Source organism: Solanum lycopersicum, chromosome 1 (genome assembly GCF_036512215.1).
Source record: "Solanum lycopersicum chromosome 1, SLM_r2.1".
Classification (NCBI taxonomy): domain Eukaryota; kingdom Viridiplantae; phylum Streptophyta; class Magnoliopsida; order Solanales; family Solanaceae; genus Solanum; species Solanum lycopersicum.
This window is the reverse complement of record NC_090800.1, coordinates 31,116,191-31,188,279: the sequence shown is the minus strand read 5'-3', so window position 1 is coordinate 31,188,279 and position 72,089 is coordinate 31,116,191. Positions and strand designations below refer to the sequence as shown.

Below are 72,089 nucleotides of genomic sequence, written 5' to 3'. Positions count from 1 at the left end.
AGATTCTGCATCTTCATTTTAAAATAAAGGATTTGGGAGAATTGAGGTATTTCTTGGGAATAGAATTCTTTCAATCCGAACAAGGCATAGTAATGAATCAAAGGAAATATGCATTGGAGTAAATTTCAAAAACAGGATTATCAGGAGCTAGACCATCTTTAACACATTTGGAGACAAATATGAAGCTTACAAGTACTGATTATATGCAAGATGCCTCTGATGAACTATTTACTGATATAAACAGATATCAAAGATTGATTGGGAAACTACTATACCTCACTAACACTAGGCCTGATATTGCTTTCTCAGTTTAGTGTTTAAGTCAATTCATGCAGAAACCAACACTTTCCCATTGGAATGCAACATTGAAGGTGGTTAAATATGTTAAAACAGCACCAGGTCTGGGGATACCCATGAGTTCTGATAAACAAGCACAGCTCACTGGTTTTTGTGATGCAGACTGGGCTGCCTGTCTAAACACCAGAAGATCAGTGACTAGTTATCTTTTGAAGTATGGGAAATCTTTAATAGCATGGAAGTCTAAGAAATAAAATACAGTTTCTAGAAGTTCTACAGAAGCAGAATATAGAAGCATAGCAACATTAACAGTTGAAGTCGTTTGGGTGAATAACTTGTTCAAAGAGTTGGAGATGAATGTGCATGAACCAACTATCATACATTGTGACAGCAAAGTTGCTATGCAAATAGCAGCAAATTCAATTTTTCATGAACGTACAAAACATATTGAGATTGATTGTCATTTTATCCGTGAAAGGTTGCAACAAGGATTGATCAAGACAAGTTATATCATTACTAAGGAGCAGCAAGCTGATTTGTTAACAAAGGCTTTGGGAAGATCTCAACATGACTTCTTATTGACCAAGCTAGGTGTATTAAATGTTTTCAATACATCTAGCTTGAGGGGGACTATTGAAGATAACCGATAGTGATAGAAGTAGTTAGTTAACTAATTAAGTGTAATTAGTTCTTATTTTCTGTTATTAATATTGTTAGGTTCAATTAGAAAAGTTAGTTAGATATTTTGTTGCTATTTCCTCTTCTCATATATAAGTAGTATCTCACACTTATTGTATTGGATCTGATTCATTTTTACAATATCAAAATTTCCCAAACTCTCTCTTAATCTTTACAGCTTATGATTGAACGACTTCACAATCATTAATGTAATTTATGCCATTTGTTTTTTCATGTTTCCACATGGAAACAATTTTTCTCATTGTAAGGAATATATTTTCACAGAGACGATATTTTTAAAACGGAAATATACATATTTTTTTTAAAAAATATTCATCCATACAAAACATGCCATAAAACAAACACATTAACATATGTCAAATCTAGACTTTTGCTATTTTCAAATATCATTGGAATAAACTTGATGGGACCAAATCTCATAGTTTTCATTCCTTCGACATGGAGAAACGTTCATCGTTTACTGATAAAATGTAAAAGAAAAATAAAATAGCCTTTACGGTCATAACTGTTCATCCTCTATCAAATAAACTATAAAAGTAAATAAAATAACTTTTACGATCACAACAATTCATCTTCTACTGGATGAACTAGTAAAGTAAAAAATGCTTATACAACAATAACCATTCATCCTCCACTGAAAGAACTTCAAAAGTAATTATAATATTGATCAGTTGGGGGTTGTCATCAACATTATCTCATTTCCAGCTTGCTTGTACATGTCTTCTACGGTGAATCTTTCGGAACATTGAGCTACTCCACTTCCACCTTTAGCCTGAATATACATGAAACATGTTTTTAGAAGCAAGCAATAATAAAAACAACAATAATATAGTCACTATATATGTTCATATGTTTATCCATATGATCTTGTAAAAATAGAAAGACTATTCAGGTAAAACAATTTAAATAATTTCTAAACATAATCTATGACTAAACTATATGTAGGAGCAGATTGGGAATTTCAACCTCAGGATGAGACTAGGTGGGAGGAGGCCTTTCTAAAAAAAAGAAATATATATATATATATATATATATATATATATATATATATATATATATATATATATATATATATATATATATATATATATATATATATATATATATATATATATATATATATATTATTATTATTATTATTATTATTATTATTATTACTTCCATTTCTTGTGAAGATTAATGTTCAATTAGATGTGAAACTTATAAAAGACACGTTTCTCAAACACCCAATTCAAAATAATTTCTCAACGCGTGTCATTCTTCAATTTTCTGACCAATCAAACAAAGGCACGTAAAATAAATCGAAGATTGTGCTAAGTAAAAACCATAGTTCACAGTGTTCAAAATGGAAAATATATTATTTCGACGAAAATGAAAGGACTTACATGAGCTTGGATCATGAACATTCTTCTGAATTGATCAGATGAATTCGAGTAGACACAATGTCAATTTTATGTTTCTCCAAAACATAACAAATGAGGTAAATAGTCTTGGATTCTTAAGACAACACACACTAATATGTGCATCTTCACAAGCTACATTTAGTACAACATTTGGGGAACTCCATATAATAAAACCTGTTGGAAAAAGTGGACTAGAACCATGATTAGCTTGTGTAATAGCTGTAGAATTACAGGTTGATCCATGATCACCCGCATAATTCTCCCACATATTAACAACTTTTTGTGAACCCGTCAACATGATGTTATTTTCTTCTAGCCTTTCTAGCTTTTGGCTTTCAAGTTTATTAAAAGTATTCTGCAACTTTTGAATGTGGTTCACTGCTTCATAAACTATTTTAGACTTATCAACCTGTATATACTAAATAATATAAAATTAATTTAATTTCTACTTCATATTGCAAAATCAGGTTTTTCACTAATATATATTTTCTTGACTTACTTCCTTAATTAGTGAAAAAACTAATTTTGACAAATTAAGAATAGAATTAGTACAAGTTGAGAATTTCATATTCTTATACTAGAAGAAAAAAAACAAAGAAATATATATAGAGTTTTTTTTTGGGAACATATATATGAAAAAATTTGAAATTCTATATTGTTTTATTCTTTTACTTTTTTGGGTAAACAAAACACATCTTATTATTCAATTTTGAAATTAACAGGTCGATATGTGCAAATTAGTAATAGGGAAATGTGTATATTACCAAATAAATTTATTCCAATTGTGTCAAAAGTCATCTATCATACTCACACAAATAGAGACTGCATCTTACTATTTCAAAATCTCACTCGTAAAACTATAGTGTTTGTTGTTGTGTTACACACACACACAACACATACACACACACACCCACGCACACACACACACACGGACACACACACATGCACATACGCACACACGCATGTACGCACGCACAATCACATATGAAATTTAAAGGATTATCATATGTAATTGCCAAAAAGAATAAAAAAATATATAATTTTAAAATTATTTTACAAGTTTATATTTGAAAAAGAAAAAGAAAATAATCTTTACGGTCATAATCGTTCATCCTCTATCGAATGAACTATAAAAATTAATAAAACAAGATTTACGACCACAACAATTCATCTTCAACCAGATGAACTTAAAAAGTAGACATGCCTATACGGCGACAACCGTTCATCCTCCACTGAATGAACTTCAAAAGTAAATATGATATTGATCATCTTGGGGTTGTCATCAACATTATCTCATTTGCAGCTTGCTCGTACATTTCTACCACGGTGAATGCTTCGGAGAATTGATCAACCCAACTTTCATCTTTAGCCTAAATATACATCAAACATGTTTTTAGAAGCAATCAATAATAACAACAATAGTAATATTATCAATATATGTACATGAATCTTGTAATAGTAGAAAGACTATTTAGGTAAAACAATTTAAATAATGTCTAAATATAATCTATGACAAAACTATATGTGGTAGCAAATAGAGATTCAACCTCATGATGAGACAGGTGGGAGGTGGCATTTTTTTTAAAAAAGGATATATATATATATATATATATATATATATAATTTCATTTCGTGTGAAGATAAATGTTCAATTAGATTTGAAACTTATAAAATAAAAACAACTATATGTTTCTCAAACACCGAATTCAAAAGAATTTCTCAACGCGTGTCATTCTTCAATTTTCTGATCAATCAAAAAAAGACATGTAAAATAAATCGAAGAGTGTGCTAACTAAAAACCCAAGTTCAAAGTGTTCAAAATGACCAATATTTATTTTGATAAAAATGAAAGGTCTTACGTGAGCTTGGATCATGAACATGATTCTGAATTGATCAGATGAAATTTGAGCAGACACAATGTCAATCTTATGTTTCTCCAAAACATAACAAATGGTGGTAAATAGCTTTGGCTTCTTAGGACAACACATTAATATGTGCATCTTCACCATATACATTTAGTATCACATTTGGTGAACTCCATGTCATAAAACCAGTTGGAATAAGGGGACTGGCACCATGATTAGTCGGTGTAATAGCTGTAGAATTGCAGGTTGATCCTTGATCACCCACATAATTCTCCCAGCTATTACCAACTTTTTGTGAACCCGTCAACCTTATGTTATATTCTTCTAGCCTTTTTAGCTTTTGACTTTCAAGTTTTTTGAAAGTATTCTCCAGCTTTCGGATACGGTTCACAGTTCCATAAACTATTTTAGACTTATCAGCCTGCATATACAAAAAAATATCATATTGTGAAATCAGTTTTTTCACTAATTAAGGGGAAATAAGTCAAGGGAATATCATATGTAATATATATATATATATATATATATATATATATAATTATAATTATAATTTTGAATTATTAATTTTGAATTATGTTTATTACGCATCTGAGTCACAAAAATCTTATAATTATACGGATTAAGAAAATACTTTTTTTTGACAAATTTAGAATGGAATTCGTATAATTGTTGAAAACTTCATATTCTTATGCTACAAGAGAAAAACAATAAATTTATGGAGCTTTTTTTGTAACTATATATGCGAAAAAATTGGAGTTCTATATTGTTTTATTCTCTTCTTTTTTTTTTTGGGCAAGTAAAACATCTTTTATTATTTATTTTTGAAATCAACAAGTAGATATGTAGAAATCAGTAATAAGGAAAATGTTTATATCACTAAATAAATTTATTTCAGTTGTGTCAAGGGTCTATTAGGCCCCAAAATTTGAAGGGCCCAAGTTACATTTTCATCATGTCTCCTTTAGTAAGCTTTCTAAAAAGAGAATCGTGTCTGCTTTAGTAAGCTTCCTAAAATGATTCTCCAAAGATTTATCTACTCAATTTAGAAAGTTAAAAATACGAAACAATAACATATGAAAATTAAACGGTTATCTTATGTAATTGCCATAAAGAATCAAACAAACAAGTAACTTTTAAATTATTTTACAAGTTTCTATTTGATCTAAAAAAATGCTCTTCATTTTAAAATAATTTTTAATTAGTTGATTATGATTATTAATTTTGCAGAAGACAATAAAAGAAAAATGACAAAAAAATGTTTCAGATTATCACAAAATTTATTGAATTATATCCTTGTTGATAATTGATAAGATATCGAATAATAAAATATAAGATATGTCATGTAAAAAGAACTTTTTACCTTAGAAGGGAGGTTGGGAACCAAAGCATGAAGAGTCTTGAATAGAATCCACATCTTCTTTCTCCTTTCTCTCTCTGTCCATTTGTGTACCTCATGTTTTGATGCTCTTCTAACTTCGGCTTCATCAACACCAGAATTTGGTTCAACAATTTCCTTACCATTTTTTTTCGGTTGGCTGAACTTCTCTTTTTGGCGACATTAACACTCACTTCAACCACCTCATTAATAACTGTTAATGGCTGACAAGTATCAGACCCAGTCGGATCTAGAAACTTGTTACCCTCTGTAATGACACGGAAGGTCATTTTTGGAAATTTTGAATATTTACTTAACTTGAGTTAATTAATGGATGAATAATTGTACATAATTGATTAAATTAATAATTAATGGGCTAAAGTGATAAAAATTTTAAGACCTTATACCTTTTAGACTATTTAATAATAAAAAAAAATGGATAAAGTTTCACCACTTTTAGTACATAAATAATTCAAAAAAAATAAGGAAAAGAAAAAAAAAAGGAAGAAGGGTTTCTCTGCACTTGCGGCTTACGAACTTCTTAAGGTAAGTTTTCTTTTCCTTTAATCATAGATGTGTGCATATAGCCATATTATATAATAAATTATATATATGTGCGTATAATAATAAATGAAGATTGCATATGAGTAAAAAAAATGCAGAACAAAAAATCACGTGAATAGTTAAAAATTATGGAATCATTTGAATCATTTGGATCAATGATTGGTTCATGATGAGCCAATCATTAGTGGATCAATTATTGGTTCATAATGAGCCAATCATTAATGGGTTGAAAGGGGAAAAAATATAGTGCAGAATACGTTAATGGCATCATTAGGCGTAAATTTCAGAATATTAGCTATTATATTATGGTGCAAGTTTTGATATATTGGTATGTAATTTAAATATTAGATGAATACGATTTGTGAGTACCATTAAAATTATCACGTTCGAAAAATTTGGGATGCAATCCTAATTTTGAAACTTGAAAATTATGATAGTGGAAATTTTAATTGACATCAAGAATTATAAACTTGATTATAAATTTGGGGTGTATTTTTAGTTCAAGGTTAAACACATAAAAGTGTGAGTGTTGTTAGTTCTGAAACCTTATTGTGAATATATTCTTGAATAGATTCCATTGGTTGAGAAGCTCAACGGAAAGGGAAGACTCAAGACCTAGAGTAAATATTCAATTGGCAAAGGCAAGTGGATTTCTAAATTCTTGTTAAGCGTACAAAATTCGTGTATTTCCTTGTATGATGTTGAGAATGATTGGAGACTTGTTGCTTACTTGTTGGTGTTATATTACTTGTTGCAAATTGTGCTTTGTTATCAAAATAGTTATCTCCTCATTTTTATTTTAGTATGTAAGTCAAACTGCACTTGAAACATGGTTGTGATAAGAGTTATGTGATAAGAGGAGGTACCATTTCAAGGGTCGTATCGCGCACCGCGATGGATATTATCTTTCGAGGGACGTATCGCGCGCCACGACGGTTACTATTATCGAGGGTCGTGTCGTGTGTCGCGACATATGCATGGACAGATATGTCCCCATCGGTCCCGGACTGAGTGATAGCGGGTGTGTATCGTTAAGAAAGACATGCATCACTATATTTGATATTGCATCTCGTGGCATTGCACATTTTATTATTGATGAACTTGAACATGTGTTTTGATGATCTTGAGATTGTTTCTCTGTGAAGCTTGTGACTGTTGAATATTGAGTTCTTATGTAGAATGTGTAAACTGATAGAGTGTGGTTATTGAGTTGTGTGTTTGGTAAACTGTTAGGCTGTAGCGTGGAGGTTTAGATAGAGAGTAAGGAGTACCCGTATTTTATTTACTTAACTTGTGTTTAGAGGTTTTCTTGTTGGGTACCGCGTGGTTTGATACTCACCCCTTGCTTCTACAAATTTTTGTAGGTTACGAGCTCGAACCTTCATGATACTTGTCATTCTTTTTGTTTCTGAGGCATCTTGTGGAGGGTTGTGAGGTAGCTGCTTGTCATCTCAGCGAACTTTCCTACTCCAGTTTATGACTTTGTTTTTACTTGAAAGACAACTTCATCTTAGACTTTTATCTTATTTCAATTCTAATATTTACAATAGAGGCTTGTGCACGTGACAACCTGGTTTTGGGAATTGAATTAATATGACTTGGTTTCATAATAGAAATTGTTGTTGGATTGTCATTTACTTCCGCACTTTGTTAGATATTGGGTTTTAGGCTGACTTTTCTTGGTGGGATAAGACGAGTGCCATCACACCGATTTTTGGAGGGGGCTTCTTTCCAATCCATTGTGAGCGCCGCCAAAGAGGCGGAATTGATGGAGAGAGAGGAGTTTGGGGACCCTAAAAGAGCCCGTATATCAGGCCAGTTTCATGGTGCCTCATCTGAAGGTAGGGGATCACAGAGAGTGAGTGGTTCTTTTCAGCAGCGGGGACCTATTCATGCATCTATGCCGATATTTGAGGGTGGCCAGACATCTAGGGGTTCTTATTGCCAGGGTCAGGGGTCGTACGGTTCACAGCAGCGACCTGCAGGGCGAGGCAATTATAATGGGTTTTCAAAGTCCACACAGCAGTTCCCAGGTCAGAGATTTTGTTTTACTTGTTGGGATCCCGATCATCTAATGCGACAGTGTACTTCTCAAAGGGGTCGTGGTAGGCCTCGACCTAATTCTTCATTCCAGACTAGACCACCAGCTCCATAGGGTAGAGGTCGTGGCAGATTTCAGTCAGGTAGAGGTGATAGAGTTTCTAGTAGTGGTGTTGCAGCTCAGCAGGGTGGGGGTAGAGGTACCACCCAAGCTGGAGGTGGACGAGGAGCCCACTGCTATGCTTTCCCTGGGAGACCTGAGGCGGAGACCTCTGATGCTGTTATTACAGGTATCATCCCAGTATGCCATCAACCTGCCTCTGTGTTGTTTGATCCAGGTTCTACTTTTTTCTTATGTGTCTACGTATTTTGCTGCTAAATTTGATATGATATGTGATAGCATGACTGTACCTATTCGTTTTTATACACTCGTGGGTAAGCCCTTAGTGGTGGATCGAGTGTATTGATCCTGTTTTGTTTCTTTGGCTGGGTATGACACTTAGGTAGACTTAATCATTCTGGGGATGGTAGACTTTGATGTTATCTTGGGTATGGATTGGCTTTGTCTTTATCACGCTGTCCTTGATTGTAATGCTAAGACTGTGACTTTAGCAATGCCTGGTGTTTCGAGGGTTGAGTGGAAGAGTGTTAGTGGTTCTTATCCTAGCAAGGTTATATCTTTTATCCGTGCTCAGAGATTGGTGGAGAGGGGGTGTTTATCTTACTTAGCGTTTATTCGGGATACTAGTGTTGAACTACCTCCCATGGACTCTGTTCCCATGGTTCAGGAGTTTCCCGATGTATTTCCTTCTGACCTTCCAGGTGTTCCTCCCGATAGGGATATCGATTTTGCTATTGATTTGGAGCCGGGCACTAAACCTATTTCTATACCTCTATACCTATGGCTCCATTAGAGTTGAAAGAATTGAAGGATCAGTAGCAGGATTTATTGAGTAAGGGTTTTATTCGCCCTAGTGTGTCACCTTGGGGTGCCCCTGTATTGTTTGTGAAGAAGAAGGATGGGACTATGAGAATGTGTATTGATTACAGACAGTTGAACAAGGTAACAATGAAGAATAAGTATCCTCTTCCGCGTATTGATGACTTATTTGATCAGTTACAAGGAGCATCATTGTTCTCTAAAATTGATTTGAGGTCTGGGTATTATCAGTTGAAGATTAGGGCATCAGATATCCCTAAGATAGCTTTTCAAACTTGGTATGGGCATTATGAGTTTCTAGTGATGACATTCGGATTGACTAATGCCCCAGCAACATTCATGGAGTTGATGAATGGGGTGTTTCGACCATACCTTGATTCTTTTGTGATTGTTTTTATCGATGAATCCTTGTTTTACTCCAAGACTAAAGAGGACCATGTCCGACACCTGAGGATTGTACTTCAGAGGTTGAGAGAAGAGAAATTTTATGCCAAGTTCTCAAAGTTTGAGTTTTGGCTTACTTCTGTGACATTCTTGGGACACGTGGTGTCCAAGGAGGGTATTAGAGTAGATTTGGCCAAAATTGAGGCAGTTAGAGGCTGGACGCGACCTACTTCACCTACTGAGATTCGGAGTTTTATGGGATTGGCAGAGCTATATCGACGATTTGTTCAGAGTTTCTCTACTATTGCAGCTCCATTAACTAGATTGACTCGACATGATGTGTGTTTTCAGTGGTCTGATGAGTGTGAGTAGAGCTTTCAAAAACTCAAGACTTTGTAGACTTCAGCTCCTGTGTTGACTCTACCTGAGGAGGATGTAGACTTTACAGTGTATTGTCTACCTGAGGAGGATGTAGACTTCAGGAGTTGGATTTGGTGGTGTGTTGATGCAGAAGGGGAAAGTGATTGCTTATGCTTCTAGGCAATTGAAGTCCCATGAGAAGAACTACCCTACTCATGATCTGGAGTGGGCGGCTGTGGTGTTTGTACACGAGTTATGACATCATTATTTGTATGGAGTGCATTGTGAGATCTTCACTGATCATCAGAGTCTCCAGTATATCTTTAGTCAGAGAGATTTGAAGTTGAGGCAGCGTAGATGGCTTGAGTTGCTGAAGGACAATGATGTGACCATTCTGTATCATTCGGGGAAGGCCAATGTTGTGGCCGATGCTTTGATTAGGAGGACTCATAGCATGGGGAGTCTTGCATCTCTTAGTATTGAGGAGAGACCATTGGCTAGAGATGTTCAATTGTTAGCTAACAGTCTTGTCCGATTGCAGATCTCAGAGGAGAGTGATGGGATGATTGCTTTTATTGAGGCTCGATCTTCTTTAGTCAGACAGATCTGTGCACACCAATTTAATGATGAAAAGTTATGTCTCATTCAAGACAAAGTATTGAGAGGGGAATCTAAGGAGGCTGTCCTTGACTCTGATGGTGTCTTGAGGATTGGAGGCAGGATTTGTGTGCCCAAGACAGGTGATTTGATTAGATTGATCCTTGAGAAGGCCCATTGTTCTCAGTATTCCATCCATCCGGGAGCAGCGAAGATGTATCATGATCTGAGTCAGCATTACTGGTGGTATGGGATGAAGAGAGATATTATAGACTTTGTTTCGAGGTGTTTGACTTACCAGCAGGTCAAATGTGAGAACCAGCGCCCGGGGTGTATCTCAGAGGTTGCCTATTCCTACTTGGAAGTGGGAGCGGATTACGATGGACTTTGTTGTGGGTTTACCTACCACATCGAGTGGTTATGACTCCATTTGGGTTATTGTTGATAGGCTGACTAAGTTTGCCCACTTCATTCCGGTTCAGGTGAAGTATACAGCAGAAAAGTTAGCCGAGCTATATATCAGTCAGATTGTGCGACTACATGGAGTTTCGATTTCTATCATATCAGATCGGGGTTCACTATTTACTTCTCATTTTTGGAAGGCATTACAACATGGTCTGGGTACTCAGTTAGATATGAGTACGACATTTCACCCTCAGACAGATGGTCAATCTGAGCGAACCATTCAGGTATTGAAAGATATGCTTCGAGCGTGTGTGATCGATTTTGGTGCTAGAAGGGATCAACATTTATCCTTAGCGGAGTTTGCCTATAATAACAGTTATCACTCTAGTATCCAGATGGCCCCATTTGAGGTGTTGTATGGAAGACGGTGTAGGTCTCCGATTGGTTGGTTTGATTCGGCGAAGATGGACTCTTTGGATACATACTTGCTTAGAGATTCTATGGATCAAGTTCGTATCATTCAGTATAGATTATTGACAACTCAGAGTCGACAGAAGAGTTATGCAGACCGGAGAATTAGAGCCTTAGTGTTTATGGAAGGTTATCATGTTTGGCTCCGAGTATCACCCATGAAGGGTGTGATGAGGTTTGGAAAGAAGGGCAAGCTTAGCCCTAGGTTCATTGGACCTTTTGAGATTTTGAGCCGAGTAGGATAGGTGGCCTGTAAGTTGGCCTTGCCACCTAGTTTGTCGGCAGTTCATCCTATTTTTCATGTCTCTATGCTTCGGAAGTATATTCCAGATGAATCTCATGTGCTTTCACTTGACTCCGTGCAGTTGGGTCTAGACTTGACATTTGAGGAGGAGCCTATAGCTATTTTGGATAGACATGCTCGAAAGCATAGGACCAAGGAGATTGCTTCAGTGAAAGTGCAATGGAAGTACCGCTCTGCGGGGGAGGCATCTTGGGAGACAGAGTCTGACATGCGTGCTAGATATCCACAACTTTTTGAAGCATCAGGTACTTTCTTTTACTTTATGTTCGAGGACGAACATGTTTTTTTGTGGTGGATAATGTAATGACCCGGAAGGTCATTTTTGGAAATTTTGAATATTTGCTTAACTTGAGCTAATTAATGGATGAATAATTGTAGATAATTGATTAAATTAATAGTGAATGGGCTAAAGTAATAAAATTTTTAAGACCTTATACCTTTTAGACTATTTAATAAATAAAATGGGTAAAGTTTCACCACTTTTAGTACATAAATAATTCAAAAAAAAATAAGGAAAAAAAAGGGCGAAGGGTTTCTCTGCACTTGCGGCTTGCGAACTGCTTAAGGTAAGTTTTCTTTTCCTTTAATTTTCTTGATTTCTGCACATAGATGTGTGCATATAGCAATATTATATAATAAATTATATATATGTGTGTATAATAATAAATGAAAATTGCATATAAGTAAAAAAAATGCAGAACAGAAAATCACGTGAATAGTTAGAAATTATGGAATCATTTGAATCATTTGGATCAATGATTGGTTCATGATGATCCAATCATTAGTGGGTCAATGATTGGTTCATAATGAGCTAATCATTTAGTGGGTTGAAAGGGGAAAAAATATAGTGCAGAATACGTTAATGGTATCATTAGGCTTAAATTTCAGAATATTAGTTATTATATTATGGTTCAAGTTTTGATATATTGGTATGTAATTTAAATATTAGATGAATAAGATTTGTTGAGTACCATTTAAATTACGACGTTCGAAAAATTTGGGATGCAATCCTAATTTTGAAACTTGAAAACTATGATAGTGGAAATTTTAATTGACATCAAGAATTATAAACTTGATTATAAATTTGGGGTGTATTTTTAGTTCAAGGTTAAACACATAAAAGTGTGAGTGTTGTTAGTTCTGAAACCTTATTGTGAATATATACTTGAATAGATTCCATTGGTTCAGAAGCTCAACGGAAAGGGAAGACTCAAGTCTAAGAGTAATTATTTGATTGGCTAAGGCAAGTGGATTTCTAAACTCTTGTTAAGCGTACAAAATTCGTGTATTTCCTTGTATGATATTGAGAATGATTGGAGACTTGTTGCTTACTTGTTGGTGTTGTATTACTTGTTGCAAATTGTGCTTTGTTATCAAAATGGCTATCTCCTCATTTTTATTTTAGTATGTAAGCCAAACTGCACTTGAAACATGGTTGTGATAAGAGTTATGTGATAAGAGGAGGTACCATTTCGAGGGTCGTATCGCTCACCGCGATGGATATTATATTTCGAGGGACGTATCGCGCGCCACGACGGTTACTATTATCGAGGGTCGTGTCGTACGCCGCGACAGATGCATGGACAGATATGTCCCCATGGGTCCCGGACTGAGTGACAGCGGGTGTGTATCGTTAAGAAAGACATGCATCACTATATTTGACATTGCATCTCATGACATTGCACATTTTATTATTGATGAACTTGAACACGTGTTTTGATGATCTTGTGATTGTTTCTCTGTGAAGCTTGTGACTGTTGAATATTGAGTTGTTATTGAGAATGTGTAAACTGCTAGAGTGTGGTTATTGAGTTGTTTGTTTGGTAAACTGTTAGGCTGTAGCGTGGAGGTTTAGATAGAGAGTAAGGAGTACCCGTATTTTATTTACTTAACTTGTGTTTAGAGGTTTGCTTGTTGGGTACCGCGTGGTTTGGTACTCACCCTTGCTTCTACAAATTTTTGTAGGTTATGAGCCCGTACCTTCGTGATACCTGTCATTCTTTTCGTTTCTGAGGCATCTTGTGGAGGGTTGTGAGGTAGCTGCTTGTCATCTCAGTGAACTTTCCTACTCCAATTTATGACTTTGTTTTTACTTGAAAGACAACTTCATCTTAGACTTCTATCTTATTTCAATTCTAATATTTACATTAGAGGCTTGTACACGTGACAACCTGGTTTTGAGAATTGAATTAATATGACTTGGTTTCAAATAGAAATTGTTGTTGGATTGTCATTTACTTCTGCACTTTGTTAGATATTGGGTTTTAGGCTGACTTGTCTTGGTGTGATAAGACGAGTGTCATCACACCGATTTTTGGGTCGTGTGACACCCCCGGTCTCTCCACTCTCAACTTGATGGTCATTTCAGTCTAGGTATGACCAAATATTATCACACAAATGATTATGATTATTCTCGCCGCCTTCATTCTTTGTTTTTCTTTCAGGTTATGTAATACTGTAGTTCAGGTTACACCTATTTATAGAACTTTTTTCTTACAGGTTGTTTGTATATTTTAATAATTACCTACAATTACTTTTTTTGTATTTATATATTATCAAAAAATATACTGTCCCAACTTATTTGTATAATTTCAGAATTTATATACATTTATTCATATATATACATGATGTAACTGCATCTATTAATGATATTTATATACGATTGATTTGTATATTTATCAAGTAATTTTTTGACATCGTTCTTAGTTTAGCAGAAGTCATGTTTGGTACGAAATTCTAATCACATAAATAATCATGATTTGTGATATTTTTTCCTGTTGTAATAATCGAAATTGCTGCCTCATTGATTAAGTTAAGAGTACAATTTATATTAAAAAAATAATTTCAACAAAATATATAAATAAAGTAAGTCATAACAATTGAAACTATAGATATACTATATGATTAGAGAAACTATAGCTAAGAAAGATCATTATATTTCAATTATAATTTATGAAATTTCCTCCAATTAAATGATTTTACCATTGAATCGACACCGTGGGGGTGGGATGTGGGGTGTGGGGGTGGGGTGGGTGGGAAGACCATAGTTAGCTTAAAATTTAACTTATTGTCTATAACACTTATTTTCATGCTCTGCTGAGGAAATCATTTTCTAAATTTGTCTGAAAATTATTTATATATAGATAAAATTTTAAAATAAGATATAAAAAAATTGACCTAAATAAAAGTTGATATATGAAACTCTCTGCAAGTGCTAATTGTTGTAGAAGGTGAAATGAAAGTAGGGACGATAAATATTTGAGTACAAATTATTTTAGTAACATTATATTTTTAACCTATTGGTTTGGTAGGAGTTAAAATAAGTGAGAATCAGGCACGAGTGAAAAATGTTATAGGTCCAAAATTAAATTAAACTTTATAATAATAAGCTTTAAATTTTAAGAAAAATCATAATTATAAATATGATTCATGTTTATATCACAACATATTTAAACTTTAAAAAGTAAAACAAAAATACTCCTATGAGATAAAATTATTAAAAAATATTGTAAATTTTCATTTTTTTTTAAAAAGGATAGTTAAGAGTTAGGAAAATAGAACTTGTATTTTTGAAATTGATAGATTGATAACATAGTAAAATTTTATAATCTTAATTTAATTGTTGTAATGTATTAGAACTTCGGAAGAATGTCAAGAAATATAATTTAAATTTATTTAATTTCGTTTATTTCTTGAATTTAGAGAATGGATGAACAACTAATTAGTACAAGAGTAAATTTTAAGTTTAACAAGGATGTAAGAAATGAAGAATATAAACATAAGTTTTATTACAGAAAAAATAATAATATTAGAATGTAAATTAACCATACTACATTGGTTAAATAATTCTCTTTTTTTTTACATTAAATATTATGTACTTTCTCACCTAAATATTCATTGTAAAGGAATATTAATATAGGATTAATGTATTATTAATAACAAAAAAATAGAGTATTAAAATTATGGGGGGTGGGGGTGGGGGTGTAAAGCTATTGCTTATAATTAAATGACTTTACAATCATTAATGTAATTTACGCCATTTCTTTTTCATGTTTCCGACTGAGAAACATTTTTTCTCATTTGTAAGGAATATACTTTCATAGAGACAATATTCTTAAAACAGAAAATGAATTACTTTTTCAAAATATTCATCAATACCAAACACAATCATAAAACAAATACATAAAAACATATGCCAAATCAAGATTCTTCCTATTTACAAAAATTATCGGAATAAATTTAATGGGACCGAATTTCATAGTTTTCATTCCTCCGATATTGAGACAGACCACTGGATAAAATGAAAAAGAAAAAGAAAAAGAAAAAGAAAACAACCTTTACGGTCATAATCGTTCATCCTCTATCGAATGAACTATAAAAGTAAATAAAACAAGATTTACAATCACAACAATTCATCTTCTACCAGATGAACTTGAAAAGTAAACATGCCTATACGGCGACAGCCGTTCATCCTCCACTGAATGAACTTCAAAAGTAAATATGATATTGATCATTTGGGGGTTGTCATCAACATTATCTCATTTGCAGCTTGCTTGTACATGTCTTCCACGGTGAATGCTTCAGAGAATTGAGCAACCCCACTTCCATCTTTAGCCTAAATATACATCAAACATGTTTTTAAAACAATCAATAATAACAACAATAGTAATATTGTCAGTATATATGTACAAGAATTTTATAATAGTAGAAAGACTATTCAGGTAAAACAATTTAAATAATATCTAAATATAATCTATGACTAAACTATTATGTGGTAACAAATAGAGATCAACCTCAGGATGAGACAGGTGGGAGGAGGCATTTTTTTTTTTAAAAAAAGGATAGATATATACTTTATTTTTTACTTCCATTTCGTGTGAAGATAAATGGTCAATTAGATTTGAAACTTATAAAATAAAAACAACTATATGTTTCTCAAACACCCAATTCAAAAGAATTTCTCAACGTGTGTCATTCTTCAATTTACTGATCAATCAAACAAAAACACGTAAAATAAATCGAAGAGTGTGCTAACTAAAAACCCAAGTTCAAAGTGTTCAAAATGACCAATATATTATTTTGATAAAAATGAAAGGTCTTACGTGAGCTTGTATCATGAACATGCTTCTGAATTGATCAGATGAAATTTGAGAAGACACAATGTCAATCTTATGTTTCTCCAAAACATAACAAATGGTGGTAAATAGCCTTGGCTTCTTAGGACAACACACACTAATATGTGCATCTTCACCAGATACATTTAGTATCACATTTGGTGAACTCCATGTCATAAAACTTGTTGGAATAAGGGGACTAGCACCATGATTAGTCGGTATAATAGCTATAGAATTGCAGGTTGATCCTTGATCACCCACATACTTCTCCCAGCTATTATCAACTTTTTGTGAACCCGTCAACCTTATGTTATATTCTTCTAGACTTTTTAGCTTTTGACTTTCAAGTTTTTTAAAAGTATTCTTCAGCTTTCGTATACGGTTCACAGCTTCATAAACTATTTTAGACATATCAGCCTGCATATACAAAAAATATCATATTGCGAAATCAATTTTTTCACTAAATAAGGATAAATAAGTCAAAGGAATATCATACTAATATCTAATATATATATATATATATATATATATATGCCCCAAAATTTGAAGGGCCCAAGTTACATTTTCATCATGTCTCCTTTAGCAAGCTTTCTATAAAGAGAATCATCTCCTTTAGTAAGCTTCCTAAAATGATTCTCCAAAGATTTATTTACTCCATTTAGAAATTTAAAAATATGGAACAATAACATATGAAAATTAAAGTGTTATCATATGTAATTGCCAAAAAGAATCAAACAAACAAGTAACTTTTAATTATTTTAAAAGTTCCTATTTGATCTAAAAAAAATTGTTCATTTTCGAATAATTTTTAATTAGTTGATTATGATTATTAATTTTGCAGAAGACAATAAAATAAAAATGACAAAAAAAAATGTTTCAGATTATCACAAAATTTATTGAATTATATCCTTGTTGATAATTGATAAGATATCGGATAATAAAATATAAGATATGTCATGTAAAAAACATTTTACCTTAGCAGGGAGGTTGGGAACCAAAGCATGAAGATTCTCGAACTGGGTTCGCATCTTCTTTCTCCTTTCTCTCTCTGTCCATTTGCGTACCTCATGTTTTGATGTTTTTCTAACTTCGGCTCCATAAACACCAGAATTTGGTTCAGCAATTTCCTTACCATTTTTTTTCCGGTTGGCTGAACTTCTCTTTTTGGCAACATTAACACTCACTTCAACCACCTCATTAATAACCGTAAATGGCTCGCAAGTATCAGACCCAGTTGGATCTAGCAACTTGTTACCCTCGGTCTCTCCACTCTCAACTTGATGGTCATTCCAGTCTAGGTATGACCAGATATCATCACACAAATGATCATGATTATTCTCGCCGTCTTCATTCATTTTTTTTCTTTTCAGGTTATGTAATACTGTAGCTAGGTTACGCCTATTTATAGAACTTTTTTCTTATAGGGCGCAAAGTGTAAAAATGAGAAATAAGAGATTGAATATGATAAATTTTGAATATGGAAAGAATATAGAGAAGGGTGACAAAAAAAACATATAAAAAAACAAAAAATAGAGATAAAAAATGATTCAAGATAAAAAAAGGATGAATCATTTGTAATGACTAAAAAACAAAATACAATCATAATCCTAAATGTCGTTACTGGCTTCAAAACAAAAAATATTAGCTAAAATACTTTTGTTAAAAATTTTGTTCTCACTCAATCGGGTCTCCGTTCATATTTACCACTAATAAAAATTATAAATTAAAAATAATTACTTTACTAAATTACAAACTTAATCAAGTTATTATTCTTATCTATGCAAATACCTAAGTTTTTTTTCCTGATTAAAATAATAATTATTATAATGATTGTATTTATAATAACTTAAGATTTTATTTTTTTAGAAAAATACAAATCTTAATTTTTAAGTTATATGAATTAAGTGTGTCTGGATTGTAGTCTTATAATATGTAATAGATCGCATTACTAACGATAATGAGATTTTAATATATTCAGGTGATTATCAATGTCAATGAAATTTCATTAATAGCTGGCTCCGACTATATACATTTTTTTACGCATTTATTAATGTTAATGAAATTTCATTAATAGATTTTCTAATGAGTTTTTATGCATCTTTTACTCATTTAGTCAAGTTAACCATACAAGAATTAATATTTAAGTATTTTTTTTCTTGAATAATTTTTTTTTTATCATGCCATATCCATTTCATATAAAAGAAAAGATCATCATTTTATTTTATCTGTTGGCCAGGATGTCAAAATGACACTAAATACTAATCATAACTTTCCCTTTATTAGGAGAAAAAAAATTTAAATTAGTTAGGATATTAATTCCTTGCAATACTTCATTAGTTTGTAGCTAGCAATTTTTTTGATAATTCATTCATAAATGATATAATCGATAAATTTTTATTATTTATTGATAACTAAAATTATTTATTGCTATTTTCGTTAATTATGACAATTAGGAGTATCGAATGTAAGATGGTGTATTGATTGGTTTAGTTTAGTTTTGAAATCTATCGGTTCGACTTATTGTTGGTTTGTAGACATGCTAAATCGTTGTAGAACCATTAAAATATTGACTTATCAATTGCCGATTTATCAGTTTAACCATTAAGATTTAATACAAAATAAATCATTAAAATCGATTAGAAACAAGGTGACAAATCAAATGAACTATTTTGACCAAAAGCAAAGACCTCACAGTTTAGAATGGCATAGAGTTTGAACTAATCCAAAATAAAAGTACCAAACTAAACTCTAAGTCAACGACTTTAATGATATACGAAATGGTATAAATATCATTTTTAAATTTACCATGGGGTTATCAATTATTCGTTAACAAAAAAACTCAATATGTTCAGAAGTAACAATCCAATAACAAAAATATTAAAACCTTTATCAAAACTACTAAATCAATAACCCATTATCGATAAACTAATAATTTTTTCAGTTTAAATTATTGATTTTAATTCGATCTTAAACTACTCTAATCAAATAGATGGATTAATTGAATTTGAACACATTAAAATAAAATTGAGTTAATAAATAAAGAAGTTAAGTGACTTTGGATTGGAATAGACTTGAATCTGTGTCATAGCGAAATCCCCCAACCTCTTGCTATGTTTTTAGTTCTTTATTTGAGTATCTAATAAAATATTTTTTATGTTATAATCATTTATAATATATTAATATCAACAACAACAAATAAAAATTAGATAAGATTTGTCATGGACCAACTTAATTGGCATAATATTCAACTTTAAAATAAGTCAAATTAAAAATATTAAAAAATAAATTTAATTATTAAATAAAATAAACAGATCATAAATTTGTCAAAATTTAAACTAATTAATCATAATTTATATGCTAATCTTATCCTTTCCCTAAATTAATCTCTCTATACTTGTTTATATATTTTATTTTTTTACACATAGAACCATTATCTCGTGACTAGTGCTGACTGTTCTATTCACATAAACACGAACATTACACATTAAAACAATCATTTCAAATACTACATTTGTCAAAAAATATTGGCGAAGACCATTTTTTATTTGTGGGTGGGTCAATCTATTCGGATGTAAGATATGAATATATTGAATTTGGGGGAATTTAGTTATGTAACTTTATATAAGAAAATAATTCTAAATTGAATGCAAAATTAAATAATTTTACTACTTTGTTGCTTTCTTCTCTTTATTTTTCATATACCTTTTATACTGACTGAAAAAATATACTCATAATAATATAGAAACACATAAATGATATCGTTGTTTTTACATATATCAACAACTGATATTCTCAAATGTTTAATGTTGTCAAACAAATTAATAGCGTCAACTTCTCACAATTTAATATACTCAAATTCGTTTATCCATTGTATTAGTAATATTTTCTATTTAATATTTTTCTACTCAACTATAATAAATATATAAATCAAAATATCGAATTTATAAAATATTGAAATTTTTATGCGGAAGTATTATTTTGATAAAAATATCTCAAATTTAAAGAGTTCAAAGACTCATTTCTTTTATCTTTTTCACTTACTTCAAACTGATCTTATTTGAGTTCCAGCATTTTTCTTTAAATTATATCTTAATATTTTGTAATTTAACCACAAAAAGATCGAATTCCAGAATAATATAATTGAATTCTCACATATATTAAATAAATAAAAAATAATTCAAGCATACACGCAGAAGTAGTGCGGAAAAAATTTACACGCAGAAGTTCAAAAATACAACAAAATAAGATTGAGTACCTAAAAAGAAATAATTTTTTATATAGTTTCGAAATATCATAAAGATTAGTTCATACATGCACTTCTTATAAACAAAATTCTTAATAGTTACTGAAGGTCAATATAGGTCAAGCAAAATAAATCAAAGTGAGAATTATAATAAGAAAATTACATTTATCACCACTACATATAGAGACACCAGGGATGGATCCACGTTGGGTCCAGAGTGTTCGTTCGAACATTTTCGGTAAAAAAATACACGATATATATGAGATAAATTTTCTATATTTTTATAGATGTATCTATTTTGAATCCCCTCAATTATAAATAAAAATAGATGGCTTAATGGTAAGATCCTGAATGTTAAGCTCCATGCCAGGTTCAAATCAACATTTTTATATTTTTTTTATAGTTTCAGTTTATTTTTGTTTTAAAAAAAATAGTTATGTTTTTCAAGCATTTTTTATTTTACAAACGTGCCAAAAATGTGATTTTAAACCCAAAAAAATTCAAAGGGTCCACTTCGAAAGAATTATTTACACGTTTATATTTTTATTTTTCAAACCTCCTGATGGGAAATCCTGGGTCCGCCACCGAAAGACACAGGTACACATCGATTAAAGTTACAACCAAGATCTTCTACATATTTAGCTGATTTGTCAACTGGAATAAAAGTTCAAAGTTTACGATTTTTGCTAGTTTATTGGATTTAAAATTCCCTCGAAAATAAACTTTTATCATCTTCACAATTACTATAACTAATCGAAATTTGCGTTGAATTATACGATTGTATCCATGAATCTTGCTTGCAAGTAGCTTCCAATATTTAATTGTACTTACGATAGTATTTATATTATTTATGCTAATTTGTATAGACCTACAATTAGCATAAATGTGATCGAGTGTATAACATAGAATTGTTGTGTAAGCAGTTTAGTGATGCTAGTAATTATTCTGCATTTTCAACTTTTATGTTGCATGCGTAGTTAGAGATGCACGATTAGGCAAATTCACAATTTACTTTAAGGGTGTATTTGATATGAATTAAGAGTTTTTCATGATAAATGTTTATCTGAAAAATGAGTAGATTTTTGATTTATTTTCTAATGTTTGGTTGATGAGTAGAAAATATTTTTGAAAATAATTTTTTTGTGTTTAATTTATGAATGAAAAATGTTTTGAGAAAATATCTTTTATTTATACGGATGAAATGGCTAAAAAAAGATTTTGAAATTGAAAATATTTTTTATAAACAAACTTAGATTTTTTTGGAGGGGGATGGGGTGGGTTTGATTGGTGGGGTGGGTGAAAATGAAATTTTTTTTATTGGAAATATTTTTTTAAAACAAACTATAATTTATTTATATTTGGGGTGGGGTGGGGGGTCTGATAGGGGGGCTGGTGGAGTCGAGGGTAGGGGTGAGGTGAAAACTAAAAATTAGAAATTAGAAACATTTTTTAAAATAAACTTTAAAAAATAAAAAAACTGTAGTCAAAAATATTTTTTTAAAATAAAACTAAAAATTCTTTTGCTGGAGGGGGTTTCAAGGGTAAGGGGGTAGGGTGCAGTGAACAAATAGAAATTCGAAATTGCAAATATTTTTTAATAACATACTATAATTTATTTTTTATTTTTTTTGTGTGTGGGTGTGGGGTGGGGGTATAAGGCTGGAGGGTGGGGTAAAATAATAAAAAATTATAGTTGAAAATATTTTTTTTAAAATACACTTTAAATATATTTTTCAAACAAAAAATTATAATTTGAAGTTAAAGGAGAGTTTTGGAAAATAATTTTTTTAATTTTTTTTGGCTATTATCATGCTTTGAAATCGTAACCATAATAAAATAAGAAAAAAAATTTACTAACCTACAACCATGAATATCCACTTTGAAACTTAACGATGAAGAAAATTGTGAAACCCTAGCCGCGAAATGAAGGAGAAGGGGTGAAATCATTTCTGGAAAATAATGAAATGAGGGGAAAAAAGAGTAATTAAGATTTAGGGATTAAGTCTATGTTGCAGTGGAACCCTATTGGCTTTCAATGTTGTAATCATGTGACATTTAACAAAATACATTAATAAGAATTAAGGACACTTTTGATCAAAAGTTTAACGGAAAGGATAGTTTATAGCTGAAATATATAGTTTAAGAATAAAAATGAGCTATTTTTGTTAGTTTAAAAGTATCTTTTACCATTATCTTTTTAGTCTATATTGCAGTGGAACCCTATTGGCATGCAATATTGCATTCATGTGTGTCACGACCCAAATTTTGCAAGTCGTGATGGCACCTATGTTCCCAACCAATAGGTAAGCCAACCCAACATATTAACCCAACTAAACCAACAAATGAGTAAAAAAACTAACACTTAGCAAGAATCTCCAACATTGAGTCCCTTATAAGTACGAAATGCTGAAGCTAAAATATATCACCCCAAGAATTGGTGTCTTAAGTACAAGAGCTTCTAGAATACGATGCAAGTCTGAAACTAAAATGACAAATCTAACTTAAGGGATATCCTGTCTGAACACTGAATAACAGCATACATAAAAGATAGAGGGAGGTGTGGGCCACGGAACAGCCAAGCAGCTCACCACAACTCCAAGAACTTCAAGCCGGACTCAATTTGCTCCACGAGATGTGCTCCTACTCGAAATCGAATCTGCACCACAAAGAGTGCAACAAGCATAGTATGAGTACGAAACCACGTGTACCCAGTATGTCTCATTGACCGACAACAAAGAAGTAGTGACGGGAGTTTATACAACAAAATAAATTCTTAAATTATATAAGTATATATGTATATATATATATTACACTCACTATTTAAGTTTCATCAATAAAGGTAATCAACATCAAGTATTTTCCAAACGCCAAACAAAACACATAATCATCAAATAAATGATGTGATGAAATGCAATGCAATATAACACCATGTAATGAATTTTCTCAAAACACCTTGTACACACTCAACCGTATATACATGATACTCCTCGGAAATACATCGAGAGATCATGACCCATGGGGGACTCGCGAGGTCCATATACCGACACGGACGATCTCTACGTGTCTGTGCGGACAATCTCAACGCACTATCATAATATCAAACAATTTTCGCACGGACAGTCTCCTCGTGCCCAAATTACAATCTTAACATCTCACCATCCCCAGCACGGACGATCTCCACGTGCCCAACTTATACTCAATCTCATGTCTATGCACGTGCACAATATTATTTCAATATAGGGGATGATGATGCATCTCAATCAATCAATATGAACATAATACATAATCACCTTAATAATCACAACTATACGGGTGAAATAAATAAAACACAATCACACAAGGAATTTAAGTCAATAATATATCAGCTAATGCCCATATGCTTTGGCATTCTCAAATTTCAGTCCACATTCTATAATAGTACTTTTCCTTTTTATAACACCGGTACTCGTACCAATGCCCGTCACACCATTGATACGAGACCACCATCTTTCCCCCTTACCCCTTTGTCTATTTTCATTTTTTAATCTTTAATTAGGAAAACGTCCTTCAACAAGTCTAAAAAGTCTTAATATACCTTAGATGCCGAACTTGTGCCACGAATCTTTTAAGATTTTTCCTTTCCTTTTTGCAAGGTTTCAGAACATTCTCAATCTACCAATTTTGCAATATTCGTAAGTAAGCAATTTTTTGTAGACATTCAAATTATTATGTGTCTATCATAAACGCTAAAACTCACTCATTTTTCCAACCAAACTCCAAATCTTGATATATAGTGGTATGCCAAATTTTTCATACTTGCTAAATTTCAAGCCAAGAACTTAACTCTAACCTCTTCAAATGGACTAAAATTCAAAGTTAGATCATATAAAATAACACCTAATAATTAATTACCTATCTCAATATATCAAACTTAAATCTAAATTTGATAATTAGCTTAAGCAGGTCACGTAATAACGACTGCAGACAAACAAAAGCGCTGCAACATGACCATCTGCAGGTCATTTATTTTTTAACATGCCAATGTTAAAGAATTTTATACAAAGGTCAATCATTGACACATGATTTCCAATGATTGTCAATGATTGGCAGGGTTGCCAATGATTGGCTTCATGATTGACAGCCACTTTTGTCTCCTGCCTATATAATAACTCCAAACTCCCTACGTGCTGCCATCCAAAATTTCAATTCCAAACCCCTTTTTTTTTAAATTTTTTTTCCCATCAATTAGAATAATAATAACAAGAAATAAAATGATAAAATAAGATAAAAATCCACCCTTAAATCAGTGTACACCATCAGAAAGCTGGTCATTAATGAAATTAAATACATCATGGGTTGATACTAAACATCGAGAAAATTTTTTGAAAGAATCTGCCCTTTTTTTTTCTTTTATTTATAATTGATACCAATTGTTCTCCCCACTTTGATATTAACTATCCATGTAATAATATAACAATAACAACAAACCAAATTACTCTAACAACATACCTTGGTAGAATTGAAAAGGGATGAGAAGTTCCTTGTTTTCGTTAGCAGAGGTTATTGTTTCTCCTCTCGTTCGTCACTTATGGTAAGTTTCTGCCTCCACCCCCTTTTTATTTTCTAAACAAGAGTTTATTAACCGTGAAAACCCACTAACCTATTTTCTAATTATTTATTTAATAAAAGTTTCATCAATTGGGTACTCATAGTTATCTAATAGTTTTAAAATACCCCTTTAAATTTTTAAAAGGAGTCAAACTAGTCCTAGTTCTCAAAATGATCTAGCGGGTCGTTACATCACCTACCACTTAAACAAAAGTTTGTCCTCGAACGGGAAAAGAAAAGGGCTAACCTGAACGCTAAAAAAGATGAGGATATTTACTCCTCATGTCTGACTCTGTCTCCCATATAGCCTCCTCCACTGGACGATGCTTCCAGTGAACCTTTACTGAAGAAATCTCTTTGGACCTTAGTTTCCGAATTTGCCTATCATAAATGGTGATCGGCTCTTCCTCAAAAGTCAAATTCTGATCAAGTAACATTAAATCCCATTGAATCACATGATCACCACCCTGATGATACTTCTTAAGCATTGAAATATGAAATACAGGATGGACACCTGACAACCCAGGTGGCAAAGCCAACTGATATGCCACCTCACCAATACGCTCCACAACCTCGAAAGGACCAATTTACCTTGGACTCAACTTGCCCTTCTTTCCAAATCTCATCACACCCTTCATGGGTGAAACCTTAAGTAAAACCCTCTCTCCAACCATAAACTCCAAATCACGAACCTTCCTATCTGTGTAACTCTTTTGCCTGCTCTGAGCCATGAGAAGTCTATCTTGGATCAACTTGACCTTGTCTAAGGACTCCCTCAACAAATCTGTACCCCAAGGTCTAACCTCAAATGCGTCAAACCAACCAATTGGAGATCGACATCTCCTACCATACAAAGCCTCAAATGGTGCCATCTTAATGCTAGAATGATAACTATTATTGTAAGCAAACTCCGCTAATGGCAAGAATTGATCCCACTGACCACCAAAGTCAATCACACACGCCCGCAACATGTCCTCAAGAACCTGAATAGTCCGCTCAGACTGACCATCAGTCTGAGGGTGAAAGGTTGTACTAAGATCCACCCGAGTGCCCAACTCTTTCTGCATAGATCGCCAGAAATGAGATGTAAATTGGGTGCCACAATCTGAAATAATAGATATAGGAACCCCATGCAACCGAACTATCTCCCGAATATAAATCTTGGCTAACCTTTCTGAGTTATAGGTAGTCTGAACTGGTACAAAGTGTGCAGACTTAGTCAGTCGATCCACCATATAGCATTAAACTTACCCAAGGTAGGTGGGAACCCTACCATAAAGTCCATAGCAATGCGCTCCCACTTCCACTCAGGTATGGGCATCCTCTGAGTCATACCTCCAAGCTTTTGGTGTTCATACTTCACTTGCTGACAATTCAAACATCGAGATACAAAATCTACTATGTCCCTCTTCATACGACACAACCAATAGTGTTGCTTCAAGTCACGATAAATCTTAGTATCCCCCGGATGAATGGAGTACCTCGAACTATGAGCCTCCTCCATGATCAATCTAGTCAAATCACCTGTACGAGGAACACATATACGACCTTTAATCCTCAAAACTCCCTCACTATCAAGAATTGCAGCCTTGGCTTCTCCTTTTAACACCTTGTCCCTAATCTTACATAAATCACCATCATCAAACTGTTGAGCCCGAATCTGCTCCAACAAGGATGACCTAGCCTCCATATAAGCCAACACCTTACCAGATTCTGAAATATCAAGTCTCACAAAGCTATTGGCCAAGGATTGGACATCCCTAGCTAAAGGACGCTCGCCAACCTGTAACATGGCTAGACTACCCATACTTATCGCCTTCCGACTCAAGGCATCTGCTACAATATTTGCCTTGCCTGGATGATAAAGAATAGTCATATCGCAGTCTTTGAGCAATTCCAACCATCTCCTCTGCCTCAAATTGAGATCCCTCTGATTGAATATATACTGGAGACTACGATGATCCGTGATTACCTCACAATGCACACTATAAAGATAATGCCTCCAAATCTTTAATGCAAACACAACAGACGCCAACTCTAAATCATGAATTGGGTAGTTCTTCTCATGAACCTTTAACTGCCTCGAAGCATATGCTATCACCCTTCCCTTCTGCATCAACACACAACCAAAACCAATCCGAGAAGCATCACAATATACAACAAAACCCTCTCCCTCCACGGGTAGGGTCAAAATCGAAGCAGTAGTCAATAAAGTCTTGAGCTTTTGGAAACTAACCTCACATTCGTCAGACCACTGAAAAGTCACCTCTTTCTGTGTCAATCTAGTTAATGGAGATGCAATGGATGAGAAACCCTCAACAAACCGTCAATAATAACCTGCAAGGCCTAAGAAACTCCGAATCTCAGTAACTGAAGTAGGTCTGACCCAATCTCTAACCGCCTCAATCTTCTTAGGATCCACCATGATACCCTCCTTGGACACTATATGTCCCAAGATTGCTACCGAACTAAGCCAAAACTCACACTTTAAAAACTTTGCATACAGCTTCTTCTCCTTTAGAATCCCAAGAACAATCCTCAAATGATGCTCATGTTCCTCCTTAGTGCGTGAGTATATCAATATATCATCTATGAAGACAATAACAAAGGAATCTAAATACGGTCTGAACACGCCATTCATCTAGTCCATAAAAGCTGCTGGGGCATTAGTCAATCCGAAAGACATCACCAAAAACTCGTAATGACCATTACGTGTTTGAAAAGCCGTCTTAGGGATATCCTCCGCCCTAACCTTCAGCTGATGATAGCCAGATCTCAAGTCAATTTTGGAGAAAACTGAAGCACCCTGTAACTGATCAAATAAATCATCAATACGAGGTATCGGATACTTATTTCTGATGGTTACCTTGTTCAACTGCCGATAGTCAATACATATACGCGTAGATCCATCTTTCTTCTTCACAAATAACATTGGAGCACCCCAAGGAGATACACTTGGTCTAATAAAACCTTTGCTCAAAAAATCCTGCAACTGCTTTTTCAACTCTTTCAATTCAGCCAGTGCCATACGATAAGGAGGAATGGAGATAGGCCGAGTGCCTGGCTCCACATCAATACAAAAATCAATATCACGTTCAGGTGGAAGACCTGACAAATCGGTCGGAAATACTTCTGAAAATTCACTCACTACTGGAATAGACTCAATCATAGGAGTCTCAATACTAGTATCTCGAATGTGGGCCAAGTACGCCAAACATCCTCTCTGTACCAACTGACGAGCCTTAAGGAATGATATCACACCCTTAGAAGGATGACTAAGAGTACCTCTCCATTCTACTATAGGAATTCCAGGCATAGCTAAAGTGATGGTCTTGGCATGACAATTTAAAATTGCGTGGTAAGAAGATAACCAATCCATACCAAGAATCACATCAAAATCTATCATATCTAAGACCTTTAAATCTGCATGAGTGTCACACCCCATCAAAGTAACAGTACATAAACGATACACCCGATCTACAACTACAGAATCCCCGACAGGAGTAGAAACACGTATTGGCAAATCAAGAGACTCACACAATATATCCAGACTAGGAGCAAAATATGTGGACACATAAGAATAAGTAGAGCCTGGATCAAATAATACAGTAGCTGGTCGATGACAAACCGGAATAATACATGTGATAACAACATCTTAGGCTTCAGCCTTTGGCCTACCTGGAAAAGCATAACAGTGAGAACGACCTCCATCAGATTGTGAACCTCCACGACCACCACCTCGACCAGAAGGAGAACCACCTCTACCTGAATGAGAACCACCTCTACCATTCTGTGCACCACCCCTAGCTGGAGGTTGTGCAGCCCTGGAAGTCGAATCCTGAGAACCCTGATGTAAGCCACCACATCTGGTCCTAGGGCAGTCTCTCACAAAGTGTCCCATATCACCACACTCAAAGCAACCCCTACGAAAAGCAGGCTGATGAGAGGAACCTGAATGACCAGAATGCCCTCCACGAACTACAGGTCTAGAAGATGAACCCTGCGAAGTATGTACCAAGCTCGAAGAGTTATGCCCAGTGTAACCAGCCTCAGACGCTGGTATAGCAGCCTGAATGGGTCTGCTGGACTGAGGGTGATAACTTCTGCCCAAGTAACCCCGACTCCTTGGAGGAGCACCACCATAATCACCTGAATAACGAGTCCTCTTGCCCTCTCGCTGCTCAAATCCCTCACGTCGAATCATCTCCAACTCCTTAGCAACATCTACCACTTTCTAGAATGAAACACCAGAAGCAGCAACCTGAGAAACTCCTAGACGAATTAGAATAATCAGCCCCTTAACAAACCTCTTCACTCTCTCAGCCTCTGTGGAAAGTATCATCGAAGCATGCCTAGCCAAGGCATGAAATTTACCCTCATACTCTGCAACTGACATACCATTTTGCTGCAAACCCTCAAAATCGGCCCTCTTGCGCTCCCTCTCACTGCGTGGAATAAATTTGGATAGAAATACCTGAGTAAACTGAGTCCAGGATAGTGGATGGGATCCAGCTGGCCTACTACTAATATAATCCCTCCACCACTGCTTAGTAGAGCCAGTCATCTGAAACGCTGTGTAGTCAACTCCATGAGACTCCACTAATCCAGGATTATGCAACCTCTCATGACAACTAACTATAAACTCATATGCATCCTCAGCTAAGTCACCAGTATAAGTAGGAGGATTCATTAGTCTGAACCTACCAAACATCTTTTGCTCATCAATAGTCATAGAAGGCCTGTTCACCAAATGTGATGTCATATCTGGAAACTCCATACTATCCAAACGAGGAGCCACAACAGCAGCTGGCTGAGTCCTGGGAGTCTGAGAATCTGGAGCAACTATCGGATTTGGAGTTTGACCTCCAACACGGGTCTGTGAGCCATCAGAAGTGACAGGCAAAGCTCCTGCCTGGGCCATCCCCTCTAGGATTCCTAACATACGAGCCAAGGTATCTTGAAGCACTGGGGGGACAATAGTACTGGGTGCAGCCTGAGCTGGCCCATCCCCCTCGACACGATCTTGCACATCCCCATGAATAACCTCTGCATCAAGAGGTACGGTCCTATCACGACCCTGGGTAGCTACTGGTACTTGAACATCCACAGGTGCTGCAACACGGCCCCTACCCCGATCTCGAGCTCGTCTCCTACCTCTACCTCAGACAGTGTTCCCAGAAGCAGGCGCATGAATAGGATCCTGACCACCACTTACCGATGTACGATTCCTTGCCATCTGAGAGAGAATGAGATATCAAGATTAGAATTTCTACAAGGTCAAGTATGCACGATAATGAATAAAAGAACAGAATATTTCCTAAATGTCCTATAGCCTCTCGAAGATAGGTATAAACGTCTTCATACAGATCCGCAAGACTCTACTAGACATTGCTCTTGTACTCTTGAGACCGATGAACCTAGCGCTCTGATACCAAATTTGTCATGACCCAAATTTTTCAAGTCGTCATGGCACCTATGTTCCCAACCAATAGGTAAGCCAACACAACATATTAACCCAACTAAACCAACAAATGAGTAAAAAGTCTAACACTTAGCAAGAATCTCGAACATTGAGTCCCTTATAAGTACGAAATGCAAAAGCTAAAATATATCACCCCAAGAATTGGTGTCTTAAGTACAAGAGCTTCTAGAATACGATGCAAGTTTGAAACTAAAATGACAAATCTAACTTAAGGGATATCCTATCTGAACACTAAATAACAGAATACGTAAAAGATAGAGGGAGGTGTGGGCTACGGAACAGCCAAACAGCTCACCACAACTCCAAGAACTTCAAGCCAGACTCAATTTGCTCCACGAGATGTGCTCCTACTCGGAATCGAATCTGCACCACAAAGAGTGCAACAAGCGTAGTATGAGTACGAAACCACGTGTACCCAGTATGTCTCATTGACCGACAACGAAAAAGTAGTGACGGGAGTTTATAAAACAAAATAAATTCTTAAATTATATAAGTATATATATATATATATATATATATATATATATATATATATATATATTACACTCACTATTTAAGTTTCATCAATAAACGTAATCAACATCAAGTATTTTCCAAACGCCAAACAAAACACATAATCATCAAATAAATGATGTGATGAAATGCAATGCAATATAACACCATGTAATAAATTGTCTCAGAATACCCAGTACACACTCAACCGTATATATATGATACTTCTCGGAAATACATCGAGAGATCATGACCCATGGGGGACTCGCGAGGTCCATATACCGACACGGACGATCTCTACGTGTCTGTGCGGACGATCTCAACGCACTATCATAATATCAAACAATTTTCGCACGGACGGTCTCCACATGCCCAAATTACAATCTTAACATCTCACCATCCCCAGCACGGACGATCTCCACGTGCCCAACTTATACTCAATCTCATGTCTATGCACGTGCACAATATTATTTCAATATAGGGGATGATGATGCATCTCAATCAATCAATATGAACATAATACATAACCACCTCAATAATCACAACTATACGGGTGAAATAAATAAAACACAATCACACAAGGAATTTAAGTCAATAATATATCAGCTAATGCCCATATGCTTTGGCATTCTCAAATTTCAGTCCACATTCTATAATAGTACTTTTCCTTTTTATAACACCGGTACTTGTACCAATGCCCGTCACACCATTGATACGAGACCACCATCTTTCCCCCTTACCCCTTTGTCTATTTCTATTTTTTAATCTTTAATTAGGAAAACGTCCTTCAACAAGTCTAAAAAGTCTTAACATACCTTAGATGCCGAACTTGTGCCACGAAACTTTTAAGATTTTTCCTTTCCTTTTCGCAAGGTTTCAGCACATTCCCAATCTACCAATTTTGCAATATTCGTAAGTAAGCAATTTTTTGTAGACATTCAAATTATTATGTGTCTATCATAGACGCTAAAACTCACTCATTTTTCCAACCAAACTCCAAATCTTGATATATAGTGGTATGCCAAATTTTTCATACTTGCTAAATTTCAAGCCAAGAACTTAACTCTAACCTCTTCAAATGGACTAAAATTCAAAGTTAGATCATATAAAATAACACCTAATAATTAATTACCTATCTCAATATATCAAACTTAAATCTAAATTTGATAATTAGCTTAAGCAGGTCACGTAATAACGACTGCAGACAAACAAAAGCGCTGCAACATGACCATCTGCAGGTCATTTATTTTTTAACATGCCAATGTTAAAGAATTTTATACAAAGGCCAATCATTGACACATGATTTCCAATGATTGTCAATGATTGGCAGGGTTGCCAATGATTGGCTTCATGATTGACAGCCACTTTTGTCTCCTGCCTATATAATAACTCCAAACTCCCTACGTGCTGCCATCCAAAATTTCAATTCCAAACCCCTTTTTTTTTAAATTTTTTTTCCCATCAATTAGAATAATAATAACAAGAAATAAAATGATAAAATAAGATAAAAATCCACCCTTAAATCAGTGTACACCATCAGAAAGCTGGTCATTAATGAAATTAAATACATCATGGGTTGATACTAAACATCGAGGAAATTTTTTGAAAGAATCTGCCCTTTTTTTTTCTTTTATTTATAATTGATACCAATTGTTCTCCCCACTTTGATATTAACTATCCATGTAATAATATAATAATAACAACAAACCAAATTACTCTAACAACATACCTTGGTAGAATTGAAAAGGGATGAGAAGTTCCTTGTTTTCGTTAGCAAAGGTTATTGTTTCTCCTCTCGTTCGTCACTTACGGTAAGTTTCTGCCTCCACCCCCTTTTTATTTTCTAAACAAGAGTTTATTTAACCGTGAAACCCCACTAACCTATTTTCTAATTATTTATTTAGTAAAAGTTTCATCAGTTGGTACTCATAGTTATCTAATAGTTTAAAAATACCCCTTTAAATTTTCAAAAGGAGTCAAACTAGTCCTAGTTCTCAAAGCGACGTAGCGGGTCGTTACAATGTGGCATCTACATGACATTTAATAACTCTTACTAATAATTAATAAGGGCACTGTTGATCCAACAATTTGAAGGGAAGGGTAGTTTTGAGCCGAAATATAGTTTAAGGATATACGTGAACTATTTCGGATAATTTAAATTTTTTTTTTTACCATTTTCCGTTTATAATATGAATTTGGGTTAATGGACCAGGTAAGGGTGAAGAAATCTAAGGCATTTGTATATTTTTTGTGATTTGTATTCCTATCAATACATTTCACATTATTTATATGTGATTCTATCAAGTTTGCGTATTAGTATTTATTGTGGCTTTTATACTTTTTAGGCCTTGTCTGTATATTTTTAACAATTATATACAATTACTTTTTTAGTATTTGTATATTATCAACTAATATACGTCCCAATCATTATTTGTATACTTTCAGAATTTTTATAATACACTTATTGTATATTTATCATGTAATTTTTTGACATCATTCTTTGTTTAGCAGAGTCATATTTGATACAAAATTCTAGTCAGATAAAACAAGCATGATTTGTGGGATTTCTTTGTGTTATAATAATCAAAATTACTGCATTATTAATTAATTTAAGAGTCAAATTTATATTAAAAAATTAATTTTCAACGAGATATACAAACAAAGTAAGTCACGAGTACTGAAACTATAAGTACACCATATAATTAGACAAATCATAGCTAAAAATAACTCATTATATTTCAATTATTAGCTATTTATGAAATTTCCTCCAATTAAATGTATTTACCATTAAATCGGCACCGGCGGGGGTGGGAGGAGAGATCATTGTACGCTAAAAATGCAACTTATCGGCTATAACACTTTATTTTCATGCTCTACTAAGGAAATCATTTTCAAATTTGTAAGAAATTATTTATATATAGACAAAATTTTAAAATAAATATGAAAAAATTGACCTAAATAAAAGTGATATATGAACTCTCTGCAAGTGCTAATTGTTGTAGAAGGTGAAATGAAAGTAGTTTTTTTTTTTAAAAAAAAAAAATTTAACTAACATGATATTTTTAACCTCTTGGTTTGGTAAGAATTAAAATAAGTGGGAGTCAAGAATCAAACACTGGTGAAGAATGTTAGGGGTTCAAAGTCAAATTAAAATTTATAATAATAAATCTTAAATTTTAAGAAAATTCATAATTGTAAATATGATTTATGTTTTATATTTCGACATATTTAAATTTGAAGAAGTAAAATAAAAATACTCCTATGAGGTAAAAATATTATAAATTTTCATTTGCTTATAAAGGATAGTTGAGACTTAGGAAAATAGAACTTGTATTTTGAAATTGATAGCTTGATAACATAGTAATATTTTATTATCTCAATTTGAACTTTGGAAGAATGTAAAAGAAATATAATTTAAATTTATTTAATGTCGTTTATCTCTTGGATTGGATAACTAATTAGTATAAGAGTAAATTTTAAGTTTAACAATGAAAAAAATATATATAAATATAAGTTTTATTAGAGAAAAAATAATAATATTAGAATGTAAATTAACCATACCACATTGGTTAAATAATTTTTTTTACAGTAAATATTCTGTACTTTCTACCCTAAATATTTATTGTAAAGGAATATTAATATAGAATTAAGGTTTTATTTTTTATTTTTTTTTTGAATTAAGGTTTTATTAGTAACAAAAAACGAGGGTCTTAAAATATTTGGGGGCGGGGGGGGGGGGGGGGGGGCATTGCTTACAATTAAACGACTTCACAATCATTAATGTAATTTATGCCATTTGTTTTTTCATGTTTCCACATGAAAACAATTTTTCTCATTGTAAGGAATATATTTTCATCGAGACTATTTTTAAAATGGAAATATACATATTTAAAAAAATATTCATCCATACCAAACACTGCAACAAAACAAACACATAAACATATGTCAAATCAAGAGTTTTGCTATTTTCAAATATAATTGGAATAAACTTGATAGGACCAAATCTCATAGTTTTCATTCCTCCGACATGGAGAGACGTTCATCATCCATTGGATAAAATGTAAAAAAAAAATAGCTTTTACGACCACAGTTCATCCTCTATCAAATGAACTATAAAAGTAAATAAAATAACTTTTATGACCACAATAATTCATCTCCTATCGGATGAACTAGTAAAGTAAAAATGCTTATACAACTGTTCATCTTCCACTGAATGAACTTCAAAAGTAAATATGATATTTGATCAGTTGGGGTTGTCATCAACATTATCTCATTTCTAGATTGCTTGTACATGTATTCTACGGTGAATCTTTCGGAAAATTGAGCTACCCCACTTCCACCTTTAGCCTGAATATACATCAAACATGTTTTTAGTAGCAAGCGATAATAAAAACAATAATAATATAGTCACTATATATGTTCATATGTTTATCCATATGATCTTGTAAAAGTAGAAAGACTATTCAGGTAAACCAAATTATATAGTTTCTAAACATAATCTATGACTAAACTATATGTAGGAGCAAATTGAGAATTTCAACCTCAGGGTGAGACTAGGTGGGAGGAGGCATTTCTAAAAAAAGATATATATATATATATATATATATATATATATATATATATATATATATATGTATGTATGTATATATATGTATGTATGTATATGTATATATATATGTATGTATGTTTATTACTTCTACTCCATGTGAAGATTATATATATATATATATATATATATACACACACACACACATATATATATATGTATGTATGTATGTATGTATGTATGTATGTTTATTACTTCTATTCCATGTGAAGATTAATGTTCAATTATATGTGAAACTTATAAAAGACATGTTTCTCAAACACCCAATACAAAAGAATTTTTCAATGAGTGTCATTCTTCAATTTTCTGACCAATCAAACAAAGACTCGTAAAATAAATCAAAAATTGTGCTAACTAAAAACCATAGTTCACAATGTTCAAAATGACCAATATATTATTTCGACGAAAATGAAAGGATTTACATGAGCTTGGATCATGAACATGCTTCTGAATTGATCAGATGAAATTCGACCAGACACAATGTCAATTTTATGTTTCTCCAAAACATAACAAATGGTGGTAAATAGTCCTGGCTTCTTAAGACAACACACACTAATATGTGCATCTTCACCAGCTACATTTAGTACAACATTTGGTAAACTCCATATCATAAAACCTGTTGAAATATGCACACACAATCACATTGAAAATTAAAGGATTATCATATGTAATTGCCAAAAAGAATTTAAAAAAAGAAGAAGTAATTTTAAAATTATTTTACAAGTTTATATTTGAAAAAAAAAACAACATTTAAGGTCATAATCGTTCATTCTCTATCGAATGAACTATAAAGTAAATAAAACAAGATTTACGACCACAATAATTCATCTTCAAACAGATGAACTTTAAAAGTAAACATGCCTATACGGCGACAACCGTTCATCCTCCACTGAATGAACTTCAAAAGTAAATATGAAATTGATCATCTAGGGGTTGTTATCAACATCATCTCATTTGCAACTTGCTTGTACATGTCTTCCACGGTGAATGCTTCGGAGAATTGAGCAACCCCACTTTCATCTTTAGCCTAAATATACATCAAACATGTTTTTAGAAGCAATCAATAATAACAATAATAGTTATATTGTCAGTATATATGTACATGAATCTTGTAATAGTAGAAAGACTATTCAGGAATTTAAGTAGTCTCTAAATATAATCTATGACAAAACTATATGTGGTAGCAAATAGAGATTCAACCTCAGGAAGAGACAGGTGGGAGGAGACTTTTTTAAAAAAAAGGATAGATATATACTTTTTTTTAATTTCATTTCGTGTGAAGATAAATGTTCAATTAGATTTGAAACTTATAAAGTAAAACAACTATATGTTTCTCAAACACCTAATTCAAAAGAACTTCTCAATGCGTGCCATTCTTCAATTTTCTGATCAATCAAACAAAGACACATAAAATAAATCGAAGAGTGTGGTAACTAAAAATCCAAGTTCAAAGTGATCAAAATGACCAATATATTATTTTGATAAAAATGAAAGGTCTTACGTGAGCTTGGATCATGAATATGCTTCTGAATTAATTAGATGAAATTCGAGCATACACAATGTCAATCTTATGTTTCTCCAAAACATAACAAATGGTGGTAAATAGTCCTGGCTTCTTAAGACAACACACAGTAATATGTGCATCTTCACCAGCTACATTTAGTACAACATTTGGTGAAATCCATATCATAAAACTAGTTGGAATAAGGGGACTAGAACCATAATTAACTTGTATAATAGCTGTAGAATTACAGGTTGATCCATGATCACCCGCATACTTCTCCCACCTATTTTACCAACTTTTTGTAAACCCATCAACAAGATGTTATTTTCTTCTAGCCTTTCTAACTTTTGACTTTCAAGTTTATTGAAAGTGTTCTGCAACTTTTGAATGCGGTTCACTGCTTCATAAACTATTTTAGACTTATCAGCACGCATATACAAAATAAGATGAAATTAATTTAATTTCTACTTCAGATTGCAAAATCAGGTTTTTCACTAATTCAGGAAGTAAGTCAAGTAAATATATATATATATATATATATATATATATATATATATATATATATATATATATATATATATATATATATATATATATATATATATATATATATATATACGAGTTAATTAGTTTCAAGTAATTTATTAATTTCTAAATAATTTTCATTTAATAAGTACAAATTATAAAAAAAGCTTTAATTTTGAATTGTTAATTTTTATATTATGTCTATTACGCATTTGAGTCATAAAGTTATAATTATATGGACTAAGGAAATACTTTTTTTGACAAATTTAGAATAGAATTAGTACAAGTTGAGAATTTCATATTCTTATGCTAGAAGAAAAAAATGAAGAAATATATATATAGTTTTTTTTGGGAACATATATAAGAAAAAATCGGAATTCTATATTATTTTATTCTTTTTCTTTTTTTGGGTGAACAAAACACATCTTATTATTCAAATTTGAAATTAACAGGTCGATATGTGCAAATTAGTAATAGGGAAATGTGTATATTACCAAATAAATTTATTCCAAATGTGTCAAAAGTCTATTAGAAATAGTCTGTCTCACTCACACAAATAGAGATCTGCCTACTTCTTACTATTTCAAAATCTCACTCGTAAAACTATAGTGTTTGTTGTTGTGTTACGCGCACACACACACGCACGCACACACACGCACGCAAGCACACGCTCACAATCACATATCAAATTAAAGGATTATCATATGTAATTGCCAAAAAGAATAAAAAAAGAAGTAATTTAAAAATTATTTTACAAGTTTATATTTGAAAAAGAAAAAGAAAACAACCTGTACAGTCATAATCGTTCATCCTCTATCGAATGAACTATAAAGTAAATAAAACAAGATTTACAATCACAACAATTCATCTTCAAACATATGAACTTGAAAAGTAAACATGCCTATAGAGCGACAACCGTTCATCCTTCACTGAATGAACTTCAAAAGTAAATATGATATTGATCATCTGGGGGTTGTCATCAACATTATCTCATTTGCAGCTTGCTTGTACATGTCTTCCACGGTGAATGCTTCGGAGAATTGAGTAACCCCACTTCCATCTTTAGCCTAAATAAACATCAAACATGTTTTTAGAAGCAATCAATAATAACAACAATAGTAATATTCTCATAATATATGTACATGAATCTTGTAATAGTAGAAAGACTATTCATGTAAAACAATTTAAATAATGTCTAAATATAATCTATGACTAAACTATATGTGGTAGAAAATAGAGATTCAACCTCAGGATGAGACAAGTAGGAGGAGGCATTTTTTTTTAAAAAAAAGGATAAATATATATATATTTTTTAATTCCATTTCGTGTGAAGATAAATGTTCAATTAGATTTGAAACTTATAAAATAAAATAACTATATGTTTCTCCAACACCCAATTCAAAAGAATTTCTCAACGCGTGTCATTCTTCAATTTTCTGATCAATCAAATAAAGACACTAAAATAAATCGAAGAGTGTGCTAAATAAAACCCAAGTTCAAAGTGTTCAAAATGACCAATATATTATTTTGATAAAAATGAAAGGTCTTACGTGAGCTTGGATCATGAACATGCTTTTGAATTGATCAGATGAAATTCGAGCTGACACAATGTCAATTTTATGTTTCTCCAAAACATAACAAAGGGTGGTAAATAGTCTCGGCTTCTTAAGACAACACTAACTAATATTGCATCTTCACCCGCTACATTTAGTACAACATTTGGTGAACTCCATATCATAAAAACAGTTGGAATAAAGGGACTAGAACCATGATTAGCTTGTATAATAGCTGTAGAATTACAGGTTGATCCATGATTACCCGCATACTTCTCTCACCTATTACCAACTTTTTGTAAACCCATCAACATGATGTTATTTTCTTCTAGCCTTTCTAGCTTTTGACTTTCAAGTTTATTGAAAGTGTTCTGCAACTTTTGAATGCGGATCACTGCTTCATAAACTATTTTAGACTTATTAGCATGCATATACAAAATAAGATGAAATTAATTTAATTTCTACTTCAGATTGCAAAATCAGGGTTTTCACTAATTCAGGAAGTAAGTCAAGGAAATATATATATATATATACACGAGTTAATTAATTTCAAGTAATTTATTAATTTCTAAATAATATTCATAGAATAAGTACAAATTATAAAAAAGGCTTTAATTTTGAATTGTTAATTTTTATATTATGTCTATTACGCATTTGAGTCATAAAGTTATAATTATATGGATTAAGGAAATACTTTTTTTGACAAATTTAGAATAGAATTAGTACAAGTTGTGAATTTCATATTCTTATGCTAGAAGAAAAAAAAATGAAGAAATATATATAGAGTTTTTTTTTTGGGAACATATATATGGAAAAATCGGAATTCTATATTGTTTTATTCTTTTTTTTTTGGTGAACAAAACACATCTTATTATTCAATCTTGAAATTAACACGTCGATATGTGTAAATTAGTAACAGGAAAATGTGTATATTACCAAATAAATTTATTCCAATTGTGTCAAAAGTTTATTAGAAATAGTCTGTCTTACTCACACAAATAGAGATCTGCCTACATCTTACTATTTCAAAATCTCACTCGTAAAACTATAGTGTTTGTTGTTGTGTTACACACACACACACACACATTCACACTCACGCACGCACACACACACACAATCACATATGAAAATTAAAGGATTATCATATATAATTGCCAAAAAGAATAAAAAAGAAGAAGTAATTTTAAAATTATTTTACAAGTTTATATTTGAAAAAAGAAAAAGAAAACAACCTTTCCGATTATAATCGTTCATCATCTATCGAATGAACTATAAAGTAAATAAAACAAGATTTACGACCACAACAATTCATCTTCAAACAGATGAACTTGAAAAGTAAACATGCCTATACGGCGATAACCGTTCATCCTCCACTGAATGAACTTCAAAAGTAAATATGATATTTATCATTTGGGGGTTATCATCCACATTATCTCATTTGCACCTTGCTTGTACATGTCTTCCACGGTGAATGCTTCGGAGAATTGAGCAACCCCACTTTCATCTTTAGCCTAAATATAAATCAAACATGTTTTTAGAAGCAATCAATAATAACAACAATAGTAATATTGTCAGTATATATGTACATGAATCTTGTAATAGTAGAAAGACTATTCAGGAATTTAAATAATGTCTAAATATAATCTATGACTAAACTATATGTGATAGCAAATAGAGATTCAACCTCAGAATGAGACAGGTGGGAGGAGACATTTTTTTAAAAATAGGATAGGTATATACTTTTTTTTAATTCCATTTCGTGTGAAGATAAATGTTCAATTAGATTTGAAACTTATAAAATAAAACAACTATATGTTTCTCAAACACCCAATTCAAAAGAATTTCTCAACGCGTGTCATTCTTCAATTTTTTGATTAATCAAACAAAGATACGTAAAATAACTCGAAGAGTGTGCTAACTAAAACCCAAGTTCAAAGTGTTCAAAAAGACCAATATATTATTTTGATAAAAATGAAAGGTCTTACGTGAGCTTGGATCATTAACATGCTTCTGAATTGATTAGATGAAATTCGAGCAGACATAATGTCAATCTTATGTTTCTCCAAAACATAATAAAGGGTGATAAATAGTCGTGGTTTCTTAAGACAAGACACACTAATATGTGTATCTTCACCCGCTACATTTAGTACAACATTTAGTGAACTCCATATCATAAAACCAGTTGGAATAAGGGGACTAGAATCATGATTAGCTTGTATAATAGTTGTAGAATTACAGGTTGATCCATGATTACCCGCATACTTCTCCTACCTATTACCAACTTTTTGTAAACCCACCAACATTATGTTATTTTCTTCTAGCCTTTCTAGCTTTTGACTTTTAAGTTTATTGAAAGTGTTCTGCAACTTTTGAATGCGGTTCAATGCTTCATAGACTATTTGACTTATCAGTCTGCATACAAAATAAGATGAAATTAATTTAATTTCAACTTTAGATTGCAAAATCTGGTTTTTCACTAATTAAGGAAGTAAGTCAAGGAAATATATATATATATATATATATATATATATATATATATATATACACACACACACACACACACACACGAGTTAATTACTTTCAAGTAATTTATTAATTTCTAAATAATATTCATTTAATAAGTACAAATTATAAAAAAGACTTTAATTTTGAATTGTTAATTTTTATATTATGTCTATTACGCATTTGAGTCATAAAGTTCTTATAATTATATGATTAAGGAAATATTTTTCTGACAAATTTAGAATAGAATTAGTACAAGTTGAGAATTTCATATTCTTATGCTAGAAGAAAAAAAATGAAGAAATATATATAGAGGTTTTTTTTGGGAACATATATATGAAAAAATTGGAATTCTATATTGTTTTATTCTTTTTCTTTTTTTGGGTGAACAAAACACATCTTATTATTCAATTTTGAAATTAACAGGTCGATATGTGCAAATTAGTAATAGGGAAATGTGTATATTACCAAATAAATTTATTCTAATTGTGTCAAAAGTCTATTAGAAATAGTCTGTCTTACTCACATAAATAGAGATCTGCCTATATCTTACTATTTCAAAATCTCACTCGTAAAACTATAGTGTTTGTTGTTGTGTTACACACACACGCACGCACGCTCACACACACACGCGCACGCACGCGCGCGCGCACACACATACACAATCACATATGAAAATTAAAAGGATTATCATATGTAATTGCCAAAAAGAATAAAAAAAGAAGAAGTAATTTTAAAATTATTTTACAAGTTTATATTTGAAAAAGAAAAAGAAAACAACCTTTACGGTCATAACCGTTCATTCTTTATTGAATGAACTATAAAGTAAATAAAACAAGATTTACGACCACAACAATTCATCTTCAAACAGATGAACTTGAAAAGTAAACATGCCTATACGGCGACAACTGTTCATCCTCCACTGAATGAACTTCAAAAGTAAATATGATATTGATCATCTGGGGTATTTTTATTATTGTATTATATTTATGTAAGTTTTCCAGAAAAAGGATTAGCCCCAAAAAGCGGCCCAAACCCATCTTACACATAAACAAAAAAAAAAAGGGAAAATACTCAAGTACCCCCTCAACCTATGCCCGAAATCCCAGAGACACACTTATACTATACTAAGGTCCTATTACCCCATGAACTTATTTTATATGTAATTTTCTACCCCTTTTTAGCCTACGTGGCACTAGTTCGGAAAAAAAAGTCAACCATCGTTGGGCCCACAAGATAGTGCCACGTAAGCTAAAAAGGGGTAAAAAATTATTAATAAAATAAGTTCAGGGGGATAATAGGACCTTAGTGTAGTATAAGTGTGTCTCTGAGATTTCGGGCATAGGTTGAGGGGGTACTTGGGCATTATCGCAAAAAAAAAGATAGACAAATTACAAAAATACACATATTTTGTTTCACTTATTTCTATTATCCTCTATTACTTTTAAAAATTTCCAAAACCTTTTTTTTATGTATCCGAGCTTCATATTAATGTATCTGAGCTAGTTTTTAATATATTTGACTAGTTTTTAATATATCCGAACTAGATATTAATGTATTCGAGCTAGTATTTAATATATCGAAGCTAGTTTTTAATGTATCAGACCTACATATTAATGTATCAGAAACAATATTTAATGTATACGAGCTACATATTAATGTATCCGAGCTACATATTAATATATCGAAGCTTCAATTATTGTATCTTTTTTAAAAAATATTTAAGAAATTAATGTAATTAGAAACTTATTAGGAATATATTCTAATTTCAAATTAAAACTATGAAATTTATGTAAAAATATTTGCAAATATTATTCCAAAAAAGAGAAAGACATTGAAAAGGAAACTTACCGACACCGTTTTGTATTATAAAAATATAGTGATTTTAAAATGAAGCTAAATTTTTTTAATCAAAAATCAAAACTATCTTCTTCTTTTTGTCAATATTTTGGTCAAACAAGCCCTAGTAAAAGTTTTTTTTTTTTTATGATAAAAATATTATAACACATCATTAATTTTAGTATAAAATATCAAACTTATCTATCGTTATTTTTCATTTGACATCGATAAAAATGTTCCTAATAAAATAAGAAATTTCTTATTTGTCAATATTTTTGAATTGACAAAGGATACACATTTACTAGTATGATCATTGATTTTAAAGTTGAACAATTAATGTCAATAACATAAAAAGAATTACATGGCTTCAAATAAAGGAATATCATCCATGGAGTTATTGTTGATCATTTCTCATATCAACTTTAAAATCAAGGAATATAAAGAAAATATAGACCCTATTTCAATTCGAGAAAGACTAAAAAATAATAATATTTTCTATTATATTAAAAAAAGGGCCAAAGTCATATGCGGCCACTCAAACTTGTCCCGATTATTCATTTAGACACCTGAACTAGGACTTATACCTATTGAACACCTAAATTATCAAGAAATGTGCCTATTAAACACAAAACGCTGATGTGGCAAAGTAAGTGTATCTCACTGCTGCTGAGCGCGTGAATGCATTTTTTTTATTTTTTTTTAAATATTTATACCTACTTTGTTGACACTTGGCATGCATTGACTAAATATATATAAAAAAATTAATTTAATTAAGCATAAATCTTTTAAATCATAAAAAAAAAACAAAAAAAACCCACACTCATCTTCCTTCAACCCACCATTTTAAAAACTTCAAATTTCTCTACTTTTGTTATGATTTTTTTTCATTTTTTGTAAACAAAACGTCTGCTGCATTTTCAAGAAGAAGAAAAACTGAAACATTTGGAGTTAAAAATTGACCAATATCTGTACTTTTTTATTTTCAATAACTCCAATTGAGCAACTATCACCATTCATAAACTTATTAGAAATGCTATAAAATATTTGATATAATTTTAATTTCTCTTTGTTGTCGATTTTAAAATAATTTATCAAGGTCGATTATATTTATAAAATCGGAATAGTCGTCAAAGGAATAACATATAATGAAGAAAATGAAAGAGAAAAACATTTGGTGGATGAATTCGAAATGAGATGGGGTTAGGCATTTTTTTTTTGTTATGAAGAGGAATGGTGATTATGGAACAAGAGAGAAGAAGAAGAGAAGAAGAAGAGAATAAGATGAAGAAAAAAGGGAAGTAAGTTAGATGGGATGGGGTTAGGTGGGGGTGAGGGAGAGGGTGAGGGGAAAGATTTTTTTTTAATTAATTTAATTTTTTATATATTATTAAAGGAAGGAAAATATTCTTTATTTTTTAAAATTAAATTAATGGGCCCATGTGCCACGTGTCGTAGTTCTATTCGTACTTTTTGTCAAGATAAAGAGTGTGCATTACACGCACAATATTTGTAAAGATAGTTATTATTTTATGTTCAATAGATAAATATTTATTAATATTAAAGTGTCTAATAGGTAAGAGTCTTAGTTGAGGTGTCTAAATGAATTATGCGGACAACTTTAAGGGGCTATCGATGACTTAGGCCTAAAAAAAGTGTTATCTAAACAAAAAGTAGTGAGAGTTTGTTACTATGATCATATATATGTCATATATTAAGTAGTTTCAAAAGTATATGTGGTAATTCAATTTTAATTGATGAGAAGAACATTAAGAATAAACAAGATAATTTTTTTTATTGTAGACACGTAATTTTGATCGAATTTAAATTTTATATCTTTTTTAGAGCTTAAATATTTTTTATAAATATTTTGAGTTTTATCTTATTTTATTAAGTTTATTTTTAAAAGATATGAAAAAAAAAAAATAGAATAACACAATTACGATTTTGCTTAGTGATAAGGAAACAGAAAAGAATGATATAGACATATTAGTTAAAAACAACAAACAAGATTCAATGGTATGAACATTCAAAACACAATGCAACATGCGGCAGGATAGCACTATTAAACTAACCTGGCAGGGAATTTGCTGTCTGCTCGTGCTTCAACCCGTAGCCACCACAGCATAATTTTGCGCCCACAACTTCCGAGAGGCTCCACCATTGAAAGATCCTTCAGCAAAGATAGAGGGTTCTCAACATCTTCCCTGTCTCCCAATTACATCATCCAAATCCTTAACCCATTCAGGCTTATCTTCAGCATCTTTCCAGACTAATATGGAATTCAACACAAAGCCAGCCCACTCAAGCTTCCTTGGCAGCACACTACCCTGTCACCAATGTATCTGGCACTCTTCTCCACTTATTGAGACGAATCAAAGGGGTGCCAACCAACAAAATGATCTGATGAATTACAAGCTGGACCCTGAACAGGCAATTGCAAATGCTTATCTTCCTCTTTCTGAACTGTTGATATCTCCTCTTCCACACCACCTGAATGAGCAAGAATGCCCACCGATAGAGCACCAATCCATTTCACTTTCTGAATCTCATCAAAAAAACTCTAAACTATGCATATTACTATCATCAGCAAATATCACTATCCCATCCAACTTCTCTTCTCTCACATATCTGTTCCGTCAAACAAACACAAAGCACACTATCATGTTCAATTTCTAAAATTACCAAAATTATTCTTCACCACATATATAAAAACACAATACAAGTACAAATAGCGCGAAATCAGGTAACAAGCTATTAGAAACAAACTTCTATACCTCAAAGCGCGAAATCTCATTTTTGCCTCCAATTTATGGCGATCTTCCCACAAAATAGGCATCTTCTCTCGTAATCCAATGTGAACTGTCTTCAAACCCGATTTTGGCGATCAGCGAGGCGTCTCATTAGTTGTTCCTCCAGCTTCCACCACAATCCACACAACATTGTATGGCACATTCATCAAAGAATGCATCACACCTGTAAGATGCAAAGTCTGAAAAGTTCTCACATATGTTGGTGTTACAGCAATTACAGTCCTTGGACTCTTAACACCATACTGTAATCTCTGCTCCCTTTGAACTATCTCCATTATCTTATGTGCCTGCATCACCTCACTCGCATTCGGGTGAGGCCAAGGCCTTATTAATATCCCATCCCGTCCTACCACCACCCGGCTACTCGACACCGATGTCCTATTCAGCTGATCTTCCCCACCAGAAAATGACGTCATTTCCGACTTAACAGCTACATCAGCACCCGGATCATGAAACAAAGAGGTCGCTGAATAAATACTGTTTGGAGTAGTAGCTGAGTTAGTAAACAAAAGAAAGAACACCAAACACGAAAATCTGAAACCCAGAACCAAACTGATCAAACAGCAAACCCCATGAAGCACAAGCCAGAAAATAGTCGCTGGTGACTTTACAGACCCATCTGACGACGAATCTAACGCCGACGACCCTCTAAAGCTATTGCTCCGGCGACCTTGCTGTAAAGCTGCCAACTGCTTCATTTCTCAGTACAATCAAAAGGGTTTCAAGATCTCGAAGTTTTAGACTGAAGCAATGGAAAAAAAGAGTGGGTTTGAAGATTTTTGAAGGAAAAGCGTTAGTTGAGAAAGTGTTTGGTGAGAAGTTAAAGAGTTTTAATCAAGAAAGAGATGTTACTTTAAGCTTAAGATAGAAAATTAAGAATATGACTGAATTATAGGAACCTAGTGGATGAAAGGATCCACTAGTGAAATCCCACATACCTGGGGATGACTTTGAACGAGAAAACTTTTGATTTTGGGGTTGAAACTGAAGAAAAATTATTGTGTGTTCTTGAGAAAGCTATTGCCTCTTTACTATTATTTTCGTTCTAATCTTGGTGAATTTTTGGTGAAAGAATAGACTGGGGTAGGTTTTGATTAAATTACCAAGCTTAAACATAGTAAAACAACCTAGTTTAGGGGTCAAACGATGTAGTTTAGAGGACCAACACATAGGGGAAACATCAAAATGACCTCACTTAAAATATGACGGAGGCGGACCACAGTGCTAGTGACGGACCATCACTAGGACCACGGACCGTCGACTAGGTCATGGTCTGTTGGCCAGTGTATACTGGTTCTAGGGTCCTTTCCACTAGCCCTTCCACGGACTATGTGGAGGACCACGGACTATTAAGGCCACTGTGCTCCTTCATGTGCGTTGGTTGTCTACTTGCTCAAGTCCACGGACCCTCTCACGGCCCGTCATCAAGACCACAACCCGTGGAGGGATCCATGGTCTGATGACTGAGCTTGGGAGGTTTTGTCTTACTCCCACGAGCAACAACAAGGCTTATATGGTGGTCCACGACCCGTGAAGAGTCCTGTGGTCCACCATTTCTGTGAGGGTGTGACCCACGATGAGGGTGATGAACTATGGTTCTTTCAAAGTTCGTGAACCCCTCCGTTGTTCACAGATTTTCTGTTGTTTTGCCTGAGTTAAGTTCTGAGGTGTTACAATCAAGGTCTGGGAGAAGGTGGTAGAGATGAGAGTGAAGAAGGTCGTTACTATCTTCGAGAACCAGTTCAAAGTTATGCAAGCATGCTTGACTACATAAGCCATTTATCTTGTAAGAGGATTGGTGGAATAGTATTGGGAGAGGAAAAAGAACTTACATATGATGTTCATCGACTTCGAAAAGGCTTAAGATAGAGTTTCTAGGGGATACATATGGAGGAGCTTGGAGGCTAAATGTAACGACCTGTTTAGTCGTTTGGAGCAGCAGAGTTAATTTCTGAAAATCACTGTCTGGGTTGACAGATCCCACGACGGACCGTCATGGGCACGACGGACCGTCGAGGGTGTCTCGTTCCAAAACACTTAGAATTTAGAAATTTGGGTACTGAGATCGACTCTCTGAACTTCACAACGAAATGGCAGGACGGACCGTTGAGGGCTTGACGGACCGTCACAAATCCTTCCGCGGAATTAACTCTCTGAACTTTGTGACGGACGTGCAAGACGGACCGTCATAGTTGTGACGGACCGTCACAGGCTGCGTGACCCTGACTGGGTCGGATTTCTGTTAAATATTTTAAGGGGCGTTTTGGACTATTCGTGCTTATAGTTATAAAGTTATTGGTTTAATGTTAATAATTTAATTACTTGGGGGTTAAAAGAGAGAACCTTGAAACAAGTAGTGGGGTATTTTATCATCTTTTATATTTAAATATATGCTAATTAGGGTAAAAGAAAGAGGGTTTGAATAAGAAAAAGAAAAAGAACAAAGAGAGAGAGGGAGAAACGATCGACTGAGAGAGAAGAAGAACGCAGCTTTGGGAAAGTAGATTGCTTGATCGCAATTCTTCGGTGGAGGTAGGTTATGGTTTATGCTATAAACTCTTAATAGCGAATGATATGTATTGGGTAATAATGTAAAGTCTCCTATATTGCTTAATTGTGTGTATGTATGATATGATTACATAATTTTGATGAATTAGCAGGATGAGGCTGTCGAATCTTAAACCCTAAAATCTTTTTGTTAATAATGATGCCTTGGTATAAAAGAAGGCTTGATGAACTAAAAGATTGAGAATAGTAGATGGATCGGAGTGTCACGTTCCGACACTAGGATAGTGGATGGATCGGAGTGTCACGTTCCGACACCAGGATAGTATATGGATCGGGTGTCACGTTCCGGCACCAAGATAGTATATGGATCGGGTGTCACATTCCGGCACCAGGATAGTATATAGATCGGGTGTCACGTTCCGACACCAGGATAGTATATGGATCGGGTGTTACGTTCCGGCACCAGGATAGTATATGGATCGGGTGTCATGTTCCGGCACCAGGATAGTATATGGATCGGGTGTCACGTTCCGGCACCAGGATAGTATATGGATCGGGTGTCACGTTCCGGCACCAGGATAGTATATGGGCGGAGTGTCACGTTCCGACACTAGGATTAGTAAAGAGAATGAATCTTGAAATATGTTAATATACTCAATCTAAAGAACCTGTTTCCCAAAAAGAGTATGATGTAGAGGCTTGAGTCCTCATAGATGTGTTTGGTGATGTTGTAAATGATTCTTAAACGTGTTGCTATCACCTGTTAAGAATATTAGTTGATTTATGTTATTATCTAAAATATATTGCTTTCTATTTTGAGTTGGCCGATGATACCTACTCAGTACTCGTGTTTTGTACTGACCCCTACTTGTAATTGTTTTCTTGTTATTTGTGGAGTGCAGTAAACGTACCATCGTCTTCAACTCCACCGCAACTCTAGCCAGTCGTCATCACGTCGGATCTCAGGGTGAGCTAATGCTTCTAGCTTGGACTGGAACTTCTTCTTCATGTCTTGATGCCTTGAAGTTCCGGCATGGACTAGCTATTTAGTTATTTTAGTTTCTTAGATACTCTTAGATTTAGTAATTTGAGGATAGATGTTCTTGTGATGATGACTTCCAGATTTTGGGAATAATAAGTATTGAGTTTTTAGAAGTTATTTAATTGATTTTCATTAATGAGTTTAAGTCTTCCGCATTATATTATGTTATTTATGGTTGAAATGTTGGAGTTTAGATTGGTTGGTTCGCTCACATAGTAGGATAAGTGTGGGTGCCACTCGCAACCCGTTATGGGTCGTGACACTAAAGGTGTGCATATAGAATACATTAGGTTGATTAAGGGCATGTATGATGGAGTGAAGACCCAAGTACGGACAGAGGAAGGAGAAAGAGCATTTTCTTGTGTTGATAGGGTTGCACCAAGGTTCAAACCTTAGCCCATTTTTATTTACCTTGGTGAAGGATGTATTGACGCAACATATTTATGGTGAGAATTACTTACACCCATAAGATAATTGAGACAATGAATCACATAATCACATCCCCAAGAATGGAGGTTTTAGTCACACATTATAAAAAGCAGGAAAATATTACCAACTTTGCTATCCATTAGTTGGGTAACAAAATTTGAGTCTTCACAATGCTTTAAATTAATGTAAAATCAAAACTCAACTTAAAATTCCACCCAAAAACTCTTAAATAGTGTTTGAGATAAAAAGAAAACTCTTAGTAAGAATTCTCAAACACTCAGAATATTCGCTCAAAATTACGAAACTCCTTTTTTCATCATTCAAAAATTTGCATTTATACTCTTTCAAATTTTGAGCTTTTGGACCAATCGGCGAAATTAGTTGAGCATCTCCGACTAGGTCGATGATGTGCCAAGTGTCTCTCTTCATTGCCTTCCTAACTTGCCTCTTCACCATTAAACTTTTGTAACTTTAGGCGATCAAAATCCTTAACGTCGATCCATTTGGTGGTTCGCCGAAATGACATTTCCATCACCAAGTAGGCTTTTCTCTATGGCTGGTTTGCTATAACTTTTGGTGAGCGGAAGTACCACTCGGTGAGCTGATCGCCGAGTGGTCTAAGCAATTGTCAACTTTTCTTGTCATCAGTTTATTTTCAAATTTTCTTCTCATTTTGCCCGGTAATGTCCTTGCCTTTCTCTTTTGCCTTCTTAGCTGCAATTACCACTTAATCAACCATTTAGAGCATAATATAAGCAATTAAGACACTAAAACTATGAATATTAAGCCCTAAATGAGTCGAAATCATAGACTCATCAGTAGACCAATTCTTAATTGCCTCGACATTCTTAGGATCGACTTAGATTCCTTCCCAGAGACAATATGGTCAAGGAAAGCAACAAACCTCAACCAAAACTCACACATGTTAAGCTTAATGTACAATTTGATAATATATGTCTAACAAATTGAGGGGGGAAAGTCAAGAGAGTCAAGAGAGTAAGTACACATGATGGTGAATTTTCATATTTTAGGTCTATCGAGAATTGTACATTAAGCTTAACATGTGTGTGTTTTGGTTGAGGTTTGTTGCTTTCCTTGATCATATTGTCTCCAGGGAAGGAATCTAAGTCGATCCTAAGAATGTCGAGGCAATTAAGAATTGGTCTAATGACGAGTCTATGATTTCGACTCATTTAGGGCTTAATATTCATAGTTTTAATGTATTCATTGCTTATATTAGGCTCTAAATTGTTGCTTAAGTGGTAATTTGCAGCTAAGAAGGAAAAAGAGAAAGGCAAGGACTTAATATTTTAGTCCATATACCCTACTCATAGAACTTAATATTTTAGTCCATCATTTCACTAAGTTTGAAACCTTTGTACAGAGGCCATCTACAACTTGTCAACCATCATATTACCTATCATTTCATTTGTAGACCCCTTTTGTTCATTGTTAGGTCAAACATCAGAAACATGAAATTTTAAAATCTCATCTCCAGTTACCGACACCAATTTCCCTATCTCTGAGGTAGTCAACTCTCTCAATCTGGGCCCAATTCTCAAATTAGCAAATGGCAATTAACTATAATTATATAAAAGGGGAGCAGCATAATATTGAAGCGAACCTCTTAATAAGTGGAAGATTGTAAAATGCGACGTTGATGTCCTTGTTAGGATTATCATCAGTGATGAAAGTGGGCTTCAATTCCATCACAAATCTCTTGCAAACATTTTTCATATAGGATTCAAACCTACAATTGAAATTCAAAGTTTGAGTCTTTTTTACTTGTTCTTCAAGATACGCAGTAAAAAAGCAATATCAACAGAAAAATACCTGAGAAACTCATTGGAAATGGCCTTTTGAAGAATATCGTTGAAGCGCATAACGTGAGACAAATCAATGAACATTGTGTTGGACTCGTTAGGTCTTATGGCTTCAATCTCCGACTCGTAAAATGGCTCACATGAGTACGCATCCACTCGAAAACTGAAAGCACAATGTTAGATCTAGAAAGAAAAAAGGGAGAAATTGTTCAATACAAATTGAAAGAGAAATTTGAACCTCTTGAGGAACTCCAAGAAGATGTTTTCCACCCTAATGGCTTTCTCGTCGACGAAGTACCCGCCACCGCCATAGCTGTCCATTTCTTGATCTTCAAATTTCTCAAAGAGGGATCAAAACACAAGTGAAAGTTTTTGAGAAAGACAAAATAGATATGGAGACGATTAGGGGTTTTGGCGGGAAAAAAATATAGCCGCCGTTCTCGGGTTCCCGCCAAATAAATCGTGCACCACTCCGTCATGTGGGCTTTTGGGCCGTATTAGGTCTTCAAAGTCCAATCCAGTCGTAAACGCAAAGCCCAAAAGCACTTTTTAGGTTATGGCCATTTGAAAAAATATATTTAAATTCTAGCCATTTCCGTAACAAATTTGACATAGGTGGCCAAATTTCAAATATTTTTATCTGAAATTATAGAATTATTTGTAACGAAAAAAATGGAGGAGACAAATGAGTAATTTTTTTAGTAATACCAAACATAAAAATTATATTAGCATTTTATAGTTACAGTTTTGCTATTTGCGCTCCATAACAAACTACGATTGCTATGCAACATCTGATTCGTATAAATCATAGCGATTTGTATAAATGGGGGCGTCAGTGTCTATAAAAATTGTGTTAGCATATGTATATGTTATTTGTGTAAGGATAGAGTGGCTAGCGAGATTAGGAGAAAGAGGAAAGGTGAGCGAGAGAGGAAAGAGTGAGAAGAAGTGAATTATATATGTATGTCGGTTAAATAATTATATATTTGTAACTACTATGTATATGTGTCAAATTGATTGTGCTTGTATATCTACGTAATATTTAAATTTGTATATAATTGAATACGGTTAATATACAATTGAATAGACTTAAAACATTTGAATTTGCGTATGATATCTCATAAATCTCTCGTTTCATACATAATACAAATTGTATATTATATAACAAAAGAGCGAGAAAGGCAAAAAAAATAACTGAACATGATGAGATTTATATTAATATAATTATAAGTGTATAGGATGAAAAGATATTATATTTGTATATATAATCTCTCTCGCTTTATACAAACACAACACACATTTTACATATTTGTGTTTGTATAAAAGTAAGAGAGGTGAGTGGAGATGTAGAGTGGCGAGCAAGAGGCGAGAATGACAATATGTTTCCTACTAAATAAAATTAAATGACGCTATAATTACAAAACATTTTATTTTGAGATAATAATTTGATATAAAATAAATTCTACCCATTTTCTTAATTAATGGAGGCACTACAAATCTGCTTTTTCTTCTTCTTTTGCAGAGACAACTTACAAGAGACACGAAGAATCTCTGTGGATATGATCTGTGATAGAATTAATGCATACAAGGAAGACTATATATGCAGTGAGATATAGGTAGACCACAAAATTATGTTATCGAGGACTCTCGTTGGATTAATTTTATTACTTTATTTTTAATTAAATCATTCCATTCGAATTTTGAATATGAAAAACCTTTTAATCCCTCTTTTTATCTTTAACCAAGTTATTGGATTTAGAATTTGGATATAAATTTTTCTTTTACTCTCCTTCAATTACTTTGTTATTTCCATGGTTTGAAGGAATTTTTTTTTTAATTTTAACAAATATAAATTAATCGAGATTTTAATATAAGTATTATAAATAAGAAGAGAGACATGTTCAGATGGGTAAAACTGACAACTACTGAAAATAGGTAGGCTTTAAAAATGATCCTATAAAAAAAGCAGAGGTAAAATGGCAGAAGAGAGAAGAGTAACAAAGTAGTCAATGCAAATCCACAATATAATAAATAAAACTAGCAGATTCAAACGTTTCATTGGGGGTAAAATGTGTGCCTTTTTGTTTAATTAGTTGTGTCTGATCACCCCCATCTCATGCATGCATGTTTCTAGTACTACTAGGACTGTTCCACTACAACACTTAACCCCTACTCACATGCGACTTAAATATTTTAGTGGTATAAAATAATTAAAAATAAATTAAAAGGTTTAAAATTTTAATTATGCATATTTTGAATTAACGGATAGTTTAGTTGTCATGAGAATTAAGATGCTTTATTTTTGGTTTATACATTCATGCCCTCAAAAGTTCTGATGAATATTGAAGCACAGGCCAAGCTTTTATACTTCATTTGTAAATATTGGTTGAGAAATGCATCCTCTCTTTAATATTATAGTTTCCTTTTTGAGATTCAAACGATGTGAGATTTGACTAACATTTTAAGATATATTTTCTATCATATTAACATGAAAAGAATTACAATTACAATATTTTTCGTATAATTTTTGAATATTTAAAATTTATTTTATAACATCGAACGAATGTAATCTAATTTAAATCAAATTAACTCTCAGAAAATACAATATTACAACTTAAAATAACAAAGGGAGTATATAATTTATTCGAATGGTTCACAAACAATGGATCTATACCTTCTGTCTCTAATTATTTGTCTACATTTTTGTTAGTTATTCTTAATTACTTGTCCATTTTGACAAATTAAGAAATACACTCTCAATTTATTATTTTGATAAAAAAAGTGAAAACTTCTTGAAAATCTTGAGTTTTTAATTCATTCATTTCATAATTAATAGAGCTAAAATGATAATTTTACTATATCAATTATTATTTTCTAAATATGTGTCAATTCAAAAATACACAAATATTATTGATTGAGGGAGAATATACATACTCGAACATTATCCCAATGGTAAGCCAAACGGTCTTTGTTCCAGGTCGAGATTGTTTCGTTAAATGTGATTGATTAAATACGATATTCACGAGGGGTGTCAAATTAGCAGGTTGAATTGAAATTGGAGATATTAAAATGGGTTTAAAATATAAATCGGGTTGGGTCTTGACCCTCTCAAGTTTGCTTTGGGCTTAAAAACGGGTTGAGTCATGACCCGCTCAATTTGACCTGCCTAATTTGATCAGATTAATCTCTATAATTTATCATATTGATATTTAACTTTTATAGTCACAATTTGAATTTCCGTCAAGGTTTTTTGTTAAAAAAGTAAGAAATGGATAGATAAATCGTAAAAGATGTTAAACAGAATAATTCATATCTTCAATGTATGAAAATATATATATTAATAAAATGTTTTTAAACGGGTTGAAACTAGATATTGAATTAGGCTGAATTGATTCTCTTGAAATGGATTAGACTTGAACGAATTGAGATAGAACACAAATTAAATTATCTTGAGCCCAACCCATAAAATTTTGGACGGATTACCTATGTTTTTGGATTTATTTTGACACCTCTAATATCCACTATTCCACACAAGTTACAATCATCTGTTTCTATTTAGTTATCACCATTTTAGATTTCATGTTTCTTAAGAAATTAAATAAGTTTATCACTGCAACATTATTTAGTGTTTGTTGAGTTTTCAATCAATATTACTGTGACATTATTTATTGTTTGTCGAGTTTTCAATTAATGAGCATGAATTAATTTCTTTTTGATTAATTAATTTAACCAATAAACAATGTCAATTACTTATTTTTCTATGTTGATCAAATCTATAATTTCAAGGTTTATAACTCTTCATGGTAAAATAAGAAAAAAAAATATTATTTATGTATTGATTTTGTAAAATGACAAATATTAAGACACTTTCCATTTTTAATAAAGAGTAAAGAGGACATGTAAAAGAACCTTTTTCATAGTAAAATTTTTCCAAAGAGAGTGTTGTTGCTGAGTGAAATACTTTTAAAATGAAGAAAAGGCATTTTAATTAAAAATATTAGGTACAAATTGATAATAATGTATGATTGTGGTGGGATGGAACTAAATGATATAAAATTAAAAGAGAATATAGGAATATCATTTTTTGCTTAAAAAATTAGGGTTGTCAAATACACCATTGAATTAAATTTGAGAGAATTAAAATTTTAAATTAATAAATAAGCGTATCACTAATCTTAGTAATATAGCTAAAAGGGGATTACTTACATAAAATTAAAAAATATTTACCATTTATACTAATAACATTTTTTTTCATCTGGTTACTTTTAATATACGTATAATATGATTTTAATACATATCAAAAAGAACAATTTATTATTCACATATAATACAAGTTTTATTGATAATAATATATTTATCACACATTTTAATACATTTATAATATAATGTCTCAATTTTTCACTAACCAAACATAATATATTTTAAAAAATAATTATAATACATAATTCATATGAAATAAATATTATAAATTTAACATAATATCGTTATTTATCATTATAAATAACAACAAATAAAAAATATCATTAAAATCAGTGATTATTTATTAAAAATAGCATCCAAATAATTTTTCCAACTTAAAATGGGTTGATAACCCAACTCGTCCAATTTTGAACTAAGTTTTAAATTGAAAGTTTTTTTCTCTTATAATTTAGTTGAATACATAATATGAAAAAACTCAAAATATGACTATATAAAAACCATCATAAAAAACATATTTCCAAATATATTTAGACAAGACTTCTCATCGGTCAATTTAAACTTTATATCAGTCCAAATCCAATATAGATTAAACTAAGAAAATCAAAATAACCTTAATTAATAAAATATGCCAATCATTAATCTGTCCAAATCAAAACTTGTAATGACCCGAAATATAATTTTTAGAAATTTAAATTATTCGATAACTACAGGTATTTAGTTAGCGGATATTTATTAAATAATTAAATTTTATTAGTTATTGGTTAATGGATCAAGTCAATAACTTATTTAATATTAAAATAAGTAGGTAGGGTTTCTTTTAGAAAGGAAACATAAAATAAAATAAGAGAATAAACGTAACTCGAAAGAATTTACCTGCGGCGGACTTACAATTTGAAGAGTAATCACGGGAGCTTCAGGTAAAAAAATTGTTATAATCATTACCTTTCTAATACTTGGATAATTTTGTTTTAATTGGTAAATTGAGGCTAACATCAAAAGCAATTATGTAAAAGTTAATAAATATATAAATAATTAGAAGATATGTTAGATGACAATGTTGGATTTGTTTTAGAGCTAGACACTATAGGATCTTGTGGTAGGTACTTTAATATTTAATTGTATTATAATAATTTCTATATACTAAGGGATTTAGATATTTTTTAATTTTGAGAAAATGCATGGCAGATTCTTTCATCTTACTTGTGACTTTTTTTATATATAATAAATTATAATACATTCCTTATTAAATGGGTAAAGCTTATGATCTGGAAATCTCCATGCTTAACGTCTGTATGTTTTCAATGCTATGGTTAAACAATTTGCTCATATAAGTTTTGTACATGTTATGAATTTGGGATCTTTGATATGAGTAAAACAGTTTTAATAAAAAAATTATGTTATGTCCTTGTGGACATAGGTTCAATCTTGAAGTTAACCTAGGGATCATAATAATGGGTGTTGTTAATTTTGAAATCTTATTATGATCATTTATTTGAATAGGTTGCTTTGAGTTGGGAGTTCAACGAAAGGGGAAGGATCAAGTTTTGGAGTAATTCTTGATTGATTGAGGCAAGTGGATTTCTAAAGTCTTGTTAAGTGTATGGAATGCGTGTATTTCCTTGTGATATATGTTTGGGAGTAACGGGATTGGTGATGGGTTGACTTGTCCACATTGATTAATTCTAATGATGAAATAAAAGGGATAACAAAAGGCGATGTGATTAATTATTTATGTGTGATGTGTTGAGAAAAGTTTGATGGCTTGTTGAATCATTGTTGATGTGATTTCATGCTTGTGTGGTTGTGATATGTGCAATGTTATGAAAATGGTCATCTTCTCATTATTTGTGTGAACATGTCATTGCATTATTCTGAGACATGGTTGTGAAAGTGTTATGTGCATTGAGAAAGGATGATAACTTAAAGAGGATGTACCATTTCGAGGGACGTATCGCTCGCCGCGATGGATACTATATTTCGAGGGACGTATCGCGCGCCGCGATGGATACTATATTTCGAGGGACGTATCGCGCGCCGCGATGGTTACTGTTATCGAGGGTCGTGTCGTGCGCCGCGACAGATGCATGGACAGATATGTCCCCCATGGGTCCCGGACTGAGAGACAGCGGGTGTGTATCACTAGGTCAGACATGCATCATTATACTTGACATTGCATTCCATTACATTGCACATACTTATCATTAGTGAACTTGATATTGTGCTTTGCTGATCTAGTGATTGCCTTTTTGCGAAACTTGTGATTGTTGAATACTGAGCTTGTTATTGCGAATATGTAATTTGTTAAAGTGTTGTTGTGGAGGATATGAAATTTGTTAAAGTGTTGTTGTGGAGGATGTGTAATTTGTCTAGATGTTTTTGTTGAGTTACGTTCTATGTAAACTGTGAGTTGTTAGGTTGGGCTGATGTTTATGCAGGTTGTAGTTGTGGAGGTTCGGTTGGGGGTGGTAGGAGTACCCGTATTTCATTCCCTTAGCTTGTGTTTAGACGTTTACTTGTTGAGTACCGTGTGGTTTGGTACTCACCCCTTGCTTCTACAAATTTTTGTAGGTTATGAGCCTGGATTTTTGTTGCACTTGTCATTCTCTTCTTTTCCGAGGCTTCTTGGAGATTTGTCAGGTAGCTGTTTCCATCGCAGCAGACTTTCTTCTCCTTAATTATGATCTTGTCCTATTCTAGAAACAAGTTCATTTGAGACTTGAGTTTTCTTTTGAATCAATTGTAATACTTTAGAGGCTTGTACACGTGACTACCAGGTTTTGGGGGTTTTATTAAGTTACTTATATTTTACTTGCGCACTTTATTGTAATGGTTGAGTTTTAGGCTGACTTGTCTTGGTGGGATAAGACGAGTGCCATCACACCCATTTTTGGGTCGTGACAAAACTGTTAAACCAAATATAATTTTATGAATTGATTTTTCCACTTCTACTTTAAACATGAGAACGTAATTTAACTAAATTGTAGAAATTTATTCGCAAGATATTTTCATATGACAAGATTATTACATAAATTTTTAACAAAAAGTTTTCTTTCATCAGTAATCACCAACATTAATCAAAAGTTATCCAATAATTAGAAAATGGTAAAAAGATACATACTTTAGCCAATCTAAGGAGTTATTTGTATGCCCATCAGTGTTTATGATTATGACTGGAACTCCTACATCTTTCTAAATGGACCTCACTGGACCATATTCAAGTGAGAGCACCTGCAGAATTTTGGAAGATCATAAGTGCCCAAAGAAATGACCATCTCTTGTAAGAAGGGGCAACTTTTATTTTTTCTGTAGCTACTGATACAAATTTAGCCTAGTAGGGAATGGCAGATGTAGAAACTAAGCAACATTTACTCCTTTGTGCTGAATTTTTTTTTGAGGGAATCTAAACAGTAACTTTTTAGAACATACATAATTGAGATGAACTTACATACATGTCCTACTGTATTGCATGAAGTATCTTTTACAGTGCCGAACATAAGTTTAACATTTCCATGTTGCCCATTCTTAAACCACTAAGTGTCAAAAAGCTAAAAGTCAATTATCAGGCATCTTCATACAATAAGCTAAGTTGATGTCAGTGAATTTTGCCAGTCTTTTTATTTCTCTAGTGTTCTACTGAAGTCTTCTTCAATCCCTTTTTACCAGTTCCAGATACTTGATCATCTCTCCAAGTATATACAACTAATCTAATCACTCTTCTTTGATAATTGATTTTGAGTCACATTTCTGATTCCCTTACATTACAAGATTTAACCTTTTCCCATAAGATTGCATAACCATGTCCTCTCCATCTATACAATTAAAAGAGTATCAGATGTTTCTCTTTCCCCCTTGGTTTAAATACAGAGGGTGTAGCAGCCCACCTCTCCTTATTAGCATCATTTTTCTAATATATAATTGTAATTATGTTATGGTTATATTTGTCTACATTCCTACTGCATTATGACTTTTGAGCTGGCAGAGTTTGCTTAAGCTTTAGTCAATTGAGATGTGTTTAAAGATATAAGAAGATAGTGGAATAGTGGTTTTAAGGATAGTTTTATGGCGCCCTTCAATATTTTCCCAAAGCTTTACTATATGACTATACAATTTCCATGAACCAAAGCATAAATTGAGAGTAACAGATACAGGGGATTCATATAGCCGACTTCAAATATAGACAAAGAGATTCATACTGTCAACTTCAATTAGTTTGGAATTGATATCTAATTGTTTGATAGTACAAAAATCGCATCGCGTAATAGTCAGTTGTTTCCTTCTCAAATTATATGTTATTTCTGTCATGTCAAAAATCTAACTTCAGCTCTTCTCTTTTTTTCTATCTATATTTCATAATCCATGGGATATCCTACAAATACAAATTCTAGCAATCATTCTGTGATAGAGCCACAAATGTCTTTGTCAAAAATGATTGAGTGTATATGTCACGACCCAAAAATGGGCGTGATGGCACTCGTCTTATCCCACCAAGACAAGTCAGCCTAAAACTCAACCATTACAATAAAGTGCAGAAGTAAAATATAAGTAACTTAATAAAAACCCCAAAACCTGGAAGTCACGTGTACAAGCCTCTAAAGTATTAGAATTGATTCAAAAGAAAACTCAAGTCTCAAATGAACTTGTTTCTAGAATAGAACAAGATCATAATTAAGGAGAAGAAAGTCTGCTGCAATGGAAACAGCTACCTGACAAATCTCCAAGAAGACTCGGAAAAGAAGAGAATGACAAGTACAACAAAAATCCAGGCTCATAACCTACAAAAATTTGTAGAAGCAAGGGGTGAGTACCAAACCACACGGTACTCAGCAAGTAAACGTCTAAACACAAGCTAAGGGGATGAAATACGGGTACTCCTACAACCCCCAACCAAACCTCCACAACTACAACCTGCATTAAAATCAACCCAACCTAACATCTCACAGTTTACATAGCACGTAGCTCAACAACAACACTTAGACAAATTACATATCCTCAACAACAACACTTCAACAAATTACATATCCTCAACAAGAATAATTCAACAAATTACATATCCGCAATAACATGCTCAATATTAATAATTCACAAGTTCCGCAGAAAGGCAATCAGAAGATCAGCAAAATACGATATCAACTTCACTAATGATAAGTATGTGCAATGCAATGGAATGCAATGTCGAGTGTAATGATGCATGTCTGACCTAGTGATACACACCCGCTGTCTCTCAGTCCGGGACCCATGGGGGACATATCTGTCCATGCATCTGTCGCGGCGCACGACACGACCCTCGATAATAGTAACCATCGTGGCGCGCGATACGTCCTTCGAAATATAGTATCCATCGCGGCGCGCGATACATCCCTCGAAATGGTACATCCTCTTAAGTACCCATTATTTCTCAATGCACATAACACTTGCCACAACCAATGTCTCAGAATAATACAGATGACAAGTTCACACATATAATGAGGAGATGACCATTTTCATAACATCGCACAGTTCACAACCACACAAACATGAAGTTACATCAACAATGATTCAACAAGCCTTCAACCCTTTCTCAACACAACACACATAAACAATTAATCACATTGCCTTTTGTTATCCCCATTCTTTTCATCATTAGAATTAATCAATGTGGACAAGTCAACCCATCACCAATCCCGTTACTCCCAACATATACCACAAGGACATACACGCATTTCATACACTTAACAAGAATTTAGAAATCCACTTGCCTCAAATAGTCGAACAGTGACTCCAAAACTTGAGCCTTCCTCTTTTTGATGACTTCCAAACTAATAAAATCTATTCAAATAAATAACCACGATATGATTTCGAAACTAACAACATTAATATTGCTATATCTCTAGCTTAGACCCAAAACTCATCCAAATTTATAATAAAATTTCTAAATCTTTATTCCAACCAATTGATCAAATCTCATATTTTCTGAATTTCAAGTTTAGGGTTAAATCTTAATTCTCCGAATAACATAATTATAATGATTTTTATATATCATAATGCACCCACTATTTAACACATATCTCAATATATCAAAACTTGAATCCTAATATGATAATCAAATGAACATAATTAAAGCCAAAACTAACTGCCCAACACATCAATGGCGGACTACAAAACTATCTGCTGAAACCACTTATTTTCAATGTTCCAATTCATATTTATCGTTCCACTATTAATAATCCTAATCTTGGAGTAATCATTGTCCAATGATTAGGACTAATCATTGTCCAATGATTGAACCATAATACTTATACGTATTTATAACCCCAAGTTCACATATTAGTATAAATTATACACGTTTTAACCTAAAAATCTATTCCTAGTTACACAAAAATTTAATAGAAAGGATAAGAATAATTACCTTGATATCTCGAGATAAAAATATCGTTGTTTCTCCTCCTTTTTCCTTTTCTTTTCTCCCTTTTTTTCCTTTTCTTTATCTGCGTATTTTTTTTTGTTTCTATTCATTCTTTTTCTTCAACGTAGCCGCTTGAGGCTTTTACCCTTTTAGGGCACTTTGCCCTTTTATTATTGTTATTATTATTATTTTATTTATTTACTTAATTTTCTTTTCTATTTCTTTTTTTTCTTTTTTTTTCAATTATTATTAGCAACAAAATAATCCTTTGTTAAATCAGAGAATCATATCAGTCACTCTTATAAGTCATAAATTATTTCTCAAAACTATTAAAAAGATTAATATAAAAATAATAGTTGGAATTTCTAAAACGACTAAGAGGGCCGTTACATTATTCACCACTAAAAATCATGTTCGTCCTTGAACATAAAATAGGAGAAGGAAGAATTATTGTCGTTATAAAAAATCATGCATGATCTTCCAGAGTCGTTGTTCATGTCTCCATGAAAGCTTATCTTTAACACCATTCTATCAAGACCAACTACCAAGAGTTGAACTACAGAGAATTTGACAGATCTACATATCAGTAGTGATTGTCAAGCTACAATATAACCCATGAACCGAATCTAAACTGAAACCCCTTGGACCATAACACAATAATCATGACAAATCTGTTCTCACATAGCAAAGATAACGTTCTATTGATACTAGCCACAACCAAAAGTGAACATGAACCAATCATCACATACTCTTAGTGCACAAACCATCACACATCTTATAACGATTCCCTTTTCAGAACACAATCTTTTTACAAGTTTAAGTTATAAAAATCTGATCTTTAGACTTCGAGTATCCATCAAGGGAGAATCAAAACATACATAATCCAAATAAGAACAAGATAAAGTAAGCACCCTACAAATGGTACACGCTAGGATGCAGAACCTTTTACAACACTCTCGGATAACCATAACTATTCATGAAAGCTCTTTTGTAAGTTCCCATAAGGAAGGTTGTGCATATAAAAATAGTGATATATTTCTAATTTTTCAAACAACATCAAACATTTCATAACTGAAGTGAACAAGTCTAACCAAGGATCCTACCCTATCAAGAAGGCATAAGAGGATCGGTACATCCGATCCACCACTACGAATTCACCCATAGATGTAAAAAAATGTGGGCATATGCAATGAATCATACTCCAAATCATGTCTGAAACGAAGTAGGTGGTCAACTTAAGAATATACGGAATCAAGGTCGAATAACACTAGATACTTTCTCCATAATTCGCATATCAATATTTTCATTCATCTTACTACATCACTCAATTTATTTATTTTTTTTATTTAATTTTTTTTTCCACCCAAAATCAACCAGTCTGATCTCCATTACAATTTTACACATGTTGGATTTGCCAAACCCTGCATACTTCTCACAGTACTCCATCAAAGCCAACACTATTAATATTAACAAATATCATAACCACACCAACCATTTACCTTATTTTCACACAGTCATTAGTATCACATTCTCCTTAGCAAGCACATTGTAGTCTCCAAGACTTTGAACCATGGTTTCTTATCTTTCCATTTAAGCGTCCCATAATAGATATAAGTCACACTTAATGTCAACTTCACCTAAACTTTCACATACCATTTTCAACCACCATCATTTACCTCATGCAATAACTCCAAGAAACCCTTGATCACTCCAATATTTATGTATACTATAATCTCATAACCTCTACTCATCATCATATGCCTATGTAACATATTATAACAATCTATTTTGTCTCATCAACAAAGTACTTTTAATCCTCCCCGATCCTCATTAACCATGTAAAATTGTAGGTCCATACTATTTAACATCCATTTGTTACCTATCACATTCTGAACAATCTACCTCGACATAACCATATATAATCTTCCACACGTCATTTATTGTAACCCAACCAAAACTTAATATTTAGAAAAGTTAATAATAAACCCATAGTCACATCTCAGAGTCATATCTAAACTCAAAGGCGAAATCACTACAACAATCACCTCCGAATACAGTGTTTGTACGAGAGGTCTTATTGTTCCTTTGCCTTTCTCAAAATCTTTCCATGACGAAAATTTCAAATAACTTTAACTCTTCAATACACCATAATTTTTTTTCCCTTTTTGCTAACTCATTTACTAGCCTTATATTTTTGACCAGCAATATGGGAAACCTTAGGTATAACAATCAAAAGTAACCAAATGTACTACTCAAATTTTAAGTCCTTCTATATGCTTCATACTCAATGTGATAAACCATTTCTTACCTTACCAATTCATTCCTTGACAAGATACACTATCAAAAATCTAAACTCACCACGTAAATTTGAAGTTTTGATCCCAACCATGTAATACAATTCCATTGTCTATCAATATTAGCTCACATCTGAAATTTTTTATAAATTTATGTATCATAGCTTACCATATATCGCCTCGCTAGCGACCTTATAATATCCTTTGCTTAAAAATTCAATGGTACCCGTTACCAAATTCGAAACTATAAAAGAACTTATCACCACACTCGAGTCGAACTGTGTAGAATTCTTTCTCAATTCTTACCCAATATCTATATTAAGTTTTTTTTATCAATCTAATGAACGTATGACACTATAACCATAATCAAAATGAAACAGATGAAATCGCGTATCCTTGAACTAAATTCTCAACTCTCTAAAGATATATCTTTGTCCTTTATAATTATAGTAAATATCCTTTTTCTCGATTGTCTCTTTCCAATGACTAAAATACTTCCCACTAATTCTTTTCCATTTATGACTCTAGCTTCTTTCAATTCTATTCAAGCGAAATTTTCAACACATCATACAACTTTTCATACAACTACATTGTTCATCAAATAGTGAAAAACCACAACCTTAGATGCTCGCAAGTCGTTATTACCATAAAAACTCGTTTAACCCTCAATTCTTATTTTATGATTTAGTCTCAATCGCAATCCATCACAAACTCCTATTACCATCATGCTTAGTTAGCTCTTGTTACCACCACGAAGTCAACTATTTCATCAATATGAATCCTTAAACCCAGTTATACCAATCCAATCCAAAGAACTAACCCACTTTTATCTGCACTTCCTTACTAAAACTCTTAATTGTTTTCACATAAGTATACTCTTTAGGACTTCCTTTACCCATATGCTTGTCATTCAATATTGATCCAATTTCTTAGACATTACGATGAAATCACCACTCATTTAAAAATTCATAAAATACATTTCACAATCTGAACATATCAATATCATACCAAAGATCCACTACTAAAAGCTTCCTTATAAATAATGTTTAACACAACCACCCGTACCAACAAGCTAGTTGGGTTCTCAAATATGAGTTCAACACCAAATCTTATCATATGAGCATGTATACCATAGATAACTCCTTAAGTAGTTAATATTTGCACTTAACAATCAACATGTCCGTTTTCATGTACCACTAGTAACACATCGTGAAATTCATTACATCCACCACTAGAACATATCATATCTATTGAGAAGATCATTTCCAAATAGGTCACACACTTTATCCATCAAATAGTTATAAAATATTACCAGATTAGTTTTGTATCTAACCCAGGCTATATGTATTCTTTCGTAAGCAAGGTCAATATCAAAAGTAACACACTCCATAATTCTAACCAAGTACCCATCAGTACCATTGTAATAGTCGTATCATGACATTCTTTGGTATACACTCAATCTGTGAAACCACAGAAGGGATTCTGACCTGAATTGGTGCAACATCATTTGCTAAGCAACCCATTAATGGTATGACAACTATATCAATTGTATTACACTATTTATTATCTAGTCAATTCTTCAAACATTTAACTTCTAATTGTTGAACCACTCCATATTTTGCTTATACCAGATAAGTACTATATTTATTATTATTATTTTACAATGATAACTAACCTTACTCAACTCTTTCAAATATGATCACACATTCGTTTCATAAGTATATCATTTTCACCTTAATACCAAATCTAATATCAAATCAATACACGACATGCCAATGATTCACAAAAGGAACTACGCACGAGTCATCACATAAATGAGAGCGAATGGAGTGAAGCGATAAGAATCAAAATGGGACAAAGTACGCACAATAGAGATCCAAGAAGTGAAGATATTTCCTAAAAGTCACTACAGCCTCTCGAAGATAGGTACAGACGTCTCCGTACCGATCATCGAGACTCTATTTAGACTCGACTTGTACACACGTGAGACCTATGAACCTGGGGCTCTTATACCATTTTGTCACGACCCAAAAATGAGCGTGATGACACTCGTCTTATCCCACCAAGACAAGTCAGCCTAAAACTCAACCATTACAATAAAGTGCAGAAGTAAAATATAAGTAACTTAATAAAAACCCCAAAACCTGGTAGTCACGTGTACAAGCCTCTAAAGTATTAGAATTGATTCAAAAGAAAACTCAAGTCTCAAATGAACTTGTTTCTAGAATAGAACAAGATCATAATAAAGGAGAAGAAAGTCTGCTGCAATGGAAACAGCTACCTGACAAATCTCCAAGAAGACTCGGAAAAGAAGAGAATGACAAGTACAACAAAAATCCAAGCTCATAACCTACAAAAATTTGTAGAAGCAAGGGGTGAGTACCAAACCACACGGTACTCAGCAAGTAAACGTCTAAACACAAGCTAAGGGGATGAAATACGGGTACTCCTACCACCCTCAACCAAACCTCCACAACTACAACCTGCATTAAAATCAACCCAACCAACATCTCACAGTTTACATAGCACGTAGCTCAACAACAACACTTAGACAAATTACATATCCTCAACAACAACACTTCAACAAATTACATATCCTCAACAAGAATACTTCAACAAATTACATATCCGCAATAACAAGCTCAATATTAATCAATCACAAGTTCCGCAGAAAGGCAAACAGAAGATCAGCAAAATACGATATCAACTTCACTAATGATAAGTATGTGCAATGCAATGTAATGCAATGTCGAGTGTAATGATGCATGTCTGACCTAGTGATACACACCCGCTGTCTCTCAGTCCGGGACCCATGGGGGACATATCTGTCCATGCATCTGTCGCGGTGCACGACACGAACCTTGATAATAGTAACCATCGCGGCGCGCGATACGTCCCTCGAAATATAGTATCCATCGCGGCGTGCGATACGTCCCTCGAAATGGTACATCCTCTTAAGTACCCATTATTTCTCAATGCACATAACACTTGCCACAACCAATTCCTCAGAATAATGCAGATGACAAGTTCACACATATAATGAGGAGATGACCATTTTCATAACATCGCACAGTTCACAACCACACAAACATGAAGTTACATCAACAATGATTCAACAAGCCTTCAACCCTTTCTCAACACAACACACATAAACAATTAATCACATTGCCTTTTGTTATCCCCATTCTTTTCATCATTAGAATTAATCAATGTGGACAAGTCAACCCATCACCAATCCCGTTACTCCCAACATATACCACAAGGACATACACGCATTTCATACACTTAACAAGAATTTAGAAATCCACTTGCCTCAAATAGTCGAACAATGACTCCAAAACTTGAGCCTTCCTCTTTTTGTTGACTTCCAAACCAATAAAATCTATTCAAATAAATAGTCACGATATGATTTCGAAACTAACAACATTAATATTGCTATATCTCTAGCTTTGACCCAAAACTCATCCAAATTTATAATAAAATTTCTAAATCTTTATTCCAACCAATTGATCAAATCTCATATTTTCTGAATTTCAAGTTTAGGGTTAAATCTTAATTCTCCGAATAACATAATTATAATGATTTTTATATATCATAATGCACCCACTATTTAACACATATCTCAATATATCAAAACTTGATCCTAATATGATAATCAAATGAAAATAATTAAAGCCGAAAGTAACTGCCCAACACATCAATGGCGGACTACAAAACTATCTGCTGAAACCACTTATTTTCAATGTTCCAATTCATATTTATCGTTCCACTATTAATAATCCTAATCTTGGAGTAATCATTGTCCAATGATTAGGGCTAATCATTGTCCAATGATTGAACCATAATACTTATACATATTTATAACCCCAAGTTCACATATTAGTATAAATTATACACGTTTTAACCTAAAAATCTATTCCTAGTTACACAAAAATTTAATAGAAAGGATAAGAATAATTACCTTGATATCTTGAGATAAAAATATCGTTGTTTCTCCTCCTTTTTCCTTTTCTTTTCTCCCTTTTTTTTTCTTTTCTTTATCTGCGTATTTTTTTTGTTTCTGTTCATTCTTTTTCTTCAACGGAGCCGCTTGAGGCTTTTACCCTTTTAGGGCACTTTGCCCTTTTATTATTGTTATTATTATTATTTTATTTATTTACTTAATTTTCTTTTCTATTTCTTTTTTTCTTTTTTTTTAATTATTATTAGCAACAAAATAATCCTTTATTAAATCAGAGAATCATATCAGTCACTATTATAAGTTATAAATTATTTATCAAAACTATTAAAAAGATTAATATAAAAATAATAGTTGGAATTTCTAAAACGACTAAGAGGGTCGTTACAGTATAATAGGCAAAAATACACCATCTGCAACTTTGATCAATCAAATAATGAGTATTTTTCATTTATCAATAAACTTCGAAGTTTTTATTTGAATATTAATTTCTACCACCAAAACGCATTGTTATATACATACAATCCGTTCTCATTTAGCGTAATTACATGGTTTGAGAATGGATTTCGACTAAAACTATTGAGTTCTGTCAAATCCGTACCTATCACTATGACTCCGCCTCCGCCAGCAGAGGGCATGTGCATATATATTAAGCTAAGGGACCAAATAAGTCATAACGAATACCCTACAGCAACCCCATGACCACTCAATTAAATGTTTTCATACCATAAATTTGGCCTTATATGGGCAACTTTTCCCCCTCCTAATAAAGAACAATTAATTATGACACCTTTTCATTTCTCCTTACATGTGAATGGTGATTTTTTTTTCCACCTGAAGTCTGCAGTGATTGTGTTGTATTTCCTATTATAGTACCTTCTACTTAACTTGTTACAGTAATCTTGTTAAAAGGAAAAAATTGTGACTTCACACTAGGAGCTGCCAGATGATATTAGTATGGATTTAATTTATATACACTGAGAGTGTAATGTTGAACTTTGTCTTGCTGTTCAACTAGTGACTTTATAATGTATAGAAGATATTATTCTGTTAACGTATAGAAATTAAACTCGATTGGTCTGCCAATAATGACTTATCATATTGTGATTTAATGATGAGCCATATGCATTATTTTTCAAGAAGTGGCATCTATGGTGTTGTAGCATTACTAGAAGATTCTGTATAGTCAAGCAGACTAAGACAAACTGATAAGCCTATCAAAGACATGTGCCTCAATTCACTGAAATCCAAATTAATTAACTTTGCTTCTCCATTTAACTTAAAACTCCAACCCAAAATGTAATGCGAACTAGAAAGCAAACCAGTACAAGCAGAGAACCCAGCATACATATTTTCACTGCAATTATCGGAGTTAAATTTTGAAAGTTTTAAGTTTCAAAGAAGTCAAATTTTGAAACGGTCATCGTGGTCTTGTCCTACTATTAATGTTGTCGTCGGGTCCTAGATCAATTATCGGAGTTGATTTTCAAATTAGAATTTTTTTAAGAGTATTTTTTTAGTCTCAAGTAAAATAAAGATATTTTTTGAAAAATCATTTTCATTCACCAACCAAACATTAAAAAATATTTTCTACTCTCCAATTAAACATGAAAAATAAATTGAAAATGCACTTGTTTTACAAAAAAAAATTCTGTGAAATTATTTTTTATTAAGAAATATTTTCCTTCATAACACATGCATAATATAAAATGTAGCAATAAATTGCAAGAAAAAGTAGAAAAAACTAAATGACGCAAAAAAGAACAAAATTTTAAAGGAATGGGCACTAAGAAAGGAAAGAATGAGAGCAAACGACAAATACATATAATAAGAAAATGGAAAAGAATCAAAATTGCTCCTGAACTATGTCAAATAGATCATTTATATCCTTCGTTATATTTTTGAATAAAAAATATCCCTACTGTTATCCTAATAGACTACATATACCCTCAAGAGTTAACACCTCACATTTTTATTGACTTCGCAAACCACGTGGGACTAATCCTTCCATCTAACCATTGCAAACTAGGATTCAATACAAAAGAACTAGACTTTCAGAGGCGACAATAGTCTCCGTAAAAGCCTAGAAAATCGTCACTAAAAGTTTATAACATTAAATTCTAATTTTGTGTTTTTTCTTCATTATTTTTTTTAAAAAACAAACAAGAATGATATCAATTAAGTAGGAGTTTGAAGATATTATGTCTTATTTCTATGTCATATGTTAATGTATAAAATGTATAATGATGCATTATATAGTAGGAGATGTGAATCAAGAAGTAATTTTCATGATTTTTCGTAATAATATTTGATGTTTTTAATATTAGTACTGCAAGTTATTTATTTTAGAAAATTAGGTTGCAATCGAAAATTAATTGTCATATTTTTTTGTTGAAAATATAGTTTTTACTAGCGTATGGTTATTGGAGCCTTAGTCGCCACTAAAAGTCACACATAACCCTGACAATATTTTGGGATTTTGTAGCGACTTT

At 32.8% G+C, this 72,089-nt stretch overlaps 2 protein-coding genes and 1 pseudogene across 2 annotated transcripts; all 3 read right to left on the bottom strand.

Moving 5' to 3' along the window:
* Positions 1-16,214: 16,214 nt before the first annotated feature.
* Positions 16,215-18,173, bottom strand: LOC109119562 (transcription factor bHLH95-like). Its single transcript, XM_019212224.1, has 3 exons — positions 17,793-18,173; positions 16,807-17,235; positions 16,215-16,319 (listed from the first exon to the last, which is right to left on the bottom strand). Exons 1-3 carry the CDS (start codon positions 18,171-18,173, stop codon positions 16,215-16,217), a joined length of 915 nt encoding a protein of 304 aa, XP_019067769.1.
* A 5,258-nt stretch (positions 18,174-23,431) lies between these two features.
* Positions 23,432-31,492, bottom strand: LOC138340823 (uncharacterized). Its single transcript, XM_069293027.1, has 3 exons — positions 31,426-31,492; positions 29,288-30,884; positions 23,432-23,717 (listed from the first exon to the last, which is right to left on the bottom strand). The coding sequence occupies exon 2, from the start codon at positions 30,588-30,590 to the stop codon at positions 29,883-29,885; it is 708 nt and encodes a 235-aa protein (XP_069149128.1). The 5' UTR covers positions 30,591-30,884; positions 31,426-31,492; the 3' UTR covers positions 23,432-23,717; positions 29,288-29,882.
* A 9,440-nt stretch (positions 31,493-40,932) lies between these two features.
* LOC101247548 (probable beta-1,4-xylosyltransferase IRX14H) lies at positions 40,933-47,801 on the bottom strand (annotated as a pseudogene).
* Between the last annotated feature and the right edge of the window lie 24,288 nt (positions 47,802-72,089).

Coding starts and splice junctions, on each gene's coding strand:
- LOC109119562 (XM_019212224.1), bottom strand. CDS start 18,173: ATGAATGAAGACGGCGAGAATAATCATGATCATTTGTGTGATGATATC. Junction 17,236..17,792: donor TTCCCAACCTCCCTGCTAAG/GTAAAATGTTTT, acceptor TTGTATATGCAG/GCTGATATGTCTAAAATAGT. Junction 16,320..16,806: donor TGTTCATGATACAAGCTCAC/GTAAGACCTTTC, acceptor ATGTATATTTAG/GCTAAAGATGGAAGTGGGGT.
- LOC138340823 (XM_069293027.1), bottom strand. CDS start 30,590: ATGTTAGGAATCCTAGAGGGGATGGCCCAGGCAGGAGCTTTGCCTGTC.